This window comes from Triticum urartu, chromosome 3A, assembly GCF_056163025.1.
Source record: "Triticum urartu cultivar PI428250 chromosome 3A, HENAU_Tu73, whole genome shotgun sequence".
NCBI classification, from domain to species: domain Eukaryota; kingdom Viridiplantae; phylum Streptophyta; class Magnoliopsida; order Poales; family Poaceae; genus Triticum; species Triticum urartu.
In genome coordinates this window covers 453,107,693-453,179,781 of record NC_141875.1, presented here as the reverse complement: position 1 = coordinate 453,179,781, position 72,089 = coordinate 453,107,693, and the positions used below count along the sequence as shown (strand labels likewise).

General features: G+C 47.2%; 1 long non-coding RNA gene across 1 annotated transcript; it reads left to right on the top strand.

The window, feature by feature from the left end:
* Window positions 1-36,737: 36,737 nt before the first annotated feature.
* Window positions 36,738-40,316, top strand: LOC147980043 (uncharacterized). Its single transcript, XR_015619082.1, has 2 exons — window positions 36,738-37,052; window positions 40,017-40,316. It is a non-coding gene; the product is annotated as an uncharacterized LOC147980043 (long non-coding RNA).
* The last annotated feature ends 31,773 nt before the right edge of the window (window positions 40,317-72,089 follow it).

The following is a 72,089-nucleotide window of genomic DNA, read 5'->3' as shown; positions in this document are numbered from 1 at the left end:
GGAAGCCGGATTCATTAAAGAAATAAAACATCTGGATTGGCTAGCAAACTTGGTGATGGTACCAAAGAAGGACAAATCCTGGCGCCTATGTGTCGACTTCAAAGACCTTAACAAGGCTTGCCCAAAGTATCCCTTCCCACTCCCTCGCATCGATCAAATCATTGACGCTACCGCGGGACACGAATCATTGTGCTTCCTCGATGCATACTCCGGTTACCACCAGATTAAGATGGCGGAGTCTGATCAAGCCGCAACAGCATTTATAACACCATACGACCCCTTCTGCTTTAACACAATGCCCTTTGGGCTCAAAAACGTCGGCGCAACATATCAGCGCATGATCCAGACATGTCTAGAAAATCATATCGGCAAGACTGTGGAGGCATACGTAGACGATGTGGTCATTAAAACCAGACACGTCGACTCTTTAATAGATGACTTGAGGCTCACATTCACCAATCTCCGAACATACGACATTAAGCTCAATCCGGAAAAATGCGTCTTCGGCGTTCCTGCCGGAAAGCTCCTGGGCTTCATCGTCTCCAGTAGAGGAATTGAAGCAAACCCGGCTAAAATCCGAGCTTTGTCACAGTTGGCTATCCCAACTGACCTCAAGCAAATCCAGAAATTGACTGGATGCGTGGCGGCTTTAAGCCGCTTTATCTCCCGATTAGGAGAAAAGGCACTTCCCCTTTATCGCCTTCTTAGGCGCACCGAACACTTCGAGTGGACGGACGCAACCACGGCCGTATTGGAAGAAGTCAAAGCCATCCTGGCCGCCAACCCAATCCTGGCCGCGCCAACTGTCGGCGAACCAATGCTATTAAATATAGCGGCAACTCACCAAGTTGTAAGCGCAGTGCTCGTCGTCGAACGAGAGACGGACGAACATAAATTCCCGCTTCAAAAGCCGGTATATTATGTATCCACCGTCCTCACTCCATGCAAATCACGGTACCCACATTACCAAAAGATAGCATACGAGGTATTTATGGCATCCCGGAAATTACGACACTACTTTCAAGAGTGTTCGATCACGGTGGCATCCGAAGTACCACTCAATGACATAATAAACAACCGTGATGCCACGGGCCGGATTGCCAAATGGGCCATTGAGCTCCTCCCATTCGACATAAAATATAAGCCACAATGAGCCATTAAGTCGCAAGTACTGACCGATTTCGTAGCCGAATGGACAGAAGCCGAACTCCCTAAAGAGTACGACGCATACTCCAATTGGATCATGCACTTCGACAGCTCTAAAATGCTGGCTGGTCTAGGGGCCGGCGTCGTCCTGATGTCCCCCACCGGAGACACAGCGCAATACGTGCTCCAAATACTATATACGGACTCCAATAACGCAGCCGGATACAAGGCCCTACTACACGGCCTCCGTATGGCAGTCTCCATGGGCATCCAACGCCTAGAGGTGCGTGGGGATTTGATCCTCATAATATCCCAAATAAATGGAGACTTCGATGCCAAGGATCCAAAAATGGCGGCATATCACAACGCCGTCCTCAAAATGTCAGCCCGGTTCGAGGGGCTGGAATTCCACCACGTGGCTCGGGAAAACAACCAGGTAGCGTACATCCTAGCTCGTATCGGCGCTACAAGTGACCCTGTCCCACCAAATATCTTCCTGGAAAGACTGTTTAAACCATCCGTGGTATGGGAAGGGGACACCGGCAAAATTAGTCCGGACCCGGCCATAACCCTAGATACTGAATACTCTGACACAATCGGATGCTCTACCGCCGAAATAACACCTTCAGCCCACGTGATAATGGTCGTCATCACCCCGTGGACAGAACCATTCCTGGCCTACCTAACTAGACAGGAATTACCCGAGGACCAAAATGAGGCTCGCTGCATAGTGCGGCGATCTAAAGCCTACAAGGTCCATGAGGGAGAGCTTTATAAGAAAAGCACAACCGGAGTCCTTCAAAGGTGCATCTCTGAAAAGGAAGGGCGGAAGCTGTTGGCAGAAATCCATGCCGGACTCGGCGACCACCACGCAGCAGCCCGGGCACTTGTAAGTAAGGCCTTCCATACAGGTTTTTATTTGCCGACGGCCCGGGCAGATGCACAGCATCTGGTTCAACATTGCGTTGGTTGCCAGCTTTTCGCAAACCAAAGCCACATGCCACCTACCGCCCTCCAAACCATCCCCATTACTTGGCCCTTTGCGGTCTGGGAGCTCGATATGGTCGGACCCCTCAAGGGGGAACCCATAAGAGAAAATACTTACTGGTCATGGTGGACAAATTCACCAAATGGATAGAAGCCAAACCTATCAAAACAGCTGAATCCGGACCGGTGATAGACTTCATATCCGGGGTTGTACACCGTTATGGCGTTCCCCATAGCATCATCACCGACAAGGGCATGAACTTTACAGCCGACGAGGTGAAACTTTGGTGCAATAACATGGGCATCAAGCTCGATTATGCTTCTGTCTATCATCCGCAAACTAACGGTCAAGTCGAATGAGCGAATGGTCTTATCATGAGTGGTATTAAACCCAGATTAGTCCGGTCCTTAAAGGAATCAGACACCCATTGGGTAGAGGAGCTCGACACCGTACTATGGGGGCTGCGGACCACGCTGAATCGTACTAGTGGATACACACCGTTTTTTATGGTGTACGGTGCTGAGGCGGTGCTGCGTTGCAACATAATTCATGACTCACCTCGAGTGCGCATGTACGAAGAAAGAGAGGCCGAGCTCGATCGGCAGGACAGTTTGAATGCCCTGGAGGAGGAGCGCGACGTGGCAAAAGCCCGCTCCGCATTCTATCAACAACAGGCTCGAAGGTATCAAAGCAGAGAAGTGCGGGCCAAAACCTATAACGTTGGTGAACTAGTTTTGCGCCTCCCGGAGAAGAAAAAGAACAAGCTCAAGCCCAAATGGAAGGTCCTTTCATTATCGACCAGGTTCTGACCGGTGGAGCGTACCGTCTGTGGGATGCATCGAATAATCGACTCGAGCCAAACCCATGGAACGCAGCCAGACTCTGAAGATTCTACGCCTAGCGCCGGACTCTATGTTCGTCTCCTTACCTCCATGAATTTTATGCACATCTGTTTTTGCCCTCTTTCTTACTCTCTTTTCTCTTGAAAGCCCTAAAGGGCTAAACCTATGTCTTGGTTACACAATCTCGACGCGCTAACCGCGCTCAATATACCTGGGGGCTTCCTATACAGAAGCTTAATCTAATTATTTTTCCGGGCTTCATGCCCTGCACATGTGTCATTCTTCCACATGTACCCTTTTTTCGCCATTATATGCATCGATATGACTTAAGTTTTGGCCAAGCTGGGTTGCCTGGCTCTTGTGTTTATGCCCTACGTTCCCGTTAATTTGGCTAGGGCATAAGGGGAGCACCTCTGCGATTGTTACTATCGGGTTAGCTGGATGTGTACCTCAGACTGGGTGAAGCCGAAAGCTAGCGTTCTTAAGGGAATATTCGGTCGGTGAATAAAAGATGACTTTCATTTAAATTACTACACGCCCCCAGATGTTTTTAACCCGTGTCTCGCAGTTCGGACATGCACATTAGGGCATGCATACCTAGGGAAAGGAACCCTTAAAGGAACTATTCTCCCTAGAAGATGTTTCTTACTACCCATGTAATATAACATAGCTAGTTGGGTACTTGTGTGTTCAAGCACTTATGACCCCTACGCCTGGTTTCCATGCATACCCCGGTTTTTATATAACCGAGTGGGTATTCGGATACACTTCGGACTATCGGGTCCAGAGGTCGAAGCGAAAACGTCCGCCATGACAAATGATTTACAATCCGGCTAGGGACATTACATATGTCACTTGAAGTACACAGTCACTAAGACTGATCAAATTCTTCTTCTATGCCATCCAACAGGCTGTCTAGCCTACAATCCTATTGGGAATACTTGGCGGCTAAATCTACTTGATCATACACTAAACTAACAGGGATCTCTTTCCCAACGGGCCCCACAGGTCCGACCTCGGCCATGTGGTTTGGGTCAGCCTTGGTGTATTGTGTATTCACCATAGCCCAGGCTTCCCATGCACCTTGTCGGCAGGCTGGTATCTTCCATAACCGGAAGCGCCGTCGTGCTCCCTTCAGCTTCTCTATAAGCTCCCCCATGCCTCCTGGCGGGGACGCGGACGGCCACAAGGCTTGGGCAATACTCTGCATCACCTGCTGAACTTGTTCGTGTAGTTGTGAGAGCTCTGGCAAAAGATCACCCGAGGACCCGGGCATCTCCTCCGCGGGACGACCCGTCAGCATACCTGCAGATATAACGCTGTTAGCGGGCTTCTTCGCCGAACTCCTTTAAAAAGTTCGTTCAAGAACTTACTAAAAATGCCGCGCTGAAGACGTTTATTCTCCTTCACGGAGTCCGCAAGCTGGGCTCGGACGTCCTTTAGTTCCACGCCCAGCCGGATATTGGCATCTTGGAGATCATTTTTCTCCTGCCTGACTTGCGTTAGCACGCGCTCGCCAGCGTTTCGCTGTCGATCATCACGTGCCGTATCCGCCTCCACGGCCTCCGGATTCACTCCGGGGCCACCTGCAACATATATTGTTACGTGTGCATATACGCCGCATACTACCTGGTACCGATATTCTTTGCAATAGACAAAGGAGTTACCACGGGGACCATTTTGGACTCCTTCAATGCGGCAACAGCGGCTTCAAGCTGGGCCTTGCACTTGTCCAGCTCTTGAGACAGTTGGGAATTCTTCTCCATAAGAACCTGCACAAATATTGATCCTTAAATCAGTTGCGTCAACTGTTTCAAGTCTCAGGGGCTACTGATACATATAATCGTCAGATTTACTTACCCGTACATCCCATACATAGTGGTCTGTGGCTCTGGCTAGACCACTTTGAGCAGCACGGAGGTACGCGTCTCTAGAATTGAAGGCATCAAATGCCTCTAGTGAGAAGCAAGCGTCACGGAGTACGGCCCGGTGACGCCTATGATTCATGGCGCTCTCCACTTCTGAATTTGTAGCGGACAGTTTATCTGCATCCTCTGTAGGAGGAGTATCCAGCGTCCGCCCCATGTCGGCTTCCGCCTCTATGTCCGGCCCTAGAGCCCGACTGGTGGAAGCGTGATCGGCAGCCTCTCCAGACATATTCCGGCGAGCGTTTTTCCTATTAAAGAAACATGGACGTCATTACATTTTGAGAAAGACGACAACCACGGAGCGGGGTTTTTTCTTTCATACCTCTGCGCTGGCGTCTCCGTCCTGACCGCCTTCCTTTTTGGCCTAACCGGCCTCGGTGCCTCTTGTTCGCGAGTTGCTGCGGGTTCCGCACGACGTCCCGAATGCCTTCCCTATAAAACACCATATGCATGTGGTAGGTGAAGTGTCTAAAAGGGGATCCTGGTTTTTGGAGTTGGGATTTTGGTTTTTCTTACATGCGACGTAGGGAGCAGTCCGGGATAGTCGGCCGTAATGGCCACCATGGCGTCATCACAACTCAGTTGATAGAACTGCCTGTCTATCAGCTCCATGAATATGTCCGGATCTTCTTTGAGTCTGGGACCGAGGGCCCGGTCAGGGTCCTCTGGTTGTGGAGATGGGTTGTTGACCTCCCTTACAGCGTTTCGCAGTTCCTGCCGTAAAATGGCAGGGTAAGTACCCACGACAAAAAATGCGGGAAGAATGGGAGTAAGGAGATATGACTCACCCAGCTTTGAGGGTTGTACGTGGAGAATCCATCCCGTGGCTTGATGCGGATGAACTCCTCTTCCTCTCCCTTGAACAACTCGGATAGATTTTTTGCTAAAGCAGCAGCAGAGTCCGGTCCCTTACACCCACAACGGGTTGCATCATCTTCCCCGTTAAAACACCACAGGGGGTGCCCTCGATATTGAAGTGGTTGCACTCCCCGCATTATGCATATTGACATAACCTCGATTACTGTCAATCCTGATTGAGCCAGCGCTTTAATCCGGTTCATCAGGTAAAGGACTTCTCTGTTGTCTTCCTCCTAGGGGCTCCGTGGGCGCCAGCTTCGGCGTTTCTTCAGAGGAGCAATGTTGAACTCAGGAAGACCCCGCCGAACAGGGTCCGGAAGGGGAACGTCCTCCATATAAAACCATTCCGAAGGCCAGTCTTCGGATGTCCTCTTCGGAGTACCGGACAGATATCCGGTTTCGGTGATGCGCCATATTTCGGCTCCGCCAACTTGATAAAGTGACCCCTTCTATGTGCGAGGGACGAGGCAAAATAACCTCTTCCATAGCTCGAAATGAGCCTCGCAACCCAGGAATAACTCGCAAAGGGCGATGTAGCCGGTGATGTGTAATATGGAAGCAGGGGTGAAATTATGTAGTTGGAGACCATAAAACTCTAGGAGCCCGCGGAGGAACGGATGAATTGGAAATCCGAGTCCCCTTAATAAGTAAGGAACAAGGCACACCCGCTCCCCTGTAGAGGGGCTGGGGAAGCTCTCCGCTTGCTCCCCGCCATTGTAAGTGGCGAGCCCGGCTCGGACGGGAACCATATACGCTCGAGGGAGAAATCCCTGAGTTTGCAGTTCGACTAATCGACTGTGTAGGACGGAGCATCTCTCCCAATCACCGGGCTTAGGGCTACGGGGGCGAGAGGAGGAGCTACGGTGGTCGGCCATGTTGGAATGGATTTTTCCGAAGCACGTTCCGATGGATTCTCGCTATGGGAAGATGGTATGGATTGGATCTAGGAATCCCCATCCCTTTAATAGACAATTTATTTATCTAGCTAGGGGGTGGATGTAAAACCCCCCTGGCTCCTCGTATTCATTCGACGCGTGGAAGATAGCCCTTATCGGGCGCAGAAGTCCAACATTTATGGGTCTGAACACTACTTAACAAACATTCAAGATTTGAGGAGAACCCGCCTTGCAATGCCGAAGACAATACTACGTGTCGAACTTGACGTCATTGAAGCCTGGTTTGGGGGCTACTGAGGGAGTCCTGGATTAGGGGGTCTCCGGACAACCGGACTATATCCTTTTGTCGGATTGTTGGACCATGAAGATACAGGATTGAAGACTTCATCTCGTGTCCGGATGGGACTTTACTTGGCGTGGAAGGCAAGCTAGGCAATACGGATATGTATATCTCCTCCTTTGTAACCGACCTTGTGTAACCCTAGCCCCCTCCGGTGTCTATATAAACCGGAGGGTTTTAGTCCGTAGGACAACATACAATCATACCATAGGCTAGCTTCTAAGGTTTAGCCTCTCTGATCTCGTGGTAGATCTACTCTTGTAATACTCATATCATCAAGAACAATCAAGCAGGACGTAGGGTTTTACCTCTATCAAGAGGGCCCGAACCTGGGTAAAACATCATGTCCCCTGCCTCCTATTACCATCCGCCTTAGACGCACAGTTCGGGACCCCCTACCCGAGATCCGCCGGTTTTGACACCGACACCTAGCTAGGGGCGCTAAACAATAGCACTTGTTGGGAGGCAACCCAATTTTATTTTTGTTTTTGCTTTTCCTTTTTAGGTTTTGTTTTGCAATAAATATTTAATCTAGACTCTGGTTAGATGTGGTTTTGTGTATTAATTAGTTTTTGTGCCAAGTAAGACCTTTGGGATAGCATACGGTGATGGTTGATTTGATCCTATTGAAAAACAGAAACTTTTGCGCACAGGAGGTTAGTTTTCATTTTTATCAGAAGCGCGATAAAATACTTATTCTTTTTGAAGAGGATTAATAAACAAATTGTCTAGGACTTCCTAATTTCTCGGGATTGTTGGAGTTACGGTAGTATTCAAAATATCCAGATTGCTACAGACTGTTCTGTTTTTGACAGATTCTGTTTTTTCGCGTGTTCTTTGCTTATTTTGATGAATCTATGGCTAGTATCGGGGGGTATGAACCATGAAAAAGTTGGAATACAGTAGATATTACACCAATATAAATAAAGAATGAGTTCACAACAGTACCAAAAGTGTTGATTTAGTTTCTTATACTAACGGAGCTTACGAGATTTTCTGTTGAGTTTTGTGTTGTGAAGTTTTCAAGTTTCAGGTAAGGATTTGATGGACTATGGAATAAGGAGTGGTAAGAGCCTAAGCTTGGGGATTCCCAAGGCACCCCAAGGTAATATTCAAGGAGGGAAATGGTCCTAAGCTTGGGGATGCCCCGGGAAGGCATCCCCTCTTTCGTCTTCGCCTATTGGTAACTTTACTTGAGGCTATATTTTTATTCACCACATGATATGTGTTTTGCTTGGAGCGTGTATGATTTGAGTCTTTACTTTTTAGTTTGCCACAATCATCCTTGCTGTACACACCTTTTGGGAGAGACACGCATGAGTCGTGATTTATTATAATGCTCTATGTGCTTCACTTATATCTTTTGAGCTAGGCAATTTTGCTCTAGTGCTTCACTTATATCCTTTTAGAGCATGGCGGTGGTTTTATTTTATAGAAATTGATGAACTCTCATACTTCACTTATACTATTTTGAGAGTCTTTAGAACAGCATGGTAATTTTCTTTGGTTATAAAATTAGTCCTAATATGATAGGCATCCAAGAGGGATATAATAAAAACTTTCATATAAAGTGCATTGAATACTATGAGAAGTTTGATTCCTTATGATTGGTTTGAGATATGAAGATGTTGATATTAGAGTCATGCTAGTAAGTAGTTGTGAATTTGAGAAATACTTGTGTTAAAGTTTCCGAGTCTCGTAGCATGCACATATGTTGAACCGTTATGTAACAAAGTTGGAGCATGAGATGTTTTTTTATTGTCTTCCTTATGAGTGGCGGTCGCGGACGAGCAGTGGTCTTTTCCTAACAATCTATTCCCCTAGGAGCATGCGCGTAGTACTTTGTTTCGATGACTAATATATTTTTGCAATAAGTATGTGAGTTCTTTATGACTAATGTTGAGTCCATGGATTATATGCACTCTCACCTTTCCGCCATTGCTAGCCTCTATAGTACCGCGCAACTTTCGCTGGTACGATAAACCCACCACATATCCTTCCTAAAAACAGCCACCATACCTACCTATTATGGCATTTCCATTGCCATTCCGAGATATATTGCCATGCAACTTTCCACCGTTCCACTTATTATGACACGTTCCATCATTATCATATTGATTTGCATGATCATGTAGTTGACATCGTATTTGTGGCAAAGCCATCGTTCATCATTTTTTATACATGTCGCTCTTGATTCATTGCAGATCCCGGTACACCGCCGGAGGCATTCACATAGAGTCATATTTTTGTTCTAGTGTCGAGTTGTAATTTTTGAGTTGTAAGTAAATAGAAGTGTGATGATCTTCATTATTAGAACATTGTCCCGTGCGAGGAAATAAAAAAAGGGAGAGAAGGCCCAAAAAAAGAAAAATAATGAGAGAAAAAGAGAGAAGGGACAATGTTGCTACCCTTTTGCCACACTTGTGCTTCAAAGTAGCACCATGATCTTCATGATAGAGAGTCTCCTATGATATCACTTTCATATACTAGTGGGAATTTTTCATTATAGAACTTGGCTTGTATATTCCAACGATGGGCTTCCTCAAACGCCCTAGGTCTTCATGAGCAAGCAAGTTGGATGCACACCCACTTAGTTTTCTTTTTTGAGCTTTCATAAACTTATAGCTCTAGTGCATCCGCTGCATGGCAATCCCTACTCACTCACATTGATATCTATTAATGGGCATCTCCATAGCCCGTTGATACGCCTAGTTGATGTGAGACTATCTCTTTCTTTTTTGTATTCTCCACAACCACCATCTATTCCACCTATAGTGTTATGTCCATGGCTGACGCTAATGTATTGCGTGAAAGTTGAAAAGGTTTGAGAACATCAAAAGTATGAAACAATTGCTTGGCTTGTCATTGGGGTTGTGCATGATTTGAATATTTTGTGGGATGAAGATGGAGCATAGCCAGACTATATGATTTTGTAGGGATAAGCTTTCTTTGGCCATGTTATTTTGAGAAGACATAATTATTTGTTAATATGCTTGAAGTATTATTGTTTTTATGACAGTATTAAACTTTTGTTTTGAATCTTACGGATCTGAACATTCATGCCACAATAAATAGAATTACATGGATAAATATGTTAGGTAGCATTCCACATCAAAAATTCTGTTTTTATGATTTACCTACTCGAGGTCGAGCAGGAATTAAGCTTGGGGCTGCTTGATACGTCTCCAACGTATCTATAATTTTTTATTGTTCCATGCTATTATATTATCTGTTTTGGAGGTTTTATATGCATTAATATGCTATTTTATATGATTTTTGGGACTAACCTATTAACCTAGAGCCTAGTGCTAGTTTCTGTTTTTTCCTTCTTTTAGAGTTTCGCAGAAAAGGAATACCAAACAGAGTCCAAACGGAATAAAAATTTCGTGGTGATTTTTCTTGGACCAAAAGACACCCAGGAGACTTGGAGTGCAAGTCAGAAGAGCCATGAGGTGGCCACCGCGCGCCCAGGGAGTAGGGTGCGCCCCCCGACCTTATGGGCCCCTCGGTGACCTCCTGACCTAGATCTTCCTCCTATATATTCTCAAATACCCCAAAAACTTCCAGGGGAGCCACGAAACCACTTTTCCACCTCTGCAACCTTCTGTACCCGTGAGATCCCATCTAGGGGCCTTTTCCGGCATCTTGTCGGAGGGAGATTCGGTCACGGAGGGCTTCTACATCAACATCATTGCCTCTCCGATGAAGCGTGAGTAGTTTACCACAGACCTACATGTCCATATCTAGTAGCTAGATGGCTTCTTCTCTCTCTTTCATTCTCAATACCATGTTCTCCTCGATGTTATTGGAGATCTATTCGATGTAACACTCTTTTACGGTGTGTTGGCCGAGATCCGATGAATTGTGGATTTATGATCAAATTATCTATGAATATTATTTGATTCTCCTCTGAATTCTTATATGCATGATTTTATATCTTTGCAAGTCTCTTCGAGCTATCGATTTGGTTTGGCCAACTAGATTGGTTTTTCTTGCAATGGAAGAAGTGCTTAGCTTTGGGTTCAATCTTGCGGTGTCCTTTCCCAGTGACAGTCGGGGCAGCAAGGCATGTATTGTATTGTTGCCATCGAGAATAAAAAGATGGGGTTTTCATCATATTGTTTGATTTAATTCCCATACATCATGTCATCTTGCTTAAGGAATTACTCCGTTATTTATGAACTTAATACTCTAGATGCATGCTGAATAGCGGTCGATGTGTGGAGTAATAGTAGTAGATGCAGAATTGTTTTGGTCCACTTGACACGGACGTGATGCCTATATTCATGATCATTGCCTTAGATATCGTCATAACTTTGCGCTTTTCTATCAATTGCTCGGCAGTAATTTGTTCACCGACCGTAAAATAATTTCTATCTTGAGAGAAGCCTCTAGTGAAATCTATGGCCCCCGGGTCTATTTTCCATCATGTAAGTTTCCGATATATAATTTTAGTTTCCGATTTACTCTCTTTGCAATCTTTTACTTTCCGTTCCATAAACCAAAAAATACCAAAAATAGTACTTTGTTGTTTATCCATATCTATCAGATCTCACTTTGTGAATAACCGTGAAGGGATTGACAACCCCATTATCGCGTTGGGTGCAAGTTGGTGTTTGTTTGTGCAGGTATTCGGTGGCTTGCGCGTTGTCTCTGTAAGTGCATCTAGTGCCACCCCTAGTAGCTTTTGGAGTATTGACGACAAACCTGGTTGAGGGACTAATGTGTTTGTGAGAATGCAGGATAACATAGGTAGTAGTCCCTCATTGATTCGGTTTACCTAACGGAGATGACCCCTAAAAATGTGTGAAGACATTGAAGACAATGGTGGTATGTGAAGATATTCACATTGAAGACTATGATATGAGAAGACATCGTATGAAGACTATGGATTGCAAAGACATAGTTGTTTCGTAGTTTCCTTTTCTTCTTTCTTGAGTCATAGGAACCACCGTACTGTTAAGTGGGGTCCAAGTGAACAAAGTCAGAGTGACTGAAGTGATGCTCAGCCAAATCATATGTCTTCGAGCAAAGATAATGAGAGCAAATCTTATCCAGAGCTGGATGAGTTATCTTTACTTGCAGCCCAAGTCAAGTTGCCGCGTGTGTTTGAAATCTAACCATTAGACACGTGTCAGTTTCTTAGTGACCCAGGGTCATTTTGGACAAATCGGGTCGGGTTGCCTAGTGGCTATAAATAGCCCACCCCCTACACCATAAATTGGTGGCTGCTCAGAGTTAGTGCACGGCTTTTGTCATTTGAGAGCAACCCACCTTGAAGCCTTTGAGAGAGAAATCCTTGCGAGGACAAAGCCCTAAACACCCAGAGCCAAAGAGTGTTAGGCATCACTGAAGTCTTTCTGTCTGCGTGATCTGAAGACTTGTTACACTTGAGGACTGTGAATCCTCCAGCCGGTTAGGCGTCGCGTTCTGATCATCCAAGAGTCATTGTGGATCACCGGTGAACGAAGTCTGTGAAGGTTTGAAAGTCTACCTTGAAGACTTACCAGAGTGGTTGGGCGAGGACTGTGTGTCCTTAGCTCAAGGGGAATAAGGTGAAGATGCGGTCTTCTGAGTTGAATCTCAGCCTCCCTAACCAGACGTACAGTTGTCACAGCAACTGGAACTGGTCCAACAAATACATGTCCTCACCAAGCAACTGGTTCTATCCTTACCTCTCTGTTTACTTACATTTTGTCTTCGTGAAGTCATTGCCTGCTTGCATGATATGATTGAGTTCACTATGTGAAGACTGTTGTTGATAGGTTTCATACTTTCTTCCATCTTGATCCATACTACTTAGCTGCTGATAGTCTTCATGCTTTCACTTCATTGCTTACTTGACTATGGCCTGTCTAGTGTAGTCTACCTTCCGCTGCATATCAATAGGTTCATTTCTACTGTTTGTCTTCAAAGCCCCCGTGTTTTGAAGACTTTCATAAAAATCGCCTATTCACCCCCCCCCCCCTCTAGTCGATAACTAGCACTTTCAATTGGTATCAGAGCAAGGTGCTCCCTTGTTCTGTGTGATTCCGTTTAACCACCTGGAGTTTTAGCTATGTTGACTGCAAGGATAATCAAAGTCTCCGTTGCGTGCCCTGTCTTCAATGGCACTGATTACCCTTACTGGAAGAATAAGATGTGCATGCATCTTGAAGCCATTGATGTCGACCTCTTGTATGTCATCAAGAATGGCGTTCCCAAGGCCGGTGAAGGCGTCACCGCAGTTGATGTCAAGAAGTTCATTCAACTGGATTCTACTGCCAAGAACATCATCTGTGGTCATCTGACCAAAGGACAGTATGGCCGAGTGAGTGCTCTGGAAACTGAAAAGCTAGTCTGGGACTGGCTCTCCAAGGTCAATGAAGGCATCTCAACCCAGAGAGACTCAAGGATCAGTGTTCTTCGCAATCTCTTCAACCGCTTGAAGAGAAATGACAATGACAATGTTCAGCTGACTTTTGATCGCCTCACTGATATCACAAATGAGCTTCATGCACTCGGGGCCACTGAAATCACCAAGCATGAAATCGTCAAGACACTCTTGAGATCACTCGACAGCTCATTTGACACCTCGGCCCTGATGATTCAAGAACGCCCTGACTTCAAGACTCCCGAACCGGCTGACACACTTGAGAGGCTCAACACACATGAATTCTAGCTATCTGAGAAACGAGACATCTATGGTCCCAACTATGGCCGAGTTCGCGCCTTGGAGGCAAAGGCTATCTCCTCATCTGAAGAAGAATCTGACTGCAGTTCTGAGGATCCTGAAGACATTGGAAAGGAGCTTGCCATGCTCGTGAAGAATTTCCAAAGGTTCACTAGGAAGAAAGGCTCCAGACAGTCTTCAAGATCCAGCTCAAGAAATGATGAAGCTTCCCTCCCGTGACTACAAGAAGAGAACGTGTCACAAGTGCAAGAAACCTGGTCACTACATCTCTGAATGTCCTCAATGGGATAATGAGAACAAGAAGAAGAAGAAGAAGAAGAAGAGCAAGGAATATGATTCTGATGACAAGAAAAAGAAGAAATCCTCAAAATATTCTTCTAAGTCTTCGTCAAAGTCTTCATCACACAAGAAGAGCTCATCTAGCAAGGGTCGTGCATTTGTTGGCAAGGAAATGGATTCAGAGGAGGAGTCTACATCTGAGGAGGTGGAGATGGAGTCTGGAGAGGAATCTGATTCAGGCGTGGCAAGCCTGGCTTTAGCTTCAGCGTACGTCGCCAAGTCCATCTTCAACACTGAAGACGATGGCCTCTTCACCAACGTTGATGCTAACGAAGATGACTCTGCACCCACCTACTGCTTCATGGCACGTGGTGGCAAGGTAAACTCACGCGATGCTCACTATCAAACAACTAGTGAAGATGACTCTGAATGTAAATCTAAACCTAGCTACAAAACACTTGCTAAAATTGCAACACAGCAACAGACTGCTATGGAACATATTCAAAAATTGTTAGACAAAAGCGATGACCTGTTGGACGCGGAAATGACTCGAACTCAGTCTTTAATTGAAGACATTAAAAATCTTCATGTTAAGTACGAAGAGCTTGAAAGTCGTCATGAAACACTCTCAACTACTCATGAAAAGCTCTCCTACGATTATCTTCAAAGTAAGCAAGAACTTGAGAACTTGAGAGTGGCTCATGAAGATCTTCAAAAAGAGAATGAGTCACTTCGCGCTCAACAGATCAGTCCCGCTCAGGAAGGATTTGAACCACCATGTCTAAAATGCCTTGAGCGTGATAACGCTACTTCTGTTGCTGGATGTTCTACTGCTACTGCTATTGCAATATCTTCAACTGCTGATGTGGTAACTAACCCCTCTGCTGAGGATACCACTACTATTGCTGATGAGAATGCCAGGTTGAAGACGTTGCTTGAAACAGGAATGTACAAGAGTGTCGAAGGGCATCAGACACTATGTGATGTCCTCAAGAAACAGATTCTGAACTGAAACCCTAGGAAAGAGGGTGTTGGGTTCGAGAGGAAAATGAATGTTGATGGTTCTTACTGGAAGCCTAAGCAGTACCCCAAAACCACATGGGTTGCTGCAAAGGGACCTTCAGTGGATCCATCTACTTTGTCTGGCTTCACTTGTGCTAACCCTATTATCATTGATGAATCCTTTGATGCAAACTATAAATTGTTTAAGAATCAGAATGGTGAAGTATTTGCCAGGTATATTGGTGCTAACTACAGGAATGGGCCACCTTTGAAGAGGATCTGGGTGCCCAAGAGTTGTCTTGAAAATCTTCAGGTGAATGTCATCATGACACCACCTGGGAAGAAGACAAACCCCAGACCAAAGGCTTCACATGGTCCAAAGGCTTCATACAGATAGAGGACTCACCAGAGTCATCCTAACACAAATGTTTTGCAGGGAAACCATACTCAGGCCTATGAATATGAGTGTGTTTCATCAAACAGCCATGTTCATAAGACCAAGAAATACTCTGCTTATTCTTATGAGTATTATTCACCTCCTGCAAGACTATTTGCTAGGGCCCCAAAGCCAAAGTTCTCAGGTGTTGCACTTAGACTCATTGCTTCGAAGCCACCCCTGAAGATGTGGGTGGTTAAGAAAACTCAACTCTCTTTTGTAGGGAAAGGTATCCAGCCGGAAATCAAATGCGTCAGATGCTACTGTTGGGGACCTAAAACATCTTGTGGGGCGCAAGATAAAATGCCCAAATGGTCTTATTATGTATTTCCTTCCTGAGTCGCTTGCCATGCATCCTATCAGTCCTGATCTGGATCTGAGATTTCATAATCCACTTGCTCGTCAAATGTTTATGCTTCACAATACTCTTCGTGAAGCCTATCCCCTTAACTGCACTGTAGGGTATGACACCAGCTGCTTCAGAATGGATTATTGATATTGGATGCACTAACCACATGACTGGCGATCGAAGTCTTCTCATGGACTCAGCCTTATGTCCATCTGACATGAGTCATATCACATTTGCTGACACTGGTAAAAGCAAGGTATTGGGTCTAGGTAGAGTTGCAATCTCAAAGGATCAGCACATGGATAAAGTGATGCTTGTTGAATCCCTTGGTTTCAACTTAATGTTTGTCTCAATGCTTTGTGACTTGAACATGATTGTGATATTTGGAAAATATCGTTGCCTTGTGCTAATGGAATTTGACAAGTCTCTAGTCTTTGAAGGGTACCTAAAAGGTCATCTGTACATGGTAGATTTCTCAGTAGGACCACAGTTGGCAGTATGTCTTCTAGCAAAAGCTTCAGAGTGCTGGCTCTGGCATCGGAGGCTAGGGCATGCTGGCATGAGGAACTTGTACACTCTCGTGAAGAAGAAGCATGTTGTAGGCATCGAAGGCGTCAAGATCAAAAAGGATCATCATGTGGTGCCTGCGAAGCCGGGAAGATGACTAGGGCCAAGCATCCTTTAAAGACAATCATGACTACATCACATCCCTTCGAGCTGCTTCACATGGACCTATTCGGCCCTACTCATTACTCCACTCTTACTACTACTGCTTGTCTCTATGGCTTCGTTATTGTTGATGATTACTCTAGATATACCTGGGTGCATATAATTCTCTACAAGACTGAAGTGCAGGATGTCTTCAGATGATTCGCCAATCGTGCCATGACAAACTATGGCATCAAGATCGAGCACATAAGAAGTGACAACGGCACAGAGTTCAAGAACACCGGCCTCGACACTTATCTTGATACATTGGGAATCACTCATGAATTCTCAGCTCCATACACACCTCAGCAGAATGGCATCATGGAGCGCAAGAACAGAACACTCATTGAGATGGCTCGGACGATGCTTGATGAGTACAAGACTCCAAGGAAGTTCTGGCCTGAATCTATTGATACTGCATGCCATGTCATCAACCGTGTTTATCTTCACAAGCTTCTAAAGAAGACATCATATGAACTACTGACTGGTAAGAAGCCAAACCTAAGCTACTTCAGAGTATTTGGTGCAAGGTGCTGGATCAAGGATCCACATCACACTTCAAAATTTGCACCGAAAGCACATGAAGGTTTTATGCTTGGTTACGGGAAGGATTTGCACTCCTACAGAGTCTTCAACCTCTTTCACTATAAAGTGGTTGAAACTATGGATGTGTGGTTCGATGAGACTAACGGCTCGCAAAGAGAGCACCTGCCAAATGTGCTAGATGAAGTTCCACCTAGTGAATCCATCAAGCTTATGGGTACTGGAGAAATCATACCTTCAAAGGCACGGGCTGAAGAGGAACTTATCATTTCTGCACCAAATCAACATGAAGACTCTGCTCAGCCTGAAGCCAATAATGAAGAAGAAGACAATGATCAGCAAGAGCAAAGTCTTCGTCCAGTTCATCCTCGTGTTGCGAATGAAGTGCAGATTGAGGAGATAATTGATAGCATCAATGCACCTGGTCCCCTTACTCGTTCAAGAGCAACGCAACTGGCAAATTTTGTGGGCACTTTGCATTTGTCTCTATATCTGAACCCAAGAAAGTTGTTGAAGCCTTCATGGAACCTGAGTGGATTCAAGCTATGCAAGAAGAGCTTCAACAGTTTGAACTGAACAATGTGTGGGAATTGGTCAAGCATCCTGATCCTCGCAAGCACAATATCATAGGCACAAAATGGATCTATCGCACCAAACAAGATGAGCATGGTCAAGTTGTCAGAAACAAGGATCGTCTCATTGCTCAAGGATATACTCAAGTTGAAGGAATTGACTTCGATGAAACATTCGCTTCGGTGGCTAGGCTTGAAGCCATTGGCATTCTGCTAGCCTATGCCAACCATCACAACATCCTCCTGTATCAAATGGATGTGAAGAGTGCTTTTCTCAATGGCAAGATTGAAGAAGAAGTGTATGTTGCACAACCACCTGGCTTTGAAGATCCAAAACATCTTGACATGGTTTACAAGCTCAACAAGGCACTGTATGGCCTCAAACAAGCCCCTCGTGCTTGGTATGACACACTCAACGACTTCCTGAAGAGCAAAGGCTTCAAAGATGGTTCACTGGATCCCACTCTCTTCACGAAGACATACGACAGTGAACTGTTTGTGTGCCAGATCTATGTGGATGACGTTATCTTCGGCTGCACTGACAAAAGATACAGTGATGAGTTTGGACACATGATGCAAGTACAATATCAGATGTCCATGATGGGTGAGCTAAAGTTCTTCCTTGGTCTTCAAATTCGTCAGCAAAGCAACGACATCGTCATATCTCAAGAGAAATACCTCAAAGACTGCCTGAAGAAGTTTGGAATGCAAGACTGCAAGGGATACACGACGCCAATGCCAACCAAAAGTCATCTGGGCCCTGACGACAATGGTAAAGAGTTCGATCAAAAGGTATACCGCTCCATGATTGGTTTTTTACTCTATTTATGTGCATCTAGGCCAGATATCATGCTTAGCGTTTGCATGTGTGCCCGATTCCAAGCGGCACCAAAGGAGTCGCATCACTTAGCTGTGAAGCAAATTCTTCGATATTTGGCTTACACCCCAACACTAGGATTATGGTATAGAAAGGGCTCAGAGTTTGATCTAGTTGGATTCTCAAATGCTGATTATGCTGGTGACAAGGTTGATCGCAAGTCTACATCAGGCACATGTCACTTGCTTGCACGATCTCTTGTCTGTTGGTCTTCAAAGAAGCAGAACTGTGTATCTCTCTCCACTTCTGAATCTGAATACATTGCTGCTGGATCTTGCTGCGCTCAACTTCTATGGATGAAGGAAACTCTCAAGGACTATGGAATCCATCTGAAGCATGTGCCACTCTACTGCGACAATGAAAGCGCCATCAAGATTGCCAACAACCCAGTTCAGCATTCGAAGACAAAACACATTCAGATCCGTCATCACTTTCTCAGAGATCATGTCATGAAGGAAGATATTGATATCATTCATGTCAACACTGAAGAGCAATTGGCAGATATCTTCACAAAGCCCTTGGATGAGAAAAGGTTTTGCAAGTTGCGGTGTGAGCTAAATATCTTAGAATCCTCAAATGTCCTGTAATTGGACACACATCCTAATGCTTATGCATGTGATGCCTTAAATGTGCAACACACGAAGTAACATATATCTTCAAACAATGAAGACATACACTCTATGTCGGGGATATACCCCATGGTATGACCTGGCCGGAGTTAAGTAACCCGGCAGGAGTTAAGTCAGATGATAACCCGGCAGGAGTTAAGTCAGATGATAACCCGGCATGAGTTAAGTAACCCGGAAGGAGTTAAGTCAGATGATAACCCGGCAGGAGTTAAGTCAGATGATAACTCAGCAGACCATCATAAACCGGCAAACATCATAAACCGGCAGACCATCGTAAACCGGCACACAGTTATAACTGGCAGACAGTGATAACTGGTTGACATTCATAACCCGGCAGATAGAGTCGCTTGGGGTTATGAAGCCCGAGACATTATGAAGCCCAAGACGTTATGAAGCCCATGAAGAGAAGTCAGAATAGTTTAAGTCTTAGTCTGAGGTGGACTCTACATGTAACCCGCCCCTTCAACATATATAAGGAGGGGTGAGGGAGTCCTGGATTAGGGGGGTATCCAGGCAGCCGGATTATATCCTTTGGCCGAACTGTTGGACTATGAAGATACAAGATTGAAGACTTCGTCCCATGTCCGGATGGGACTCTCCTTGGCGTGGAAGGCAAGCTCGGCAGTACGGATATGTAGATCTCCTTCATTGTAACCGACTTTGTGTAACCCTAGCCCCCTCCGGTGTCTATATAAACCGGAGGGTTTAGTCCGTAGGAACAACAACAATCATACCATAGGCTAGCTTCTAGGGTTTAGCCTCTTCGATCTCGTGGTAGATCAACTCTTGTACTACTCATATTATCAAGAACAATCAAGCAGGACGTAGGGTATTACCTCCATCAAGAGGGCCCGAACCTGGGTAAACATCGTGTCCCCTGCCTCCTGCTACCATCCGCCTAGACGCACAGTTCGGGACCCCCTACCCGAGATTCGCCGGTCTTGACACCGGCATTGGTGCTTTCATTGAGAGTTCCTCGGTGTCATTATCGTTAGGCTTGATGGCTCCTTCGATCATGGAGAGCGATGCAGTCCAGGGTGAGACTTTTCTCCCCGGACAAATCTTTGTATTCGGCGGCTTCACACTGCGGGCCAACTCGCTTAGCCATCTGGAGCAGATCGAGAGTTACGCCCCTGGCCACCAGGTCAGGTTTGGAAGCTTAAACTACATGGCCGACATCCGCGGAGACTTGATCTTCGACGGATTCGAGCCCCTGCCAAGTGCGCCACACGGTCATGATGAGCATGATTTAGCTCTACCATCGGACAGTATTCAGGAGACCGCACCGGCAACTGCTCCGACCCTCAATTCGGAGCCAATTGCGCCATCCATGGACGGGTGGATAGACCCCGCCGTGGAGGCCGCATTCTCAGCGGCGATCGAGCCGAGTATCGACCTTACCCTTCACGGGAGCCGTGACGCCGAACTATCGGATTCTTCCCCAGCCACGGACTCCGAACCGCCTGCGCCCGTGCCTATCGAATCCGACTGGGCGCCGATCATGGAGTTTACCTCCGCGGATATCTTTCAGCACTCGCCCTTCGGCGACATACTGAACTCATTAAGGTCTCTCTCCTTGTCAGGAGAGTCCTAGCCGAACTTTGTCCGGCAGGATTGGGATGCGGATGACGAAGAAACTCGCCGCCCACCCACCACCCACTTAGTAGCCACTGTCGATGATTTGACCGACATGCCCGCCTTCAACTCCGAAGATATCGACGGTATGGACAACGATGCAGGAGACGAACAGGAGCCACTGCCCACAAGGCACTGGACGCCCACTTCATTATATGATGTATACATGGTGGACACACCCAAAGAAAATGACGACGAGGAACGGAAGGACGCAATGAAGGATCGTTCCCTCGAGAAGCAGTCAAAGCGGCAGCGTAAGCGCCGCTCCAAATTCTGCCTCGACAAAAACAGCGATCATACAGACCCAGCGATAGAGCAGGGTGAGCCAGCGGACGACAAACACGGCATTAAACTACCGTCCGACCACGACAACACGGAGAATCAAACCGAACAACCTGACTCCGGCGAAGATAACAGTCCGGATGACATCACACCGGACAGGCACCCGGAGCAACAGAACACGCATCAAAGGCTTGTTGCCACTACGAGGAGTCTGAAAAAGCAGAAGCAAAGGCTTAGGGCTGCACAAGACACTCAGAATTAGATGGAGTGAAGTACTCAACACTGCAGCAAAGTACGGCGGTAGTCGCCACACAAAGAGCTACCCGAAGCGAAAGCTGCTACCTGAATTCGATGAGGAGGCCTTAGATCCCCCGCAATCAAAAAACAAAACAGCCATCCGATCGGATAGACGACCTCGTGGCCAGCATAGAGCGGCAAACGACGCCGCACACAAGCCAGTACGCGATCCACGTGAGGGCTCGCATCAAAAGGACGGTGCAACCAGATCCATCTACGGGCCAAGCAAGCGCGCTCCAGCACGCAATGCAACGCAACAAAAATCCGAACACCACGGTACACCCAAATACAGGGGTGCCGCACACCCCCTATGTTTCACCGATGAGGTGCTCGACCATGAATTTCCAAAGGGATTCAAACCCGTAAACATAGAGGCATACGACGGAATGACAGACCCTGAGGTCTGGATTGAGGACTATATCTTCCATATCCACATGGCTCGAGGAGGCGATCTCCATGCCATCAAGTACTTACCCCTCAAGCTCAAAGGGCCAGCTCGGCACTGGCTTAAAAGCCTCCCCAAACTCCATTGGAAGCTAGGTAGAACTCGAAGACGCTTTTCGGGTAAATTTTCAAGGGACCTATGTCCGACCACCGGATGCAGACGATTTAAGTCATATAACTCAACAGCCCGGAGAGTCAGCCCGAAAGCTTTAGAACAGGTTCTCACTAAGAAGAACCAAATAGTCGACTGTCCGGACGCCGAAGCCTTAGTAGCTTTCAAGCACAGCGTTCGAGACGAATGGCTTGCCCGACACCTCGGCCAAGAAAAGCCGAGAACAATGGCAGCATTAACAAGCCTCATGACCCGCTTTTGCGCGGGCGAGGACAGCTAGTTAGCCCGATGCAGCACCAGCGACCCAAGTACATCCAAAGTCAGGGACGGAAACGGGAAGCCACGACGCAGCAAAAACAAGCGCCGGAATAAACAAGACAGCCTAAAGAACACGGCGGTAAACGCCGGATTCAGAAGCTCGCGGCCAGGTCAGCAAAAGTTGCCCTCCAAAGGCAATAGGGACGAACTGTCCAGCCTAAACAAGATTCTGGACAAAATATGTCAGATCCACAGCACCCCCGATAAACCTGCAAATCATACCCATAGAGAATGTTGGGTCTTCAAGCAGTCCGTCAAGTTCAAGGCCGAACACAAGGGGCAGGATACACCAAGCGAAGACGAGGACGAGCCTTGCAAGCAAAACACTGGGGAACAGAAGAAATTCCCACCAGAAGTCAAAACAGTAAACGTGTTACACGTGATAAAGGGGAGAAACAAAGCGGCACTCCTAGAGACATATGCCCCAGGGCCTATCACCGTGGAGTTCTGCCACTGGTCGTCCCAACCGATCACCATTGACCATCGGGATTACTCGTCAAGTATCCGGCATGCAGGATGGCCTGCCTTGGTGTTAGACCCGATAATTGACGGATACCACTTCACACGAGTCCTGATGGATGGCGGCAGTAGTTTAAACCTGATATATCAGGACATAGTCCGCAAAATGGGGATAGACCCAACAAAAATCAGCCATAGCAATACTACCTTTAAAGGAGTAACGCCAGGCCCATAAGCCCATTGCACGGGCTCCCTGCTACTAGAGGTTATATTCGGCTTTCTCGATAACTTCCGCAGCAAAAATTTAACCTTCCACATCGCTCCATTCCAAAGTGGCTATCAAGCACTACTCGGACGCGAAGCTTTCGGTCGCTTTAACGCAATACCGCATTACGCTTCTCTCATGCTTAAGATGCCCGGTCCATGTGGCATCATTACAGTAAATGGAAATATTTAGCGCTCCTTGCGCGCGGAAGACCGTGCAGCCGCCTTGGCAGCCGCACACTAGACGGCCTCACCAACTAGAGCATCTGACAGGTCGTTAAGACCACGGACACGGTTAGACGAGTCTGGTGCAGCTATATATAATTGATACAGGTTTGATGGCTATACCCCTACAACAATACAAGGGGCTCAACGCGTGTAAACAAGTGACAATTAGGCTCAACTTTACTCATCTTAAACTGTACATGGTTTATTTAGTATAACCTACCTTTTTGCACGACAACTTTTCAACTAAGTTCCTCTCTTTTACAGATGACCATCGTGCTACACCCGTCCAAGATACGGCAGAACGGAAACACAGGCGCAGACGTGTAGCAGGGACCCGTTCCAAGGATTCTTTTTAGATTAAGACCCTGCATAAACCTTTTTTACTGTCTCTTGTTGATACACATCCCCCGGATTCTTAGTACAATTGAGAAGGATGCCGACGTATTGGCATGTGGCCACGTCAGAATACTGCATGTACCTGGACACCAGGGGCTTATTACAAAGGGCACTGTTTAAGCCTGGTCTACATCATAAAGACCGAATACCTTAGGGAGTGTTCGGCGTCGCGAGTTTGGCCTTATATGCATCAGCTCCGAATCATGTCTTTGGTCAAATGTTGGGTTTGCCCGGCTCCTGTGTTTTGCTGCCTTACGTTCCGCTCTATCGGCTAAGGCAGCACCGGGAGAACTACTGCGATTGTGCCCTGGTTATCCGGACGAGCACCTCAGTAGAGAAAGCCGAAAACTGACTGTCATGATATAGCGTGAGACTGGTCAACCACTTGATGACCTAGCGGAATCTTCGGGATTCCTCCGCCTTAACGAAGGGCCGTTTCCCGGCCAGGCATGTACGCGCCCCGAATTCGGATGAGCGCGGAACCACCAGGGGCTATATAGTAGCCCCACTGTCAAACTCCTCTGGCTAAGTGAAAGTGTTAAAGCATTATAGTCTGATTGCCTAGTTCGCTGCGCTATCACCTCCTTAATGGACCAAGACGTTGGATCAAGTGCGAACATGCATCTTCTGTGAACACCCCCGCATTATATGCGTGGGGGCTGAAGCCGACGACTGCCATCTTTCAGGTTATATACATATATACATAAACGGCCGCACAGGAGGCATCATAGTACTTTCGGGCAAAAGTATAAATACAGCTTTGATAAACTCAATAAAACATTGTTTTTACAATGGGAATACATGTCACTCAAACATAATATTCTTCGACACTGAGCCTCTATCGAACAAGCGCCTTCAATAACTTCTTCAAAGTAGTGCTCGGCAGCCACTCGGCCTATGGCCGAACCCTGTGCCGCAATAGTGATGGCATCCATCTCCGCCCAATATGTTTTGACACGGGCAAGGGGCATCCGCGAGCCTTCTATGCACGCCGACCTCTTTACAACATCGATGTGTGGCACAGCACCAAGGAATTGTTGCACTAAGCTAAAGTAGCTATTCAGCCTTGGCCCTCTCGGCCACAGATGATCCACAACGGACCTCATGGCAAGTCCGGACAATCTATGGAGCTCGGCCCACTCGGCCATTTGCTCATTCAATAGCTGCGGACGGGCTGGAGCGTGAAACTATGACCAAAATAGTTTCTCCACTTCGTGATCTTTCCGATTCTTGAAGCACTCGGCCGCATCAGCAGCACTTGCAGCCAAATCCACATAGGCGTCCGCAGAACTCCATAGCCGGTCCAGAGGTGCATACTTCGGATCCCCAAACTTAGTCCGCAACAAGAAGGGATTCCCAGATACAATATCCGCAGCTTGATGCAGCTCCTCCTTCGTCGCTCTAATTTTGGAGCGGGCTTCCTTGGCAGCCACCCGGGCCTTTTCCAGGTCCGTCGCCTTCGCCCGGTGTTCTTCTTCAAGAAGCTGGTAACAGTCAGCAGCATCTTTTAACTCTATAGCCATCTTGGCTATTTTTTCTTTGCTCTCGCAATGCGTGGCCTGTTCGGCCCTTAACTCTTCGGCCGCTTTTAAAGCGGCCGCATTGCTACTCCTTGCTTGCTCCTTGGCTCGGGCAAGCTCCGCCCGAAGGGTCTCCACGGTGGCAGCTCCATCTGCAGTCACAACATATTAAAGATACTGGCATCATGCTGCTCTTATTATGTGACAATCACAAGAAAAATCACCTACCTTGTGCCTTGTCAAGCCGCTTGTTAACAAGCACGATGTCGGCATCTGCCGCATCCAGTTGCCGCCTTAGTTCAGCAACCCATCAGTCCGGCTAGCTACCGGAGCTTCAACCACCTGCACATAAAGGTAGTCTGGTTATTACCTGGGACTATGATCCTCTGTTTGCCGCCGTTTTCGGTGACAACCAGAGTCTCAGGGGCTACTATCTACACAGAGCACATCTAAAAATGTGCGGTACTATTAACAATGTACATCACTTCGTGTACCTCAAAACCCGTCAGTAGACTCATAAAGGCTTCATGCAACCCGCTTTCGGCCGACGAAATCCTTTCCATCACCGTACCCATCAACGTGCGGTGCTCTTCTGAGATAGCCGCTTGCTCTAGCAGATCCCTCAGTACGTCCGACCGCACACCAGACGGTGCCGGACTCTTTTGATTGCTCTCTTCAAGAGCCGGATACTGAGGACTTCGGGTGGCCATAGGATTACCTTCTGGCCTTGCCGGATCAGGAGAAACCCTCCGCGACGACACCTCGGGATCGCCTGCCTCATGAGGCGGTGTGGCAGGAGGAGGCGTTTCGCTCTCCATCATCTCTGGAAGAAGATCCCCTGAAGACGAGCTCTGCTGAGAAGGGCTAAGATCCGAACTGCAAGATAAATGCTTCGGTTATTTTCCTCGGAAGTAAAGCGAGGTATTTTCATTATTAAGTACCCTTTTACTTACAGCTCAATAGAGGGCTGATCCCCTTGAGGGCATAGTACGGCCGGGGTAGCCCCAGGGCGGGACCCTCCGGCGAAGATTTCTTCCCCCGTTTGGAGACCATTGTCTCCGGATCCTCGGAGGTAGTCCTCTTCCTTCCCTGGGGAGAGGAAGTTTCAGTCCCTCCTCTCCGGCTAACCTCCTTCACGGAGGTGCTAGCCTCCTTGTTCCCCCCTTTATCTTCTCCTGAGGGCGCTTGATAAGGCGCGATCTCCAGCATCCTGGTTAGCACGGGATTTGGTGAGGTCTCAGGGAGGGGGGCCGGACACCTGATCAACTTTGCCTTCACTATCCAATCCTAGTCAAAGAGCGGCTCTTTTAGGGCAACGTTGCGATAAATAAATGGATAGTGTGTTCGGATGCAGGGCTACTTACTTGGGTATCCGGGCGATTGCAGCTCAAACCTGCATCCTCAGTGATGTCTGGACACATTATTTGTGGTCCGAAGAACAACTTGTACATATCTTCGTGCGTCATGCCGAGGAAATGTTGAATAGCTCGCGGTCCTTCCGGGTTGAATTCCCACATGCGAAGGGGTCGGCGTTTGCAAGGCTGGACTTGACGAACTAGCATAACTTGCACTACCATAACCAAATTGAAATCTCTCTCAAAGAGATCTCGGATACGGCTTTGCAGTATTGGCACGTCCTTGCCTGGACCCCAGCTCAGCCCCTTGCCGATCCACGGCATCAGTTGTGGTGGGGGCCTGAGCGAAAGGTGGGGGCAGCTACCCACTTGGCACTTCGGGGAGCTGTGATGTAGAACCACTCCCGCTGCCACAATCCGGACACCTCTGGGAAGCAACCCTCAGGCCATGAAGCGTCAGCGATTCTACTTATTAAAGCGCCTCCGCACGCTGCGTGCTGCCCCTCGATCATCTTCGGCTTCACATCGAAGGTCTTGAGCCACAGGCCGAAGTGAGGGGTAATGTGGAGGAATGCCTCACATACGACAATAAATGTTGAGATGTGAAGAAGGGAATCCGGGGCCAGATCGTGAAAATCTAGCCCATAATAGAACATAAGACCCCTAACAAAGGGATCCAGAGCGAGGCCTAGTCCTCGGAGGAAGTGGGAGACAAACACAAAGCTCTCATTGGGTTTGGGAGTAGGGACGACTTGCCCTCGGGCAGGCAGCCGATGCGAAATTTCGGCGGTCAGATATCTGGCCTCTCTCAACTTCTTGATGTCCTCCTCCGTGACGGAGGAAGGCATCCACCGACCTTGAAGGTTGGATCCAGACAAAGTTGAAGGTCTGAAGTGCCTAAACCTGAGCTTTGGGTGTTGGAACTTGAGGCGGGAGGTGGATTCGATTAAGATCGAGAGGAAAAAGCCTTGTCCCCTTTATAAAGAGGGTGAATATCAAGCATCTTCCTCGTGGCCGTTTGGGACTTGCCTAAGATCTAGGAGTCCTACCATAGGCACGGTTGGGTTACCCACGTCTGTATTGATGAGAATCCCGTGATAAAGGGGACACGATCTCTGCTTCGACAAGACGTGCCAAGGAAACCGCCTCGCGAAACACGCTGAGATGGGTTATGAAAAATGATTCGAATGGTGACCTGGCTGTGGTGTGATGTCACACTGTGGAATGCGTCGGCAGATTAGAATTGTGGAAATATTATTCTCTCTACGGTGGTACGTGGAACTTGTTTTGCAGAGTCGGACATGATCCTCGTGTTCAAAATCTTCTATGGAGTGTTCGGAGGAGGAACCCGCCTTGCAATGCCGAAGACAATTTGCGCGCCGGACTCATCGTCATTGAAGCCTGGTTCAGGGGCTACTGAGGGAGTCCTGGATTAGGGGGTATCCGGACAGCCGGATTATATCCTTTGGCCGGACTGTTGGACTATGAAGATACAAGATTGAAGACTTCGTCCCGTGTCCGGATGGGACTCTCCTTGGCGTGGAAGGCAAGCTCGGCAGTACGGATATGTAGATCTCCTTCCTTGTAACCGATTCTGTGTAACCCTAGCCCCCTCCGGTGTCTATATAAACCGGAGGGTTTAGTCCGTAGGAACAACAACAACCATACCATAGGCTAGCTTCTAGGGTTTAGCCTCTTCGATCTCGTGGTAGATCAACTCTTGTACTACTCATATTATCAAGAAGAATCAAGCAGGACGTAGAGTATTACCTCCATCAAGATGGCCCGAGCCTGGGTAAACCTCGTGTCCCCTGCCTCCTATTACCATCCGCCTAGACGCACAGTTCGGGACCCCCTACCCGAGATCCGCCGGTTTTGAAACCGACAAGGGGCATGGCACCCCGTAAAAGGGAGAAATAATCTTAAGGGTTAGGGATAACTGGGAGAGCCGGTTTACGGCGACTCTCTCGTGATGAGAATAAGACCTAGCCACAAACAACACGTCGGGTTGTTGCCGGATGATGTTTCCTAGGGCCCGAATATAACACCCCGATAATTTAGCTACAGTAACCTCACCCTATTGTGCCATGTCAACATAATTTATTAAGCCAATTTGCTAGTTGATAAAAAAATCGGAGTCAAATTCAAAATTGAAATAACAAGTCAAGTTATTATTTCTTCAAACTATAAAATTAAAATGTTCAAATTTTAGTACAATTCCCTCTGATCATTTGTCATGTTGAATCCAATATCATTTGGCTCTCCGATTAATTTCTAGTAAAATATAAAGTGGTCCAACTACAACAAACGTAACCATTTCGAAATAAGCAAATAATTATAAGTTTCCAAATGACTCAAAACTTTATGTGCCACTCCAAAATATTGTGCTTGAATTTTGTGCCAAATTTCAGGATTAACTAGATCCATTTGCTAGCAGCTAAATAGAAAATTGTGGTCGAAATGTAAAGAAAAGAGAAAAGAGAGACGGGAAGAAGAGGACCTAATCTACTGGCTCTATGGCCCATCTAGAGAAAGGGTAGGCCCAGCCCACCTCCACCTCACCCCTTCCTCTGTACAGGAGACATGGGGGTCGTGGCACACATCCATGGCCATGGCCACGGCCATGGCGTGCGTGGCGACCATCGACGCCCCCTGGCCGCCTATAAGAGCGTCGCCCGAAAACCCTAGATCGAGCTCCTTCTTTCCCCCTTCGTTCCCCCTTCCTCTTCTTCTTGGAATTGAGCTTGAACCAGTCGTGGTCACCGCTGCCTCGCCGTCGTTGTCGCGGTCGTCGACGTCTCCGGCGTGCGGGGGCACGCCCAGGAGGTCCGCCGCGGTTGGCTCCATCACCACGCTTAAGGGCTCGAGCTAGGAGGCCCTGAGCGCTTGCCATCGATCATCTTCTTTGATTCCGGCCATCGCTTCCCGGCTCCGGATCTCCTTTCTCAACGCTTCCTCGACCTCCCGAGCACGTCGTCGAGAACCGCTGTGTGGCCCTTCCCCGATTCCCCTTGTTTCCCCTTCGATTCCGTTGCCGTAGTCACCTGTACGAGTCGGCGGCCGCCATGGCCGAACCTCAGTGTCCGCGTACGCGCGCCTGCTGCTCCTTGTGCTGCTTTGTTTGCTGTCTCCGCTCTACTAGTACGCTGTTGATGCCTATCGCCGCCCAACTCGCCGCTCGCTGTTGTCCGCACCCCTACTCCGGCTACCGCTGCTGCGTGCTGCGGCGCGGCCTACTACAGCCACTTCGCCTGCGCACACCCGCCCTTCACCCACATCGCGCGCTGGCCGCCCCCGGGCGTGCGAGCACGCCCGCCTCCTAGGTGATGTGCTGCTGCATGCTACAGCCGCCGGCGTCCCTGCGTTATGCGTGCGTGCGTGCCCGCGTCCCAACCTACTGCTTGCGCCGCCTGCTACTCCCACGTGCTGCTGCTCGTTGCTTCGGCGCGTAGCCGGCCGACGCTGCTTCTATGTACTGCTGCCACTTAGTTGTTGTCGCTGCCCATACCTCTACTTACTGTTGCTTCCTACTGCTGTTGCTCATGCCGCTGATGTTCTTTGCTGCTGCTGCTCGCTACCATCGTTGACTGCTCCTGCAACTGGCCTCGGTTGTGGCCTTGGCCATGGCCGAGCGCCCATGTGCTGTGCATGTGTGTGCACAAGCCGTGAGGCTGGCTGTGCCTCTGGCCGGCCATGTGCAAAGTAGTTTAGGTTAATTACTAATTAGGGTAGCTACTAGCCTATGACAGGTGGACCCCATTTAGTTAAGTTAGAATTTATTTATATTCTTAAGGTTTACTCTATGCCATGAGGGCCATGCCTTCCCTTTTGACCAGTCAAATTGACTTGGTCGATTTGGATTAAATAAATGCAGAAATTTCAAAATGTTTAAAACTTTAAAAAATCATAGAAAATAATCTGTAACTTGGATGAAAAAGTTTTATACATGAAAGTTACTCAGAACGACGAGACGAACCCGGATACACCCTCCGTTCGTCTGCCACACACCACTAGCTTAGCGAACATGCAACTTTCCCCCTCCAGTTTATCTGTCCGAAAACGCGAAATACCGGGGATACTTTCCCGGATGTTTCCCCCATTCGCCGGTATCACCTCCTACCGCGTTAGGTCACACCCGGAACATCTTATTGCCATGTTATGCTTTGTGGTGCTATGTTTGCTTTATATTTACGGTTTCCTCCCCCTCTTCTCTCCGGTAGACCCCGAGACCGATGCTGCCCTTGTGATCGACTATGTCGACGACGACCCCCTCCTTGCCAGAGCAACCAGGCAAGCAAACCCCCCTTGAGCATTCCGATATCGCCCATTTCTTTCCCCCTCATGCTTGCATTAGAACTGCTACTGCTTTATGTATGATCCTACTCTCATGCATAGCCTGTTGTTGTTACCTGCTTTCATACCTTACCTGCTTATCCTAAACTACTTAGTATAGGTTGGTTAGAGATCCATCAGTGACCCCCCCACCTTGTCCTAGTTGCCTCACTTTATGTTCGATGACTCGATCAACGCGATCGACGTCTAGGCCCCGACACCGCACATCACCCCCCTAGTTGTACGACTCTGCAGAGTTACCATTGAGTGCCGAGGGTGGAACCTCTTACATCGCTCCTGATGAGATCTCTGTAGTGTAGGTACACGGTCGAGGTCATCGAGGGTGATTTCCTCCTTAACCACTTTCGTTACGGCTCTGTCGTGCAACCCCTCAAGTGTGAACCTCGAGGGTGGATCCTCTTACGTTCACCTTGATGATCACATCGAGTGGAATTCACCGGGGGTGATTCCTCGGGTTTCCCCTTTGGTGTTATACACACAATTACTATGGTTACTATGACTTTACACTGAAACATGTTACTAAAGACGGGTTAGCCCTGAGGGGTATCCGCGCGAGCTTAATAGCGAGTGATGTGGAGTCGGGTTGACCTGGAAGGTACCCGCGAGATACTTACGAGGCGTGGCCAGGCATTCTTAGCCCTTGCCGCAAGTACTCGAGACGGGGCGACGGGGTAACATCTTTCGTGAGTCTCTGCTCGTTACCGCGTGCTCCTAATCCACTACGATTTGGATATTTGATCCGAGGGGCCTCTGGCCTGATAGCACTAACCATCACGTGGGCATTGTATGGGCATTCTGCGTCGTATGCATCAGTCGAAGCTTAATAGACGTCAGCGACTGAGCGGCGCGCGCCGGGTTGGACTGGTAAGCTCCTGCCTTGTTGAAGGAGGTAGCTAGGTCTGCTCACCTGCCGCCCACGCAACGTGCAGGAGTTCCCGGGGAGATGGCCCATGACCCTTGGGGGCATAGGTTTAGTCCGGCGTGCTGACCTCTCTATTAAGCCTAGGTCGGGTTGCGGCGTATTGTTTGGCCGAGGCCGGGCATGACCCAGAAAAGTGTGTCCGGCCGGAGTTAATCGAGCATGGTGGGTAAGTTGGTGCACCCCTGCAGGGAAGGAAACATCTATTGATAGCCTGTCCTACGGTAACGGACACTTGGAGTTGTATCCCGATCGATACAACTAAAACTGGATACTTGTGGTGAGAAATGGATGGATATGAGAAATGGATATGATGAATGGATAGTATGGCTCTAGGATTGCTTTCTCGCTGGGAGTCGAGAAAGGATCTCTGGCCGAGGTTGATAACACTACTGCTACTTTACTTTATGCTATTCTAGTCCCTCCTGTTGCTGCAAGATGGTGGTTTCCAGAAGATGCTAGTCATTGATAGGATTAAGCCCTTCCTCTATTCTGGCATTCTGCAGTTTAGTCCATAGATACAGCCCATTTCCTTTGATACAGATGCATACTTAGTTTATATCTGATGTAAGTCTTGCGAGTACTTTGGATGAGTACTCACGGTTGCTTTGCTACCTCTTTCCCCCTTTACACGGTTGTTGCGACCAGATGACGGAGTCCTGGAGCCAGACGACACCACTGAAGACTACTAATACCCCGAGGGTGCCTACTACTACGTGACGGCCGCTAACGACTTGGAGTAGTTAGGAGGCTCCCAGGCAGGAGGCCTTGCCTTTTCGATCGATGTTGCTTTTGTGCTAGCCTTCTTAAGAAAAACTTGTCTAACTTATGTCTGTACTCAGATATTGTTGCTTCCGCTGACTCTGGTGTATTCGAGCTTATGTATTCAAGCCCTCGAGGCCCCTGGCTTGTAATATAAAGCTTGTATTATTTTAATTTGTGTCTAGAGTTCTGTTGTGATATCTTCCCGTGAGTCCTTGATCTTCATCGTACACATTTGCGTGTATGATTAGTGTATGATTGAATCGAGGGCGTCACAAGTTTGTATCAGAGTCGACTACCTGTAGGTAGCCCCCTTTCCAACTCCTTGGCCGAAGGTGAGTCTAGTCTTTAAAAAAACTTTTACTAACATTGTTGTGTGGCTTACGGGCCCACATCACAATTGGGTGGTATTAGGATCATTTATTCCTCGTCTATACTATGGGATTCTGATCTATCCTCTATTTGGGTTAAATGATTTTGCTAAAATCTAACTTTAGGTTCTCGAAAATACTTTCTCCCGGAGAGCCCCTTCAGTCCAGATGATCGCTTGCTGCACCAGAAGATTTCAAAGATACTCTCCGATGTTTCCTCAAAACCCTTGTGCCCTTCGCCGTTGCAATTCCATATCATCGATAAATCCCTATGGATAGCTGCATACACTTGTCGTCCATACCTTCTTTTCCAATTGTTCTTGTTATTACAAGATACCCTGAAATACTGTGGATATTACGAGAATCCTTTGTGCCTGCTGCCTTGCAGCTCCTTTTCCGCATGAATACATGTATGAATGATTCCTCACACTTACATCCACAGTTGTTCATGCATTTCACAAATGTCTTCGAAACGCTATTCAATCTTTCGAGAATCCTCTACAAACTATTTCTCAGCAAATACTTGGCTGCTTGCATTATGGATGCTTCCCATATGTCTAGCAATATTCATTAGTATCCTTCGACACCGTCATTTTGATCCTATTGATTCAACATGTGAGCGAATGCACACAATCACCAGTTGATCCTTTTAAATTATCTTCCCGGCTCAGTCATCATTTTGGACATGAGCTGGTTCTCGACCAATCAAATTGTTGTCGAATGTACCCTTAAGTCTATTCAACTTATCCATCCTTAATCAGAGAGTTTGCTTCAGACTCCTTGATTCGGAAATCATAATTCCTTTGCTTTTGAGCTTTGAATTAGTTGGTTGTTTCTATAATCTGATCTCCTTGCACTCTGTCTTCTTATGGATGACTACCAGTGCTCACATGAGATCCCTTGTGAACCACCAGATCCTTTGATGGATTTTATCCAACAGCGTCCTTCATAATTTATAACCTTATGAGCCTTTCCTCGGATACGTACTGCCTTTGGTAAATTGTATCCTCTCCTTTTTGTCAACCATGTTGTACCTTCGAGCTTGTGTTGTTTACTCTTTAAGTTTGTGGTATATGTTCCTAAGATGCTCTTATGGGTTGAACCTATGCATTCCCTAATCCGTGTGAACCTGAGAGTTTTCGCGAGTCATACTCTTCTAGTGTTTTCCCAGATAAAATTTCAACACTACAACTTCATCGAAAGCGAGAAGTGAATGGAAGGTTATGCATTGAAGAAGTGGGAGTCGACCTTGAACTTTGTGTTCATGCCCATGGACCCGATGTGGAGCTTATCATGGAAGCTTTTTGCAATAATAAAAATCGCCTTGCTATATGTCCGTCTAGTATCTGTGATTTTGACCTTTGCAATCGTGGTTCCGACAAAGTTGATCTACTTGATCTCATTTATCGGACAAGTTAAAGTACTGGTCTTCTACAGATGAATACACATGTCCAAACTCTATTATGCCCTATCTTCGAGTATTACCCTCTAGTATCTCGAGGATATCATGCATTGCACTACATCTTGCGAACTTTTGATGAAGTACTACCTTTCCCTGTCTTAGTTACTTCATGGGTTCTGGGTTGTTTGTCAACCGAGAACACAGATAGGTGAATCGATTCCACACTCCAATTCAATAACTCATAAGTAATTTTTGTTGCTTACGAGTTTAATAATCCTTCAAGTCATTCCTAGCCTAATCGGCAATATCATTATCGTGCCAAATTTTAACTGTGCTACCTGGTCCTTCTTCCTGGAGCACAATTTTCGACGATGAGCTAAGCTTATGTCGATCTTCCTCGTCATATCATCTCACCTTGAACAACAAGCTTGATTTCAAGTTTGTGCAGTATCCATGGCTTCAATAATCTTTCGCTTCATCCTCCCTTTAACTAGTTGTCATCATCGATCGATTTCATCTTCTTTAAATCCCTCGATAAATGTGTCATGATCACCGACCATTTTTTTGTTTCCCTTGGAGATCTCCATTGAATTCATGACTAGAAATACCATCCCTGCCCCTCGATGATTTGTGATATCTTCGATGACATCCTTGACTTTCTGCCAACACATACCTAGTTGTGTTTGGTAAATCCTTACGTTCCAAGATAATCTTGGAAGTGTTCCTTTGTATCTCCTGTGATCTTTTGATCCAACCCTTACTTGAAACACCATGTTATCGCTAGCATGACTATGGTATTCTGAATATCATTGAGAATAGTGGAAGCGCAATGCTACATGATTCTTGGTCAATTATACAAACACCGTTGTATGGGTATTATCATGATTCTCCCCTCGTCGCTTTATCTAAATGCTTTTGAACTTGCTGTCCTATCATGTATACCATGCTCCACTTTTCCTTGGGAAGGATATACTTCCAATTCTTAAGGGTAAACACATTTTACTTTCCATTGGTTTGTTTAATCTGAAGATTTCGTTTCCCTCTCCATTGGTAGGTTTAACCTTTCTTGTGATTTATGAGACTAAGCAGTAATAGTTTCATGCTTAAGTAAACACCTCAGTGTGCAATTTGTCAGTAAGACCCTGTTATTATTGCTGTTGACATTCCGGTAGCCACCGATGGACGAGAACTTTGCCTATTGGTCCGCCTCGTTTCAACGGGCAGGATAATAGTTCTCTTTGTCCCTCGCCCTTGGTACCAACGTTGTTGCCAACATAACTGACAGGCTATCCTCTGACATGCCTTGCTACCATGACCGTGCAATATGTCAGCATCCTTCTACTTTTTGAACCACATGGTGGGCCCATTACACATAGTTCCACATGATCGAAACCTGACTCTCATGTACATACTTGATTCTGAAGTATCCTTTCCACTTGCCTTCGTATGTAATTCATGAGCCACCATCCTAGAGATGATCTATTCTGGTATCAAACACAATACTTTTTCCGCTGCTATGAACCCCCTTCACACTCTACTTCAGGTATCGAACGATTGCTTACCCGTTTGAAACTTTCGTACCCCCTAAAATTCCCTCGAGGTGTTTCATGCAAACAAATCGAGAGACACTTTATGCTTCTTCCCCTGAGTTAATCGTCCGATGCTCAATCTTGTTAAAACCCGTCCTTACAGAGTTTCCCCACTCATCCTTTCGTAAGTATGGTGAAGATCCTGAAAAGAGGACGATGACGTCATCATGATGCCCTGATGCAACGAAATGAAGGCATCAACGAAAGGGATCAACTTCTTTGAGAAGGGCAACCAAGACTGTGAAGACTCATTAGAATTTCTTAATCAACTCTTTTCCCCTTACTCCACCCCTCAAATCTCGGGACGAGATTTCTTGTAGTGGAGGAGATTTGTAACACCCCGATAATTTAGCTACAATAACCTCACCCTATTGTGCCATGTCAACATATTTTATTAAGCCAATTTGCCAGTTGATAAAAAAATCAGAGTCAAATTCAAAATTCAAATAACAAGTCAAGTTATTATTTCTTCAAACTATAAAATTAAAATGTTCAAATTTTAGTACAATTCCCCCTGATCATTTGTCATGTTGAATCCAATATCATTTGGCTCTCTGATTAATCTCTAGTAAAATATAAAGTGGTCCAACTACAACAAACGTAACCATTTCGAAATAAACAAATAATTATAAGTTTCCAAATGACTCAAAACTTTATGTACCACTCCAAAATATTGTGCTTGAATTTTTGCCAAATTTCAGGATCAACTAGATCCATTTGCTAGCAGCTAAATAGAAAATTGTGGTCGAAATGTAAAGAAGAGAGAAAAGAGAGACGGGAAGAAGGGGACCTAATCTACTGGCTCTATGGCCCATCTAGCAAAGGGTAGGCCCAGCCCACCTCCACCTCACCCCTTCCTTTGTACAGGAGACATGGGGGTCGTGGCACACATCGATGGCCATGGCCACGGCGTGCGTGGCGACCATCGACGCCCCCTGGCCGCCTATAAGAGCGTCGCCCGAAAACCCTAGATCGAGCTCCTTCTTTCCCCCTTCATTCCCCCTTCGCCCCCTTCCTCTTCTTCTCAGAATTGAGTTTGAACCAGTCGCGGTCACCGCTGCCTCGCCGTCGTTGTCGCGGTCGTCGGCATCTCCGGCGTGCGGGGGCACGCCCAGGAGGTCCGCCGCGGTCGGCTCCATCACCACGCTGAAGGGCTCGAGCTAGGAGGCCCTGATCGCTTGCCATCGATCGTCTTCTCCGAGTCCGGTCATCGCTTCCCGGCTCCGGATCTCCTTTCTCAATGCTTCCTCGACCTCCCGAGCACGTCGTCGACAACCGCTGTGAGGCCCTTCCCAGATTCCCCTTGTTTCCCCTTCGATTCCGTTGTCGTAGTCACCTGTACGAGCCGGCGGCCGCCATGGCCGAACCTCAGTGTCCGCGTACGCGCGCCTGCTGCTCCTTGTGCTGCTTTGTTTGCTGTCTCCGCTCTACTAGTACGCTGCTGCTGCCTATCGCTGCCCCGCTCGTCGCTCGCTGTTGCCCGCGCCCCTGCTCCGGCTACTTCTGTTGCGTGCTGCGGCGCGGCCTACTACAGCCGCTTCGCCTGCGCCCGCCCACCCTTCACCCACATCGTGCGCTGGCCGCGCCCCGGGCGTGCGAGCACGCCCGCCTCCCAGGTGATGTGCTGCTGCATGCTACAGCCGCCGGCGTCCCTGCGTTATGCGTGCGTGCGTGCCCGCGTCCCAACCTACTGCTTGCGCCGCCTGCTACTCCCACGTGCTGCTGCTCGTTGCTTCGGCGCGCAGCCGGCCGATGCTGCTTCTACGTACTGCTCACACTTAGTTGTTGCCGCTGCCCATACATCTACTTACTGTTGCTTCCTACTGCTGTTGCTTCCTACTGCTGTTGCTCATGCCGCTGATGTTCTTTGCTGCTGCTGCTCGCTACCATCGCTGACTGCTCCTGCAACTGGCCTCGGTTGTTGCCTTGGCCATGGCCGAGCGCCCATGTGTTGTGCATGTGTGTGCACAAGCCGTGATGTTGGTTGTGCCTCTGGCCGGCCATGTGCAAAGTAGTTTAGGTTAATTACTAATTAGGGTAGCTACTAGCCTACGGCAGGTGGACTCCATTTAGTTAAGTTAGAATTTATTTATTTTGTTAAGGTTTACTCTATGCCATAAGGGCCATGCCTTCCCTTTTGACCAGTCAAATTAACATGGTCAATTCGGATTAAATAAATGCAGAAATTTCAAAATGTTTAAAACTTTGAAAAATCATAGAAAATAATCTGTAACTCGGATGAAAAAGTTTTATACATGAAAGTTACTCAGAACGATGAGACGAATCCGGATACACTCTCCGTTCGTCTGCCACACCCCCCTAGCTTAGCGAACATGCAACTTTCCTCCTCCGGTTAATCTGTCCAAAACGCGAAACACTGGGGATACTTTCTCGGATGTTTCCCCCCTTCGCCGGTATCACCTCCTACCGTGTTAGGTCACACCCGGCACATCTTATTGCCATGTTATGCTTTGTGGTGCTATGTTTGCTTTATATTTACGGTTTCTTCCCCCTCTTCTCTCCGGTAGACCCCGAGACCGATGCTGCCCTTGTGATCGACTACGTCGACGACGACCCCCTCCTTGCCAGAGCAACCAGGCAAGCAAACCCCCCTTGAGCATTCCGATATCGCCCATTTCTTTCCCCCTCATGCTTGCATTAGAACTGCTACTACTTTATGTATGATCCTACTCTGATGCATAGCCTATTGTTGTTACCTGTTTTCATACCTTACCTGCTTATCCTAAACTACTTAGTATAGGTTGGTTAGAGATCCATCAGTGACCCCCCCACCTTGTCCTAGTTGCCTCACTTTATGTTCGATGACTCGATCAACGTGATCAACGTCCAGGCCCCGACACCGCACATCACCCCCCCTAGTTGTACGACTCTGCAGAGTTACCATCGAGTGCCGAGGGTGGAACCTCTTACATCACTCCTGATGAGATCTCTATAGTGTAGCTACACAGTCGAGGTCATCGAGGGTGATTTCCTCCTTAACCACTTTCGTTACGGCCCTGTCGTGCAACCCCTCAAGTGTGAACCTTGAGGGTGGATCCTCTTACGTTCACCTTGATGATAACATCGAGTGGAATTCACCAGGGGTGATTCCTCGGGTTTCCCCTTTGGTGTTAGACACACAATTACTATGGTTACTATGACTTTACACTGAACCATGTTACTAAAGACGGGTCGGCCCTGCGGGGTATCCGCGCGAGCTTAATAGCGAGTGGTGTGGAGTCGGGTTGACTTGGAAGTTGCCCGCGAGATACTTACGAGGCGTGGCCGGGCATTCTTAGCCCTTGCCGCAAGTAGTCGAGACGGGGCGACGGTGTCACATCTTTCGTGAGTCTCTGCTCGTTACCGCGTGCTCCTAATCCACTACGATTTGGATATTTAATCTGAGGGGCCTCTGGCCTGATAGCACTAACCATCACGTGGGCATTGTATGGGCGTTCTGTGTCGTATGCATCAGCTGAAGCTTAATAGACGTCAGCGACTGAGCGGCGCGCGCCGGGTTGGACTGGTAAGCTCCTGCCTTGTTGAATGAGGTAGCTAGGTTTGCTCACCGGCTGCCCACGAAACATGCAGGAGTTCCCGGGGAGATGGCCCATGACCCCTGGGGGCATAGGTTTAGTCCGGCGTGCTGACCTCTCTATTAAGCCTAGGTCGGGTTGCGGCGTATTGTTTGGCCGAGGCCGGGCATGACCCAGAAAAGTGTGTCCGGCCGGAGTTAATCGAGCGTGGTGGGTAAGTTGGTGCACCCCTGCAGGGAAGGAAACATCTATTGATAGCCTGTCCTACTGTAACGGACACTTGGAGTTGTATCCTGATCGATGCAATTAGAACTGGATACTTGTGGTGAGAAAATGGATGGATATGAGAAATGGATATGATGAATGGATAGTATGGCTCTGGGATTGCTCTCTCGCTGGGAGTCGAGAAAGGATCTCTGTCCGAGGTTGATAACACTACTGCTACTTTACTTTATGCTATTCTACTCCCTCATGTTGCTGCAAGATGGTGGTTTCCAGAAGATGCTAGTCATCGATAGGACTAAGCCCTTCCTTTATTCTGGCATTTTGCAGTTTAGTCCACAGATACAGCCCATTTTCTTTGATACAGATGCATACTTAGTTTAGATCTGATGTAAGTCTTGTGAGTACATTGGATGAGTACTCACGGTTGCTTTACTACCTCTTTCCCCCTTTACCCGATTGTTGCGACCAGATGATGGAGTCCAGGAGCCAGACGACACCACTGAAGACTACTACTACCCCGAGGGTGCCTACTACTACGTGACGGCCGCTGACGACTTGGAGTAGTTAGGAGGCTCCCAGGCAGGAGGCTTTGCCTTTTCGATCAATATTGCTTTTGTGCTAGCTTTTTTAAGGCAAACTTGTCTAACTTATGTCTGTACTCAGATATTGTTGCTTTCGCTGACTCTGGTGTATTCGAGCTTATGTATTCGAGTCCTCGAGGCCCCTGGCTTGTAATATAAAGTTTGTATTATTTTAATTTGTGTCTAGAGTTGTGTTGTGATATCTTTCCGTGAGTCCTTGGTCTTCATCGTACACATTTGCGTGTATGATTAGTGTACGATTGAATCGAGGGCGTCACATCGAAGTTGTCTAAATCTTAGTCTTGCGTTGCGTCTCTCGATTCCGCTCAACCCCTCTCAAGTTACCACATAGATGCGTTGGCCTCACGACTAAGTCCTCACACTAGGACATCTGCTGTGACAATTCCACGACAGTTGGCGCTCACCTTGGGGCGCGGGCACGGTTATGTTGAGTTCTTGATGGGATCTCTCCTACGGATCGTGAAGCTCGCGGTTGGATAGATGAAGGTTTGAGTTTAAGAAAATTAACATTGCGCCGGGTGCCCCGCCGCTGCTGCAAACTGAAGATGTGTTTGAGATCGATCAATGCACGGATCACGTCGCAGGAACCGGCACGATTGTAAGAGAAATATTGATAGCATGTTGTGTGATTAAGGAGCAGTCAGATCACAAGTCGCCGAGACCGCGGTTTCCTGTCGCAACCCGTCTCATCTGTGCGCCAAATCTCGATGGTGTTTGTTGCTACTACTCGTACTGTTTCCGAGTTGTAGAGCACCACGTCATCACACAAAAGATCAACAGGGTATGTACTTTTCATGAGTTACGTACTGCAGGGGAGGAGGGCGTGGGGTTACCAAGTCAACTACAATCCGGACATGGAGGCAGGCGCCGATTCAGCACTTGCTTTGCGACGCCATAACCTCTGCCTGAGAACCGGCGCAGTGGCCATCGGAGCCGCGGTGGTTTTCGCCTCTGCTCAAGCCTTACTCTGCGTCAGCCCGCCTCTGCTGATATGGCCGCAGGTGCGCCGCAAGTTATAAACCGCCGGCCGCCTCGCCACTGCTGCGTTTCCAAAGATCCAACCCACCGGCCGCAGCCGAGCCGCCGTTCCGGCAGCACTGTTTCTGCTGCGCCAAGTCGCCAGATCACTCCCATCTCCGCTAAACCGCCGAGCGCCTCGAGCCTCTTCTGCTGTCTTCGCCACCACCGCTGTTGTTGAACTGGCCGTCGAGCCTTGTGAGCCACGGCTGTTACTGAGCCGCCCCGTCGTCGCGGATCCGCTCCTGATTCTTATGCCTCGTCGGCTCACCGTGATCCTCTGCTATCTTCCCCTGCTCCGAACCGCTGTGGTCCTTGCATAAACCGCTGTAACCGCGAAAACCGCCAGCGATTCAAGAAATTCGCTGCTCCATCTCACCGATGTGCCATGCCAGGGTCTCCCACGCCTTGAGTCGCCTCCGCCTCCCTGGAGCTGCAGTCCCAGTGTTGAACCGCCGCCGGATTAAGATGACACGGCCTCACCCCCGCCCCTGCGACCGTCCAAGTTGTCGTGCCTCACCGAGTTGCTGCCCCGGCCTTAAACTGCCGCACCAGACCCGCCAACGCCGGAACACGCTAAACTACAGCCAGTGCGCCTCTGAGTCGCCTCTTCCGCCAATCTTCAGCAAGTCGCCGCTGTTTCCTGCCGGTTTACCACAGCTTCAATGGTTCCACCTCACCCGGCGCCCTGACCCGTGCCGCCCGGCCTTTCCTGTGATGAGTCTCGACAGCCTCACATCACGGTCTTGGGTCGGGGCTCCACCGCGATTGAACTGCCACCACCGTGGCCCCATGGGCCGCAGTGGCCTTGCCTGCGCCCCTATGCAGTTACACTCCGCCTCGTCGGGGGCTTCTTCAGCCGCGGATGCACCGGGCCGTCGCGGCCTCACTCGTCGCCCGTGCCTTGAGTGGCCAGACGACTTCACCACTGTGAGCCGCTCCAGCCATCGAATATTCGCGCCTCTGTGCCTGTACCCTGACGCCTCGCCCCTGACCCGAGCAAGCCGCTGACGAGCCGCCTCCTCTATGGTGAGTCAGCGCCGATGCATTCCTGGTCTCACTCCAAACCGCCGCCGGGCCCCGCAGCTGCGACCGCGACTCCGCCTCCGCTGGTGAACTGGCCTTCCCTCTGCTATGATCCGCCATCCGGTTCTCGAGGTATTCCGGAGAGTTGCCGCCGCCATGGTCACCGGTGCGCGTCCCCGAGCCATCGCTGCCGCGATCCAACCCGGCCACGCTTCAAAGCCGCTGCCGCCGGTTCACCATTCGACCCACCTCCAAGCCACCCGAGCTGGTCAAACCGCCCGGATTTTTGCATCTCGCCTCCTCCGTGGCCACGCTGAACCATCGCGGTCAGGTCACCTCCGCCCGAGCTAGTCTTAATTCGCGAGCTGCCACCGTTGTCGTGGTCAACATCTGCTGCCTCCACGAACGTCGGCGCCCACACTTCGAGTCGCCGTATTTGTCGCCACGGCGCATCAGACCGACCACGTTGCCGGCTTGTTTTACCCCCTCCGCAACCTTGACACCATGCTCGGATGTGCCGCCTGCACGGTCCTGTCTCCTAAGCCGCCCGTGCCTCTTCCGCCGGGTTGGCTTCCGGTTCACCACGTCAGCGCTGCCCCTGCTATTGGCTTCTATTTCAAAATCGCTACTGCTCATCGCCATCAAAGCTGCCACTGCACCTCTCCCTGCTGGGCGGCGCCTCCGCTCTGGGCTGCCATGGCCTCGTGGTCGTCGCCGCTGGAAACCCCCTCTGTTACAAATCGCCGGTGATTTTCTATTATAGCCGCACTCTACTTTCACCACTGTAATCCGCGGTTCAACGTCAAAATCGCCATTGCTGTGTTTGCCGAGTCACCGGCCATGCGGTGGCTCGCCTGGCCCCGTGTGGACAATTGTTAGTACTGTTGCATGGCATAACTCCCAGGGTCTGATGGAAAATTGCTTTCGTTGGAAGTCAAGTGGTTGCCAAAGGTGCAAGCAGAGTACATGCATATTCTTGGAGTAGTACAACGCTACGACCGGTTTATCATCATGCCAAGACCAAGAGAAGCGAAGCAAATATTTTAGTACATGTTTGCGTGAAAAGGGGCCAGGTCTGTTCAAATTGATATCGAGGACATGATGATGAGTCAGGAAACAAATAGTCGAGACAAATTTTTCTTACGTGAAACTACTAGGTGGCTTGCACTGTTTTGAAAAGTTAGCTACTGGCAACATATCCGGATCATCCGTCGACCGGACAAATCAGTGTCACACCCGCTCATGCAAACTGCCCAGTGGACATGCGCAAGCTGTTGCTCCTATAGCCCGGTTTTCTTCCAACAAATCACCAGGTGCTATCCTTTCTATGTATTTTATCAGCGCAATATCAAAATTGTTTGAAAACAATTACTCTGGCCTATATCTTTTTATACAGGACAAGTTCTTGCTATGAAAGTGATGCCCTACAGCGGACGGCGCGCGCTAGCTGTTCTACACCGGCATCTGCGCATATCACACTGATGAACTGGAACACAAACGACAGCCCCTGCAGTCCGGATTGCATCAACAATGCCACGGCCGACTCTCTTGTCCGCGCTAGCTTATAACACTGCAGCCGACTCGGCCATGATTAATTTCAGCTTCACCATGGTGATCATCAATCCCGTGGTGGATATTAACTGGCCTGACATATCAGGTAAAATCCATCCAGTATACCTCTTATATACTTCTTATTGCTTTCTTTAAAAAGAGCAATTACTCTGGATTGCAAAGTTATCTAATGCAGGACCCTAAACCGCCATATTGGTGCAAATTTAAAGGCCGTCAAAAAATTTCCAGCTTAAAAAGAAGGATTCCGGTTTAAAATCCGGCTCAAGGGAAAGCTATCTCCCACAAAGCTTTGAAGCTCTCAGTATCCGGTTTAACAATTTCCGGTTCAAAAAGAGTAATCTCTCGCAAGTTCGAGTTCTCAGCAAAAATTAAAGGGACCAAAGAGAGTTTGTTGCACAGCACAACTCAAACATGTGTGCCCCTTGAGCACAGCTCACAGTATCATTTGGGGGGCCGGTCGTATTCGAACCATAGCTACACCTCTTGATCCGGCTATCAAGACAATATTATCATAAGAGCACAGCTCTGGTTACTTCGGTAATCCGGCTATCAAGCCAATATTATCATAAGGGGCCAAAGAGAGTCTATTGCACAGCACAACTCAAATATGGGTATCTCTTGAGCACAGCTCACAACATCACTTGGGGGTTATGTTCGAACCATAGTCACACCTCTTGATAGGCTTAAGGCCACCAGGGAAATCATTTGGGGGCTCTGGTCGTATCTAAACCATAGTCACACCTCTTGATAGGCATAAGGGCACCAGGGAAATCACTTGGGGGCTTGGTTGTGTCCGAACCATAGCTACACCTCTTGATAGGCATAAGGCCACCAGGGAAATCACTTGGGGGCTATGGGTTCGAACCATAGTTACACCTCTTGATAAGCATAAGGGCACCAGGGAAATCACTTGGGGGCTTGGTCGTATTCGAACCATAGCTACACCTCTTGATCGGTGCAATGCCACAATTATGACTACTTGGGGACTCTGGTCGTATCCTAACCATAGCTTAAAACCCTCTTGATCATACACATACATCATCATATATTGCGTCATACATTGCATCATCATTACATCATCATAGCATGTATCATATGGGCATGAATATACCGGTTTATATGGTAGGAACCGGTTTTCAAACCAGGTTATATTATTCAAATCTTTAATAGCCAACACGGCTGGATTTTTATTATGGTTATCAATAACCAATATTATGATTGAGGTTTTCAAAGTCGCTTCAGCGCAATGAATGTAATTTATTCTACAATGTAAGGAATAGTCCCGAGTCGCTGCAGGCTTACGACCTGGCACTTGGGGGCTACATTATTCAAGTTAAGATTACATCAAATACACAAGTCTCATGTCGCTGCAAGCATGCACCATGACACTTGGGGGCTAATGCAAAGTCATTGTTTGCTCACCTTATTAAAGACCTGACTCATCACATCGTAATGAGCCGGCCCTTGGGGGTTACCAATTACTCCTGTCAACAATTCAAGGTACACAAATTTTCATCTATTATTGAAGGATCCACTGCGCAGTTGGTGAAGCACAAAGGTCTCAACCTTGTGGACGTGGGTTCAAGCCCCATGATGGGGGTTACATCATATAATGTTATTCTCAATGAAGTATACATGAAGTCCTAGCTCAATATTGTCTTATTGAGCCGGCCCTTGGGGACTACACGTTGCTGTTCAAAGTTTACATAATTATATTTACAAAGTCCCTGCTCATTATTGCATAATGACCCGGCCCTTGGGGGCTACACTGGTTGAAGTTTTTATGAGCATCGGGCAATTACAAGTCCCAGGTTGCTGCAAGCATGACAACCCGGCACTTGGGGGCTACATATATGGAATACTCAATTTATGACTAATGACTGGGATGAACAAATCGGATTTATTCAAGATTATGATATTTATATTGAAGTAAGTCTTAAGCTGTTGCTATGCTACCTTCTTAAGACTTGGGGGGTTACAAGTGATAGGCATATAAGAGGTTTATTTTCAAGCTTGATGTTAACTACAATTATGACCCGGTGCCATCAATATTTGTAAACCGACAAAGATAAACCGGCAAGGTTCTACATTCTTAAACCGACTGAATATCAGATGGGTATTTCAAAGACCAATATTTCTGTTAAAGCATTGGGAGCTGAGTTAAATGAATTATTCTTCATAATAATTTTTCTGTGACAAACCAATGTCAGCAAATTGATTATGAAGCTGGCCTATTAACCCGGATTTTCTAGAAGGAAATGACAAGGATTTAAGGATGCTCAGGATCAGTTTAACATGGATAAATCCAAATTAAACTGGGGGCTAATGTCGGGGATATACCCCACGATATGACCCAGACGGAGTTAAGTAACCCGGCAGGAGTTAAGTCAGATGATAAACCGGCAGGAGTTAAGTCAGATGATAACCCAGCAGGAGTTAAGTAACCTGGCAGGAGTTAAGTCAAATGATAACCCGGCGGGAGTTAATTCAGATGATAACTCAGCAGACCATCATAAACCGGCAGACCATCATAAACCGGAAGACCATCATAAACCGGTAGACCATCATAAACCGGTAGACAGTTATAACTGGCAGACAGTGATAACTGGTTGACAGTCATAACCCGGCAGATAGAGTCGCTTGGGGTTATGAAGCCCGAGACGTTATGAAGCCCAAGACATTATGAAGCCCATGAAGAGAAGTCAGAATAGTTTAAGTCTTAGTCCGAGGTGGACTCTACATGTAACCCGCCCCTTCAACATACATAAGGAGGGGCAGGGCACCCCGTTAAGGGGAGAAATAATCTTAAGGGTTAGGGATAACTGGGAGAGCCGGTTTACAACGACTCTCTCGTGATGAGAATAAGACCTAGCCACAAACAGCACGTAGGGTTGTTACCAGATGATGTTTCCCGGGGCCTGAAGCTGTCTAAATCCTTGTCTTGCGTTGCGTCTCTCGATTCCGCTCAACTCCTCTCAAGCTACCACATAGATGCGTTGGCCTCATGACTAAGTCCTCACACTAGGACATCTGTCGTGACAATTCCATGACACTCTAAGTGTGAATACATTAATGCAGAAATTGACTTCGGAGCGCCACGATAATTGTGCGTCGTGTCTGGGTCTAATACTTCCTATATGGTGGGTAACGCCACCACCAAACTCCCATTTGAAGTGTTTTTCATTTGACATCTCATTTGCACAGTCTTCGCATTTAGTTTGTCTTCAACATTGATTCGACTTCGTGTTTATCTTCACAATGTTGATTTGGTATCATATTGGTGTATACTTATATTAGTGTTCTGTCCTCTACAACATTCACTTATAACTATGTCTTCATGTTCGAATTTTTTGACCTAAGTGAATGTGATCGGACCCTAACCCCCTCTATGCTTCTACCTCAGATTCTATCTATCCAAATCATATGCATTCTATTGAATCTATCGATTGTCTTCTCTGACTCCTTGTCAGCAGAATACACAGAGACAAAATTGAATATGTTTTAATGTTATATCCTTTGTGTCACAACCCTAGTTCTGGTAAATTCCTAGTGCTAGCATCTGGTGTTGCATAATGTTTAAATTTTATCTAAATTTGAATAGGGGTGATCAATCCCTAGCACCAAAAGAATTCAACTAGGTTCAACTTAAAAACATTTTCAATGAACCCAAAGTGCCTCAAGAAAAGTTCATGATTTTTGGTTAAGGTAGAAACCTCTGCCAAAAATGATGAATATATTTCTAGGACATTGTTGGATTTTTGAATTAACTCATATTGTATTTGACTTGGGGTTATAAATTCCTATAAATACTTTTATAACTCCAATCATTCTGAAAAATATTGTGGGGCTTTGGGCTAGTCCATATTGCATCCACAAATAATTTCAGAAGCAACAAAATTGGTTTAGTTTTATTACTAAATCAAAATAGAGCAAAATAAATAGAAAACAGAAAGAAAAATAGGAAGAGAGAGAAGGACTTACCTGGCAGAAGCTTACCTGGCGCCCACAACAGGCCCAGTACTGTAGCTGGCGGCCCAGCCCACCACCGCTGCCCCCTGTCATCTTCCTCCTTGGACAGAAGGACAGGGGCGCGTGCTCGCCGCCTCCTGGCCACGCGCAGGCCACCTCCACCCTGCCTGCTTCACTCCCCTGACGCCCCGAACACGCCACGCAACCCCTGGTCACTTCCCCCCTCTCTCCCGTGTCTCTCCCTTGTCTGCCCCTCTCTCCCGAGCACCACCGAGCGGAGCTCGTCGCCACCGCTCACCGTTGCCGCACCCAGAGCCTCCCCCTCGACCCCTCGACGTGCCCAGTAGCTCGGCTACCTTGTCCTCGACCTCCTTGCCAAGCCAAGCGATGCCGGACGCCGCCGGACGCCCTCACCGCCGTCTTCTTCAACCTCGGGCCACCAAGATCGCCGGCGACCGTGCGCCTGCTCCGACGCTTCCCCGAGCTCGCTAAGGCCACCGAACGAACCGCTGTGAGCTCCTGCGTGGATCCCCTCCTTCCTCCCCTTTGATTTCGAGCCGTACACGTCGCCCCCTTGACGACCGTAGCCGCCGCCGCTTGAGCTTGTCGTCGGTGCAGCTCCGGTGACCAAATGGTCACCCCGGCGAGTCCAACTTGCTCCCCGCAACGCGTAGTGCCCCGCTAGACCTTCGCCTCGCTCGTTAGCACACCGTAGCGCTAACCCGCATCAGCCACGAACTCCGGCAGCCGCCGCGGGTTCCACTCCGGCGAACTCCGGCCACCCCTGCACCTCTCGTTGGTCTCCCTAGATGCGCACGGGCACGGGCTATCCTCTGGTGCCCCTGGCGCGTCGATCCATCGCCTATGGTGAGTTTCGAGCAAAATCCGCCGCGGTTCGAGGTCACCGCCGGCGAGACTCCGGTGACTGTCGACGTGGCCACTTAATTAGCACGAATCACTCACTAATTGACCTCCTGACCCACTTACATGTGGGCCCAGTGCCTAAACTAATTAGTTTAACTCTCTGTTAGATTAGCACTAATTTCAGTGGGCCTCGCTTGTCAACTTTGACTTGGCCACATCAACTTTGACCGGGTCCCACATGTCAGCCTCTGTAGCTGACTATGTGTCACTGACTAGTGGGCCCTACTGGTCAGGTTTGACCTGGAGGCGCCCAGTTGACCAGCTGACGTCACAGTGACGGAATGTTGACGCAGTTAACATTTTCTGGATTTAAAATAATTCAGAAAATTCCAGAAAATGCCCAAAACTTTGAAAAATCATAGAAATTAAACCGTAACTCCAAATGAAAAGTTTTATATATGAAAATTTATCAGAAAAATTCAAGGAATCTGTTTATGGCATTTTCATGCATGTTTGAGCAAGTTAACCTCACTGTTTAGGATGAAACATGATTAGCGCAAATTTGAAAATAGGTTTGGAGTTGGAATTTGATGTAGTTTTGAATTCCACTTCAATTAAAATGACTTTCTGTTGCATTAGCCCAAATCACAGCATATTGCCATGTCATGATCATGCATCATATTGCTGCATTGCATTGATTGTGTTCTTTCTGTGTTTGCCGGTGTTGTTCCCCCTCAGTAGACGTTGTTCCGACCTTGTGATCGTTGACACTGATGAAGACTCAATGCTATCTTCAGAAGTGCCAGGCAAGCAAAAACCCCTTGTTCATTCTGATACAATCCCACTCTCTCGCTCCTGCTCTCTTTTACTGCATTAGGACAACAACGTTTCAACTGTTACATGCTGCGGTAGCTGAACCCCTTTCCTCTGCATGACCTGTCATTGCCACAGTAAATAGATGAAACCCACTAGCATGAGTAGGAGTTGTTTGAGCCCTGATGTGGCTACTCATTCATGTTTGTTTGTCATGCCTGCTACTGTTTAGAGTTGAGTCAGGTCTGATTCATCGGGGATGAATTGGAACGTGGTGAACATGTCCTACCGTTGAGAGCTAAATGTGTGAACACGATTTGGTAAAGGTAGCAGTGAGAGGCCATGTAGGAGTACATGGTGGGTTGTCTCATTGCAGCCGTTCTCAGGAACTGAGTTCTGTGTTTGTGATCCATGAACAGTTACTACCACACATTGGGTTCTGGTAACTCGGCCCCTCTCGGCTTATTAATCAACTCGATCTCTGTCCAGGAGTTGCAACTAGTTTTTGGTGTTTGTAGGTAGTGTTAGTAATCTACCAAGTGGCACCCGGTACAAGTGGGCTTGGGACAGACTAGGCACGGTGTACCAAGTGGCACCCGGATGGTGGGCTTGGGAACCCTGCACACATCGTTTGGGGCCGTGAGCGACACCGCGGCCGGATCTCCTTGCGGATGGAACCCGAATAGGCGATAAACCTGGACGAGAGACTTGTGTGGTTAGTCAGGTCGTGGCCGACTCCCTCGCCAGGCTTCCGCTTGAAGGTTGCCGAGATACATGACGTGTACATGGTGGTAAGTGGCGAGAGCGTGTGTGAAGAAGTACACCCCTGCAGGGTTATCATTATCTATTCGAATAGCCGGATTCCTCGGATATGGAAACTTGGACCCCTTGCATAGTTCATAGACAAGTGAAAGTGGATACTCTAAAATGCGCAAGATAAGTGTGAGTGCTATGGATGGCGTTCTCGTAGGGAGACGGGAGCGGATCCATAGTGGTGTATTGGTATGGTGAATTGGTGGACTCGTGTGCGCCACCTCAAAAGAGTTACTCGCGGTCATAGTTCAGGTTAGCCACTGAGTCAAAGTTGGCTTGTTGCAGTTAAACTCCACCATCCCTTCGTTGATAATGATGCATATGTAGTTAGTTCTGATGTAAGTCTTGCTGAGTACATTTGTACTCACGTTTGCTTAATTTATGTTTTTGCAGAGAGACTTCAGTCTCGCTAGTATTTCCGCGTGGACTTCGACGTTTAGCTCGTTACCTCATCTACGATCTTGTGCCCTTGGCAGGATCTGGTAGATAGTCAGGCTTCTCAGCCTTCTTCATTTGTAGTTGTCTGTACTCAGACAAGTTAAGCTTCCGCATGTGCTTGTTGCTTGTATGCTCTATATGTTGGGTCATGAGACCCATGTTTGTAATATCTCCCTCCTCGGAGCCTAATGAATAAATAGTTGAGTTGTAGAGTTATGTTGTGATGCCATGTTGTATTTACACATGTCAAGCATATTGTGTGTATGATTGAAATGATTGGTATGTGTGGGATCCGATAACCTAGTTGTTTATCCTTGGTAGCCTCTCTTATGGGGAAATGTAGTCTTGTGCTTCCATGAGCCATAGTAGTCTGCTACAGCCCGGTTCACCGGAGTCCTGCTAGCCCAACACTACTGCTCAGGACACTTGACTGGCCGGCATGTGTTTCACTTTGTTCCTGTGTCTGTCCCTTCGAGAAATGTCACGCGGTGACATCCGGAGTCCTACCTAGCCTGCTATAGCCTGGGTTCCCAGAGTCCTGTTAGCCCAGTGCTACAGCCCGGATTCACACGCTGCTGACTGACATGCTCGATGTGATTCATGTATGCTTGTCCCCATAGGTTGGTGCTGCTTTGGGTTCACGACTAGCCATGTCGGCCCGGGTTCTCTGTCATATGGATGCTAGCGACACTATCATCTACGTGAGCCAAAAGGCGCAAACAGTCCCGGGCCATGGTAAGGCGACACTTGTGGGAATACCGTGCGTGAGGCCGTAAAGTGATATGAGGTGTTACCGGCTAGATCGATGTGACTTGGAATCGGGGTCCTGACAGCTTTGGTATCAGAGCCTAACTACCTGTAGGATTACCAAGACAAACTGGTCGAAGTCGTGTCTAGAAATGCTTTAGTTATATAACGGAATTGATTGTGGATGGGAACGTAAGGCTCTTTTTACTCCTTATCCTCACGACCTTCTGATCTGAGTCATCCTCTTCCTTTCTACGGGGATTAAGAACTAGGCTTCTCTTCTATCTCTCAGGATGACGTGTTACTAAACCGTAGTTGCCTAGGATTGTTGAGTTTAAGCCTCAGTTCAGTTCCTACTACTTCCATATGTTCATAGCTAGCCTCAGAACCTTGATATTGTGATGTTGAGTGGTTATGCCACCATTTTTGCAGGTTGTCTCAAATCTTTTGAGCAATTACAGCCGTTATGCTGTCCGAGTCATCCCAGGTTTCAAAACAGTTTGATGCATTTGCAAATCTCTTCATCCCGTTTCCGATGTCCTTTGGGCCAGATTAAGCACACTAATCGGTCTGTTGAGGTACTCCATTGCCTTGACATATATGTTGGAGCTAGTATTATGACCCTAGGCATTCTAGTGAACCACCCACTAATCTAGCAATTCTTTATACCCTGTGTGATAATTCTGGCCACTTTTCTTGAAAGCATCCCGTGATGTTATTTAGTATGTAGGTATTCTATTCCTGGGTTTTGAACCCGAGATTCACCCTACTTACTTCATCTTGATAGTGTTTCTAGTTCCTTTAGGATATTAGTAACCTTTGCGATAGTCCTCGAGGTCCATGGTATATCATTCTTCCAAATACCATGAACCATTCATGGCAGAAGTTCCTCGTTGAACCGAAAGATCACAACCAGAGTGCTCTTGATGAGTTCTCAATTCTATGTTGTGACTCTGCTAGTTCTACCTTTCTGCATGGGTTATCCGGAAGAAATATGTTGAGCTTTGTTCAACATACTAATCTGTGCATCCACAACTCAGAAAGATATATGTTACTTGATTTGACCCTCCTCAGCTGTATTCTGACCCTAGTCTATCACTTGATAGTCAGGAATAGTTGTGCATTCGTGTTCATCGATGCCTATTATTCTTGTGGTCCATCAAGCCATTCTATTCTGGAATGACTAGGAGAAACAAACTCCAGCACCTCATCCATTTCTTGGATTGGTCAAAGTAATGGTATTCCGCAGATCAAAATGCCAATCCAGCTTTTGTTCTGCTCTACCTCGGAGTATTACCCCCTTTATGTCAGGATTGCCACGAGAATTGCACCACCTCTTATGAATTCTTGACGAAGTGATACTTCTCGCCATCATTATTCATTCCTCGGTCCCGTGTTGTTGTAACCGCAATGCCGACAAGTGAACTGTGATGTGTGAAATCAATACTCCTAGCAACCCTGTTGCTTGGTAGTTAATGGACAATACTCTCACTCTTAGCGTGCTGGTTATTGAATCATCATCCTAAGATTGATTGCGCTACCTAGTCCTTATTTCTGGTGCACTCTTTGATCAATGAGTTAGGATTTTGTCAAAGCCTTGCTATGTTGATCATATCGTCTTGCCCTGAAAAGCAAGATTGTTCTCGAGCTTAATAACATAACGGTGGGTTGTGATTTTCCAAATATCTTCTTGGAAGTATCACCAGGTTGTCACCTGATCGCTATGTTGAGTTCGTGATCAAGTTGGTTTCTTGTAGCCACCCTTTTCTCCAAGAACCTGTGTTGGATACCCCTGAGCTAGTTGGTTAAGCTTAACAACAACTTGGAGAGTTGGAAGATAAAAGATTGTCCTACCACGCTCATCCCTAAGGGATATCTGGTATCCGTGTTGAAGAAAGATAATATCTTCATCGATTGATCCACGTGATCAATTGTCGGCGCTATTGTCTTATCAATCCTTTGATTTGAGTGTGGTCTATCGTCAAATCAAATTAGAACCAACGATGTTCGTAATGTTGTCTTACTCGTGGTTGATCCCTCGAGCATACACCATTACATCTTTTGGTCTGACCAATGCTATCACCGTGTTCACATGATGGTGGAAGTCCAGTGATATGGAAATTCTGATGATTTGTTGTTGAGCCCATCAGCAACATTTTGTCTCCCCCATGATTCATGTTGAACATTACACTAGTGTTGGAAACTTTATAAGCATTGCCCTCATGTCCCGTTCATGAAGCATATGTCCGCTTGAAAGATGTGACTTCCTCTAATTCATGTGCATCTGACGCAAGTTGCCGCCGTGGATTCGAGAAAGCTTGTTTTTGCTTCCTTTGGAGTCATCCCAAGTTAGTCATGCATGTGCGAAGTATTCTATGGTTTGATAGGCTCGCTACCTCCAGTCCATATGTGTCCCTAGCACACCAAGCCATTGATTGATTTGTTCAAGGAGAAGAAGTTTCTTCTTAAGAGCTAGACTTACGTAAGGACTTCAATATCCTCGTTGATGGTTCCCCCTGAACTCGGTAGTGTTTCATTGTAAGACTACCAGGTGACCATGCTTGTCTAGGACAGCGTGTTCACATGCTTGTAGCAGAACCGGCTCATGTTTTGGAGCTTACTATCATAGTTCATTCCCCCGAGAGTCTCGCAACGTCATCTCGTCGATTTGTGTTGCAAACTTTCATTTTTCTTTCCAGACCAGATGAGTCTGGATTATCCTGACACCAACCAGATCTGAATCTCAGGCAGATATGATGGTTGGAACGTTTCTCAAGAACTATAATATTGGTCTCTCTGTAACCCGGTAAAGTGGATGTTGTGGCCAACACACCCAACTGGAAGACTTGTTGTTGTAGTATCTTGATTGAGAAAGTTGGCCACCTTCCCATAAGGATCTCGTTGAATTTATTCCAATAGTTGTTCCTTATGGATTTTTGTGTTCCCGAAGTCCGACCTTTTACTTGATGTTCTATATATCAAACCATATCTATGAATGGATTATGCTAGCACATCAAGGAAACATTAGAAGCAGAGTGCTAGATGTCTCTCGGTCGATCATCCAGGTTTTGTCTCCTTGGCATTGCTAAGGTAAAATCTGAGAAGGTGTTGTATTCCTTTGCATCTGCATCGTCCATCACTATTCATCATGGTAGTAAGATGTGTTGCCAGGATCCTCGACTCGGATGTTGGTAGAACCTTGATGAATATGGAAATGCTCAAGTTCTTGAGAGCACGCGCAAGCAAAATCATCCCTTGCATTGTCTTCAACAAGGTAGTTCACATCATCCATTCTAGCCCGAGTGCGTCGCTCTCCCGAACTCCGTCAAATGATCGATTGTGATTGCCTTAGGCTGGTATAAAGAGCTTCAATGATCTTTGTATCAAAAGTAATTCTTTTTGCCACCTAAGGGAATAGCTCCACGAGTCACCTTTCCTAAGGTGCCCCGCTATGGAAGCATGGCAGCTAACCCCCCCGCTACGTCGTGACCGGGCGCGGGATTGTTGCCTACCAAATTGAACCCTTGTCATCAGTTTGTTTCCATTGCTTATGATGGGTGTTTTGCGTCTCAACTCGAGAGATATTGTTATATCTCATTCCATTAGTTGATCGTCAGTTGTTCGATCTTCGATAAGATCGATTCCTATAGAGTCTCTTTCTGTCATCGTCGTGCTGGAAGAAGATCTCGAAAGCGAAGACGTCAAGATCAATATGAAGTATGGGTCATGAAGATTGTATCAACTTTGTGTTCCCTCTGTCTCCTTACCTCACGTCTTGAATCTCGGGGCGAGATCCTTGTTTAGTGGGGGTGAGTTGTCACAACCCTAGTTCTGGTAATGCCTAGTGCTAGCATCTGGTGTTGCATCATGTTTAAATTTTATCTAAATTTGAAATAGGGGTGATCAATCCCTAGCACCAAAAGAACTCAACTAGGTTCAACTTAAAAACATTTTCAATGAACCCAAAGTGCCTCAAGAAAAGTTCATGATTTTTGGTTAAGGTAGAAACCTCTACCAAAAATGATGAATATATTTCTAGGACATTTTTGGATTTTTGAATTAACTCATATTGTATTTGACTTGGGGTTATAAATTCCTATAAATACTTTTATAACTCCAATCATTCTGAAAAATATTGTGGGGCTTTGGGCTAGTCCATATTGCATCCACAAATAATTTCAGAAGCAACAAAATTGGTTTAGTTTTATTACTAAATCAAAACAGAGCAAAATAGATAGAAAACAGAAAGAAAAATAGGAAGAGAGAGAAGGACTTACCTGGCAGAAGCTTACCTGGCGCCCACCAACAGGCCCAGTACTATAGCTGGCGGCCCAGCCCACCACCGCTGCCCCCTGTCGTCTTCCTCCTTGGACAGAAGGACAGGGGCGCGTGCTCGCCGCCTCCTGGCCACGCACAGGCCACCTCCACCCTGCCTGCTTCACTCCCTCGACGCCCTGAACACGCCACGCAACCCCTGGTCACTTCCCCCATCTCCCGTGTCTCTCCCTCGTCTGCCCCTCTCTCCCGAGCACCACCGAGCGGAGCTCGTCGCCACCGCTCACCGTTGCCGCACCCAAAGCCTCCCCCTCGACCCCTCGATGTGCCCAGTAGCTTGGCTAGCTCGTCCTCGACCTCCTCGCCAAGCAAAGCGACGCCGGACGCCGCCGAACGCCCTCACCGTCGTCTTCTTTAACCTCGGGCCACCGAGATCGCCGGGGACCGTGCGCCCGCTCCGACGCTTCCCCGAGCTCGCTGAGGCCACCGAACAAACCGCTGTGAGCTCCTGCGTGGATCCCCTCCTTCTTCCCCTTCGATTTCGAGCCGTAGACGTCGCCCCCTTGACGATCATAGCCGCTGCCGCTTGAGCCCGTCATCAGCGCAGCTCCGGTGACCAAATGGTTACCACGATGAGTCCAACTTGCTCCCTGCAACGCGTAGTGCCCCGCTAGACCTTCGCCTCGCTCGTTAGCACACCGCAGCGCTAACCCACACCAGTCCCGAACTCCGGCAGCCGCCGCGGGTTCCACTCCAGCGAACTCCGGCCACCCCCGCACCTCCCGTTGGTCTCCCTAGATGCGCACGGGCACGGGCTATCCTCTGGTGCCCCTGGCGCGTCGATCTATCGCCTCTGGTGAGTTCCGAGCAAACTCCGCCGCGGTTCGAGGTCACCGCCGGTGAGACTCCAGCGACTGTCGACGTGGCCACTTAGTTAGCACTAATCACTCACTAATTGACCTCCTGACCCACTTACATGTGGGCCCAGTGCCTAAACTAATTAGTTTAACTCTCTATTAGATTAGCACTAATTTCAGTGGGCCCCGCTTGTCAACTTTGACTTGGCCACGTCAGCTTTGACCGGGTCCCACATGTCAGCCTCTGTAGCTGACTATGTGTCACTGACTAGTGGGCCCTACTGGTCAGGTTTGACCTGGAGGCGCCCAGTTGACCAGCTGATGTCACAGTGACGCAATGCTGACGCAGTTAACATTCTCTGTATTTAAAATAATTTAGAAAATTGCAGAAAATGCCCAAAACTTTGAAAAATCATAGAAATTAAACCGTAACTCCAAATGAAAAGTTTTATATATGAAAAATAATCAGAAAAATTCAAGGAATCTGTTCATGGCATTTTCATGCGTGTTTGAGCAAGTTAACCTCACTATTTAGGATGAAACATGATTAGGGAAAATTTGAAAATAGGTTTGGAGTTGGAATTTGATGTAGTTTTGAATTCCACTTCAATTAAAATGACTTTCTGTTGCATTAGCCCAAATCACAGCATATTGCCATGTCATGATCATGCATCATATTGTTGCATTGCATTGATTGTGTTCTTTCTGTGTTTGCCGGTGTTGTTCCCCCTCGGTAGACGTTGTTTCGACGTTGTGATCGTTGACACTGATGAAGACTCAATGCTATCTTCAGAAGTGCCAGGCAAGCAAAACCCCCTTGTTCATTCCGATACAATCCCACTCTCTCGCTCCTGCTCTCTTTTACTGCATTAGGACAACAACGTTTTAACTGTTACATGCTGCGGTAGCTGAACCCCTTTCCTCTGCATGACCTGTCATTGCCACAGTAAATAGATGAAACCCACTAGCATGAGTAGGAGTTGTTTGAGCCCTGATGTGGCTACTCATTCATGTTTGTTTGTCATGCCTACTACTGCTTAGAGTTGAGTCAGGTCTGATTCATCGGGGATGAATTGGAACGTGGTGAACATGTCCTACCGTTGAGAGCTAAGTGTGTGAACACGATTTGGTAAAGGTAGCGGTGAGAGGCCATGTAGGAGTACATGGTGGGTTGTCTCATTGCAGCCGTTCTCAGAAACTGAGTTCCGTGTTTGTGATCCATGAACAGTTACTACCACACATTGGGTTCCGGTAACTCGGCCCCTCTCGGCTTATTAATCAACTCGATCTCTGTCCAGGAGTTGCAACTAGTTTCTGGTGTTTGTAGGTAGTGTTAGTAGTCTACCAAGTGGCACCTGGTACAAGTGGGCTTGGGACAGACTAGGCACGGTGGCACGGTGTACCAAGTGGCACCCGGATGGTGGGCTTGGGAACCCTGCACACATCGTTTGGGGCCGTGAGCGACACCGCGGCCGGATCTCCTTGCGGATGGAACCCGAATAGGCGATAAACCTGGACGAGAGACTTGTGTGGTTAGTCAGGTCGTGGCCGACTCCCTCGCCAGGCTTCCGCTTGAAGGTTGCCGAGATACATGACGTGTACATGGTGGTAAGTGGCGAGAGCGTGTGTGAAGAAGTACACCCCTGCAGGGTTATCATTATCTATTCGAATAGCCGGATTCCTCGGATATGGAAACTTGGACCCCTTGCATAGTTCATAGACAAGTGAAAGTGGATACTCTAAAATGCGCAAGATAAGTGTGAGTGCTATGGATGGCGTTCTCGTAGGGAGACGGGAGCGGATCCATAGTGGTGTATTGGTATGGTGAATTGGTGGACTCGTGTGCGCCACCTCAAAAGAGTTACTCGCGGTCATAGTTCAGGTTAGCCACTGAGTCAAAGTTGGCTTGTTGCAGTTAAACTCCACCATCCCTTCGTTGATAATGATGCATATGTAGTTAGTTCTGATGTAAGTCTTGCTGAGTACATTTGTACTCACGTTTGCTTAATTTATGTTTTTGCAGAGAGACTTCAGTCTCGCTAGTATTTCCGCGTGGACTTCGACGTTTAGCTCGTTACCTCATCTACGATCTTGTGCCCTCGGCAGGATCTGGTAGATAGTCAGGCTTCTCAGCCTTCTTCATTTGTAGTTGTCTGTACTCAGACAAGTTAAGCTTCCGCATGTGCTTGTTGCTTGTATGCTCTATATGTTGGGTCATGAGACCCATGTTTGTAATATCTCACTCCTCGGAGCCTAATGAATAAATAGTTGAGTTGTAGAGTTATGTTGTGATGCCATGTTGTATTTACACATGTCAAGCATATTGTGTGTATGATTGAAATGATTGGTATGTGTGGGATCCGATAACCTAGTTGTTTATCCTTGGTAGCCTCTCTTATGGGGAAATGTAGTCTTGTGCTTCCATGAGCCATAGTAGTCTGCTACAGCCCGGTTCACCGGAGTCCTGCTAGCCCAACACTACTGCTCAGGACACTTGACTGGCCGGCATGTGTTTCACTTCGTTCCTGTGTCTGTCCCTTCGGGAAATGTCACGCGGTGACATCCGGAGTCCTGCCTAGCCTGCTACAGCCCGGGTTCTCGGAGTCCTGTTAGCCCACTGCTACAGCCCGGATTCACAGGTTGCTGACCGACATGCTTGATGTGATTCATGTATGCCTGTCCCCATAGGTTGGTGCCGCTTTGGGTTCACGACTAGCCATGTCAGCCCGGGTTCTTTGTCATATGGATGCTAGCGACACTATCATATACGTGAGCCAAAAGGCGCAAACGGTCCCGGGCCATGGTAAGGCGACACCCATGGGAATACCGTGCGTGAGGCCTCAAAGTGATATGAGGTGTTACCGGCTAGATCGATGTGACTTGGAATCGGGGTCCTGACACTTTGCCTGAAAACCGGAGAAGCGGGAATGACCACCCGACAATCCAGGCGTGCGTGGGAACATGGAACAACTTCCAATGTGTTGCATGTTCGCCATGTGTCCCTCATATGTGAACCGCCAGGGGCACATATGTAATAACGTTGTGCCGTACATGTCCCTATAAATATACACCACACCGCGGTCATTATCTTTTCTTCCACCTCTCCACAAACCCTAGCGCCACCGCTAGCTCTCGATGATGCTGGCGACGAAGTGCTTAGCTGCCGCAACCTCACCGACGTCGTCCTCACGCCGGCCGCGGACCTCGTCTCCTCCGCCGTCGCCGTAGGTATCTTCCGTCGCCAAGTTAGGGCACGGAAGATCGAACTGCTCGGCTTCCTCTCTACTCTGTCTAGCAGTTCTTAGTGTGGTAAATGAAACCTCCTTTTTTACTGTCCTTTTGATCCGATAGATTCATCCTTTTCAACCACAAGTGGTTTTTGTATCTACAAAATTGGATCTATCCTGTTCTGCATCTCATATCATGCCTAGTATATTCACTTATGCTTCACAAAGTAGTTAGATTCCTCACTTGTACTTATTCTTGGATTCGTACAAATCTGGAACCAACTCTCATCATATAAGTGAATGTCTTCGCGCTATAAGGTCAACGTCTTCAAACTGATTTATCTTCAAAATCTTCTGAGAATGCATATGACCTCTTCCCCTTCCCTCGCATCTCTAATGCTGTCACGGGTACATGTCCATGGGAGAATCCCTTGGTTCTCATAGTCTGCATTCATTTGCAGAGTTCTTACAACATCACATCAATTCTCCCGAAGCCAGTTCCTGTCTGACCAGCAGACGAAAGCCTTTGCAAGTTCTGAAGCCATTCAGTCTGAACTTCATGGCGACAGAAAAGTCAGCAAGAAACGGCGGCAGACAGCACCGTGGGAACACAGCCAAGGACCTGCCACCAGATCTCTATGAACTATACAAGTCAAATCCTGAAGAGACCTATGGGGAATGCAAGAACCGAATCCAATGGATTCGAAGATATTGGGCAGAGGAATGGTTCAAGTACAAATTTGTCACTGCCGAATATGCTGAAAAGAATGCCATCAAGGGCCCCTGGGGAGATATTGTATACAAAGGTTTTCAGCCCAAGTCCAAGTCTGAAGCCATAGCTCAAGGTTTCTATCCTTGCATGGTTCGAGGACCACAGCCTAAAAATGCCAACCCATCCAGTCTGCTATGGTGTCATGAAGACAATCTCTTCAAGCGCAACTTCCAGTTTGCCAAAGAGTCTGCCAAGAAGAACAAGAAGGACCTTGGACTCGACTTCAACCCTGGTCCATCTGCTCCTCGGGCTAATGGCACTCGTGATGCTGAACCCAATATCATCGGGCCTTACTACAACCTCGACGGTCTCCTCACTCACATTGTCGTTCAGGGAGCATTCGTGGAGCACTCTGTAGACGACGTTGATTCTGACGAAGCGCCTGCACCACCTAAGCCACAAAAGCAAAAGAAGTCGAAGGCTTCAAAGCCTTCTGTTGCACCTAAAGCTTCGCATGCAAAGCCACTGGCCACTCCTCCACCTGAAGCAAGTGTGCAACCTGAAGATCTTTCTCGCATCTCCAAGAAGACCGAGAAGTCTTCAAAGCAGATGAAACCAATCCAGCACTCTGGGAAAGAACTCACCCCTGCTGATATTTTGCGGAATGAAGAAGCCACCATTGATCTGTCCCGTGAAGACGATCTTGGTGATGATGCTCTTGATATGATCATAAAGAGCAAGGAAGAGGCGGAGATCTCCAATGATCTGCCCCTTTTCGATGTGGACATCTTGAACAACTTCATTGATGAGTGGTTTGAAAACCCCAACATCAACATCCATGACCTTGAGCTTCCAATTGGCATCAGTGTCTCCTTCCACGGTGCCATTGCTACTGAGCTGGCTCTGGCTCAGAAGATCGTTGAACTGAAGAACAAGATTGATCATGAGAAAGCTCAGTTCAAGAAGAATATGGCCAATCTCAGTGTGGCTGACGTTCAAAGCTTCAAGCAGATGTTGCATGAGCTCAAGGAGCAGTTTCACCAGAAACGCCAGGAAGCCAAAGGTTCAAGAGAGAGAATGAAGTATTTTGCTGAGAAAAGTGTTCAGGCTCACAATGAAGCAGAAAAGCGCAAGGCTCTGGGCGCCCTGGCATCGACCCCAGAATGGCTGCCAAGAAGAAGAAGAAGTCTGATGTGGCCCAAGCTGAAGCATCAAGGCAGGAAGCTCCAAGCATTGTCTTCCCTACCAGTATGACAGGCTCGAAGCCTAAGGTCCCCACAACTACTGCAGAACTCAAGAAAACAAGGGCAACTGAAGACGAAGCCCGAAAGCGCAAGAACAAGAACACCACTAACGATGCTCCACTGACCAAGAAGAGGAAGACAAAGAAGAAAGATCTGGCTGCTCCCACAGAGCCCCTTGTCATCGAGCCAATCTCAGTTGCTCGTCCTGCGTCCGAACACCAAGAGCGTCAGTTAATAGTTCATGAGCCTACTTCCTCAAAGGCTCCTGAAGCTGAAGACATTGGTCATCACGACAATATAGAAGATGATGAAGTCCTTCCTCAGATTGAGCACCAAATGGTATCATCGCCTATTCTCACGAACAGCAAACTCATTAGCATTGGTCGTCCTCTGACGCCAATTGCTCCGGATGATTCATGGGCTGATCTCCCTCAAGACTCCCCCCGTCAAGAATCCCCAAGTACTCCCCCACCTCAAGCCACCACTCCGGTGCTTGAAGATGATGACTTTGTGGTCTAGCCGACTCCCTCTCCAAAGGCGTCGCCTGCACTCCGCAGGCCTCGCAAAGGACCAAGGCCACAAGTCACTCTATCGAGTGTTCCAGAAGGAGAAGAGCAACATAACTCAGTGGCACGACAAGTGTTCCTTGACGCCACTCCAACTGTGAATGTCTCTGAGTCCGAAGTAAAAGCTGCTGAAGACATTCCGGCTACATCAGCCGATGATCAACAAGAACCACCAGAACCCTGTCAAGAAGAAGAGCGAGTTGCCACACCCCCTACCAACCAAGAAACTATTCTCGAGGAGAACGAGTCTATGCCAGATCCTCCAACTACTCAAGTGGAGGTTGAAAATAATGAGGCGGCCACAAACAACAACACTGAAGCCAATGACGTTGTCATGGCTGAAGCTCATGTGGCGCCTGAAGTGAATATGGTGCCTGAAGCCAATACAACCCCTGAAGTCAATGTTGCACCTGAAACCATTGTGCAACTTCAAGCCCATGTCAATGCCGATGCTCCTGTACCACCTCCAAGGCCTCATACAATTGAGCTGGCATTTGATCGCGGCCAACTTGTCATGGTTCGTTGGCCTATTCTAGTTCCTCCTCCCGCTCCCGGACCTCAATTTGACTATCATGTGGAGCACATGCCTCAGTTCCAGAAGCCAAAGCCAAGGCTGCCAAGGTTTCCAAGTACTGCAACTTCACCAGGATCGTTTAATGTGAATGGCTTCATAGCACACAACACCTTCTTTGATAGCGCCAAGAACCCATATTCCAAGCCAAGAATATCATCTGATAGGTTCTGGAGTTATCAGTAGTGCAATTACTATTCCTGCATACTATACAATCAAGGGCGCATTTTCCCCATATGCGTCTAGACTGTGAAGCCATTGCTGGCCTGCCCTGCCTAGAAGAAGCCATTGACTGCTTCAGAGATGCTAGCCTTCTACAGTTTGTGACCGATGAAGAGCATTGGAATGAAGAGCTTCTGCTGCAATTCTATGCGACTCTCCACATTAGCGGCTACTATAGGGATCCGAAGACTTGGGTCCTTGAGTGGATGACAGGCGATGTACACCATGAAGCCAAAGCCCAAGATATAATTGACCTTACTGCCCTACCCACTCCTGGTGAACACTATGAGCCAGATTGTCAGCTTCACCGTAATGCTTTGGAGATCATCTTCCAGAAGCCTGAGCCAAACATGAGCCAAATGCTGAGCATGATGAAGCCACTGCCACAAGATGCCGAATATCCAAAGGAATTATTTGTTGAAGACCTAGAGTATCTGCCCCGCACTATTTATCATATCATCAGGCGAACTCTATGGCCTGTGAAAGGACATTCTCATGTAGCCAAGCTAGAAGGCGCAATGAACACATTGGTTTTCTATATCTTCAATGGCATCAGCTTCAATGCTCAGGACTTCTTCATCAGGCAATTGGCTGCATCTGGCTCCGATATATTTGGTCTAAAGTTCTATGCTCCATGGGTAATGCGCCTCATCAAGCTTCACTCTGCTATGAACTATCAGCCTTCTGCGTGCAATCATCTCATATTCTTGCCAGAGGTTGATCTGTCTGTCGAAGCCATATACCCAGAGCCTGCCAAGGAGCCAATTCATCTTCACAACGCCGATCACCAGAGCTTCACTCAACCTATTGAAGGAGTTCTTGCTGCCTCTCGTGTTTATCCTTTGGCTGGAAATACACGTGCACCTCGTGCCCATACTGAAGCCACTAAAAGCACAATTGCCCAAAGGCCTCGGAAGCGATCTCGTGTTCTCAATGACCGAGAGCTTCTTGTCGCCCTGCATCAAAAATAGGATAAGCATCATGACTGGCTCAAGCATCAGATGCAGAGCCTCCTGGTGGATGTTAATCACATTCGCAACCTTGCCACCAAGAATACATTTGTCACTCATGAAACCTGTCGGCGGTCGTGGAAGAGTCTGACTTTGCTGAGCTCCGAAGATGATCTTCAATAGGATGGCTTCACGGAGAGATTCAAGTTTGATTCCACTCCTCCCCGGAACACTCACTTGCGTCGGACTCCCTCACTCGAAGACTCTGACTACTCATCCTCAGCGGCAACTGTCAATGCCAGAGTCATTGATGATGAAGATGATGCTACTTCACCAACTATAACGTCGCCGCGTATCGACACTGCCCCAAGTTCTTCTGCACCACCAAACCCCAACGACGACCCTGCAGCTTCACCTACTCCTCAAGGGAACGAGTAGAAGCTCTATGTCTTCAAACCTTTTTGGTCCTCACTGACAAAAGGGGGAGAAGCATATGAGTTGATAGTCTTCAAGTGGGTCTTTATGGGTGGTTGCTATATTTTTTGTCAAGTGTTTACAACTCTCGCTTTTGATGCTTTTGGTTCTTTGAGTTGTATCACTTAAACTTGATGGTCGTCTGCTACCTTCTGTCAACTATGTGATGCGATGATAAATTCTGCACGTGCGACGATAAATTCCGCACGAAGTCATTTTGCAGACGTCCATTTATCATTATGCATGTCATACGTTCAAGAGGATCTCCACAAGTGCAACCTGCCATGTGCATTTGCGTTCAAAAGCAAAATACTTATATGCACATCTTTAGGGGGGAGCCTTTTGCTACTTATGAATAAATAACTTAATCCTTTACAATTTCCCATACTTTTATCCCTGTTGAAAACTTCAACCGGTTTGTCATCAATCATCAAAAAGGGGGAGATTGTAAGTGCATCTAGTGCCACCCCTAGTTGGTTTTGGAGTATTGACGACAAACCTGGTTGAGGGACTAATGTGTTTGTGAGAATTGCAGGATAACACAGGTAGTAGTCCCTCATTGATTCGGTTTACCTACCGGAGATGGCCCCTAAAAATGTGTGAAGACATTGAAGACAATGGTGGTATGTGAAGATATTCACATTGAAGACTATGACATGAGAAGACATCGTATGAAGACTATGGATTGCGAAGACATAGTTGTTTCGTAGTTTCCTTTTCTTCTTTGTTGAGTCATAGGAACCACTGTACTGTTAAGTGGGGTCCAAGTGAACAAAGTCAGAGTGACTGAAGTGATGCGCAACCAAATCCTATGTCTTCGAGCAAAGACAATGAGAGCAAATCTTATCCAGAGCTGGATAAGTCAGCTTTACTTGCAACCCAAGTCAAGCTGTCGCATGTGTTTGAAATCTGACCGTTAGACACGTGTCAGTTCCTTAGTGACCCAGGGTCATTTTGGACAAATCAGGTCGGGTTGCCTAGTGGCTATAAATAGCCCACCCCCTACACCATAAATTGGTGGCTGCTCAGAGTTAGTGCACGGCTTTTGTCATTTGAGAGCAACCCACCTTGAAGCCTTTGAGAGAGAAATCCTTGCGAGGACAAAGCCCTAAACACCCAGAGCCAAAGAGTGTTAGGCATCACTGAAGTCTTTCTGTCTACGTGATCTGAAGACTTGTTACACTTGAGGACTGTGAATCCTCCAGCCGGTTAGGCGTCGCGTTCTGAGCATCCAAGAGTCATTGTGGATTGCCGGTGAATGAAGTCTGTGAAGGTTTGGAAGTCTACCTTGAAGACTTACCAGAGTGATTGGGTGAGGACCGTGTGTCCTTAGCTCAAGGGGAATAAGGTGAAGACACGCTCTTCTGAGTTGAATCTCAGCCTCCCTAACCAGACATACAGTCGTCATAGCAACTGGAACTGGTCCAACAAATACCTGTCCTCACCAGGCAACTGGTTCTATCCTTACCTCTCTCTTTACTTACAGTTTGTCTTCGTGAAGTCATTTCCTGCTTGCATGATATGATTGACTTCACTATGTGAAGAATGTTGTTGATTGGTTTCATACTTTCTTCCATCTTGATCCATACTACCTAGCTGCTGATAGTCTTCGTGCTTTCACTTCATTGCTTACTTGACTATGGCCTGCCTAGTGTAGTCTACCTTCTGCTGCATATCAATAGGTTCATTTCTACTGTTTGTCTTCAAAGCCCCCGTGTTTTGAAGACTTTCATAAAAATCGCCAATTCACCTCCCCCCTCTAGTCTATAACTAGCACTTTCAGTCTCCTACTGGATTGATACCTTGGTTCTCAAAACTGAGGGAAATACTTTCCTCTTCAAGGGAAAAGCGAACGCAAGCTCAAGAGGTAGCATATGTGAACGTAGAGCTTATCACACCCGATCATCACATGGTGTCTCGACACAACGAACTGTCGCAACGGTGCATACTCAGGGAGAACACTTATACCTTGAAATTTTAGTGAGGGTCATATTATAATGCTACCACCCTACTAAGCAAAATGAGATGCATAAAAGATAAACATCACATGCAATCTAAATATGTGACATGATATGGCCATCATCATCTTGTGCCTTTGATCTCCATCTCCAATGCACCGTCATGATCTCCATCGTCTCTGGCTTGACACATTGATCTCCATCGCAGCGTCGTGGTCGTCTCGCCAACTATTGCTTCTACAACTATCGCTAACGCATAGTGAAGTAAAGCAATTAAAGCGACAACCATAAGGCTCCTACCAGTTGCCGATAACCTTTACAAAACATGATCATCTCATACAACAACATATATCACATCATGTCTTGACCATATCACATCACAACATGCCATGCAAAAACAAGTTAGACATCCTCTACTTTGTTGTTGCAAGTTTTACGTGGCTGCTACGGGCTTCTAGCAAGAACCGTTCTTACCTACACATCAAAACCACAATGGAGATTTTGTCAAGTTTGCCTTTATAACCTTCAACAAGGACCAGCTGCAGTCAAATTCGATTCAACTAAAGTTGGAGAAACAGACACCCGCCAGCCACCTTTATGCGAAACTAGTTTCATGTCTGTCGGTGGAACCGGTCTCATGAACGTGGTCATGTAAAGTTGGTCCGGGCCGCTTCATCCAACAATACCGCCGAATCAAAATAATACATTGGTGGTAAGCAGTATGACGATCACCTCCCACAACTCTTTGTGTTCTACTCGTGCATATCATCTACGCATAGACCTGGCTTGGATTCCACTGTTGGGGAACATAGCATGCAATTTCGAAAATTTCCTACGCTCACGCAAGATCTATCTAGGAGATGCATAGCAATGATAAGGGGGGAGTGTGTCCACGTACCCTCGTAGACCAAAAGGGGAACCGTTTGTTTAACGTGGTTGATGTAGTCAAACTTCTTCTCGTTCCGACCGATCAAGCACCGAACGTACGGCACCTCCGAGTTCTGCACACGTTCAAGTCGATGAGATCCCTCAAACTCTTGATCCAGCAAAATATCGAGGGAGAGTTCCGTCAGCGCGACGGCATGGTGACGGTGATGGTGAAGTGATCCGCGCAGGGCTTCGCCTAAGCACTACGTGAATATGACCGGAGGCGTAAAATTTGAAGGGGGGCGCCGCACACGGCTTGGAACAATTGATGTGTGTTGTAGGTACCCTGCCCACGTATATAAAGGAGGGAGGGGGAGGAGGCCGTCCCTAGGCGCGCCCAAGTAGGAGGAATCCTACTTGGGCTCCTAGTTGGATTTGGCCCCCCTTTCCTTTTACCGGAGGGGGGAAATGGGACAAGAGAGAGAGGGGAGAAGGAAAGGGGGCACCGCCCCTCTCCTAGTCCCTGGGGGGCGCGCCACCCCTTTGTGGGCTGGTGTGCCTCCCTCCTATGGCCCATATGGCCCATATCTTCCCCCGGGGGGTTCTGGTAACCCCCTCGGTACTCCGATATGTACCCGATACATTCCGGAACACTTCTGGTGTCCGAATACTATCATTCAATATATCAATCTTTACCTATCGATCATTTCGAGACTCCTTGTCATGTCTGTGATCTTATCCGGGACTCCGTCGGTCACCAAATCACATCAACTCATATAATACAAATCATCATCGAACATTAAGCGTGCGGACCCTATGGGTTTGAGTACTATGTAGACATGACCAAGACTCCTCTCCAGTCAATAACCAATAGAGGAATTTGGATGCTCATATTGGTTCCCACATATTCTACGAAGATCTTTATCGGTCAAACCATAATGACAACATACGTTATTCCCTTTGTCATTGGTATGTTACTTGCCCGAGATTCGACCATCGGTATCTCCGAACCTAGTTCAATCTCGTTACCGGCAAGTCTCTTTACTCGTTCCGTAATGCATCACCCAGCAACTAACTCATTAGTCACATTGATTGCAAGGCTTATTATGATGTGCATTACCGAGAGGGCCTAGAGAAACCTCTCCGATACTCGGAGTGACAAATCCTAATCTCGATCTATGCCAACCCAACAAACACCTTCGTAGATACCTATAGAGCATCTTTATAATCACTCAGTTACGTTGTGACATTTTATAGCACACAAGGTATTCCTTCGGTATCCGGGAGTTGCATAATCTCATAGTCAAAGGAATATGTATAAGTCATGAAGAAAGCAATAACAATAAAACTTAGCGATCATTATGCTAAGCTAACGGATGGGTCTTGTCCATCACATCATTCTCCTAATGATTTGATCTCGTTCATCAAATGACAACACATGTATATGGTTAGGAAACTTAGCCATCTTTGATTAAAGAGCTAGTCTAGTAGAGGCTTACTAAGGACACTGTGTTTTGTCTATGTATCCACACATGTATCAAGTTTCCAGTTAATACAATTCTAGCATGAATAATAAACATTTATCATGATATAAGGAAATATAAATAACAACTTTATTATTGCCTCTAGGGCATATTTCCTTCACGCCCTCCACCCTTGTGGCCACCTCGTGGCTCTTCTGACTTGCACTCCAAGTTTCCTGGGTGTCTTTTGGTCCAAGAAAAATCATCGCGAAGGTTTTATTCCGTTTGGTATTCCTTTTCTGCGAAGCTCAAAAGCAAGGAAAACAGAAACTGGCACTGGGCTCTAGGTTAACAGATTAGTCCCAAAAATAATATAAAATAGCATATCAATGCATATAAAACATCCAAAACAGATAATATAATAGCATGTAACAATCAAAAATTATATATACGTTTGAGACATATTAGTGGTTATAACATCTTTTGACGAATGATGCTTCTTGGCTAATTTACCGGCCTCACGTGAACCACAGAGATGATCCTTATCGAATTCTACATCAGGAATGCGACGGAGATGATTTTTCTTCACGAGAGTCTGCAAATTGCTCATACCTGCATGGACCAAGTATTCGGTGCCACAACCATCCTTCGGTTGCTTTTGCAAGCAAACAAGTTTGGACTGAGGGACCCTTACAGAAATCCACAATATATAAATCACCTTTTCTATTTCCATCAAAGACGAAGGAATTGTCAGAGGCCATAAAGACGATGCATTTGGAAATAGAAAATAGAACTAGCATGCCTAGATCACAAAGCTTGCTAACTGACATGAGATTGAATCCAAGAGACTGAACAAGTAAAACGTCATCAATGTTCTTGTCTTTAGATATAGCAATTTTACCTAATCCAATTACCTTTCCTTTGTTGTTCTCGCCGAAAGTAATATACTTCAGAGATGAAGCAGTTAAGTTGGGGTTGACAAACAACAACTTGCCTCCGGTCATATGACTAGTGCATCCACTATCCATTATCCATTCGGTACACCCAAAGACATAGTCCTGTAGAAGAATTAGGCTTTCTTAACCACACACATCTTTGCAGGTGGCTTCAAAACAAAAGAGCGAGCAGGATATGATTTATTTCAATAACCATAATTGTTACTCGAAGAAGTGCGAGCACAATCAAAATAATAAGCATTGAAATTCTTTCCAGATGAATGAGTATAGTGGTTGAATGAGGTATGCATGTATTCATTCTGTCGAACTTTTTCAAGGAAGTAACAAGCATTTTCTGCCTACATGGTTAGTAAAGTAGTAATAGGCAATGCTTTAATAGTTTTCTTGGGCACCCAGATAGCTTTCTTTGGGGGGGGGCATTCCTGTTGTTTGGTCCAACATAGCGAGCAACAGCCTCACCACGTTGGTTTTTGAACATCTTATAGTTGTCCAAAGAATCATCATAAGAGTATTTAGGGATAGGAGAGTCATATCCCGAAACCAAAGTTGGATCGACCATTTTGCTCTTGGTAGGCACCCACACAGTGCGAGGATATTGATCAGGTTCCCAGTAGGAGCCATTTTCATTCAGTTTCCTTTCGAAACAAATCCCTTCTTTCCTAGGATTTTTGTGAAGAATGGATTTCTTCAGAAGATCACACATGGTTTGATGCCCTTTGAGATATTTGAACATTCCTGACTAAAGAAGATCCTTCAACCTAGCATTCTCATCAGACACAAAACTATTTTCTTTGACAGAGGGGTTAGCATTCACAGAAGATCCGCATTTGATTCAGCATTGTTGCGTTCAAGGCATTTTAAGCAAGGTGGTACAAACACTTCAGGTTTCTCTTTGAGTTGTTAGGTGGGAAGAGAATTTTCTCTGATCAAGTCATCATGAGCCTCTCTCAGTGACTCGAGTTCCTATTTCATTTTCAGGTAATCATAAGTCAATCTCTTGTGGTCGGCCGAGAGAAAATCATGACGATTTCACAGTTCTTCCATTCGTGACATGAGAGCGGAATGCTTTTCTATCAACGATTAATTTTTCTCCATCTCCTCAACCAACAACCCTTCAGATTTCTTGAGGGTTTTCTCAATTTTCTCAAGAGATTTTTTTGTATATTAGCATTTTTGATCAGTTTAGCATGGTCATCCTCATCCGAAGAATATTGATCACTGGAGTGAATCTTGTGATGTTTGAAGGATACCTTTTCTTTCAACGCTTTGGCCATTAAGTAGTAGACAGTAGGCAGGAATGATTCTCGGAGAAGGTTGATGCAGGGGTGGAGGCACATGCTATCACTGGTGCGTGTCGGTGATATACAAACGGTTTTTAACCCCTTTCCGCGACGGCATTTGGAACCGTCGCCTAGTGAGTGTGGGCGATAGGGGGGTCCTTCCCACACGACCCAGAAACCGTCGGGGATATGCCCTCCTGGCGCACACACTCGGCAAAAATAAGGTCGTGTGCGACCGGCGAACGCTCAAATACAGAAATACGTACAGTAGAGCTAAGAAAATACAATTATACAGGCGAAATTGTTTCCGGTCGCAAGTACATCCCACACAGTCAGTCCCCGCTAAACGTTTCCATTCGTATGTACATCCCATACAGTCGCTCCAAGGAAAACATTTCCGTTCACAGGTACATCACACACAATTTTTCTCGTTAAATCGTTTGCGTTATTGAATGTATCACACACGGTCCGTAGAAGAAACTATGTGGCAAAGGCTGTCCATCACACATAGTTTTTATGTGGTAAACGTTTGCGCATGGTAGCCTAACGCAAACAGTTTTCAAGAGAAAGTCATGTGTGATTGTTCATTGATCCAACAGGGTTTATTCCTAGAAACCGTGTGCGTTGCCTGAGGTTATTGCCCACGGTATTTTTTCAATAACCATTTGCAATAGCAAAACCCAATCAGCAGGCTAATTCACCATTAGCAGGCTAATTGCCCTATTATTAATAATCCATTTATTAATATAATTGACATTCATATTAAGCACATAATATATTTCATTTCCATATTAAGGAAGCAAAATTTCATAATTGAAATACATCATAGTACAACATGATATAGCTTTAGCACTCAGCTACCCTGTTACACAACTGCACCAGCACCAAGTTTCACATGCAACATGTAGAACCTTTCGAAATTAGCATCATAGTTGGTATATAGACAAATGCATCTCATCTGGAAAACTGCTGAAGCGGAAGGCGAATATTGAGCCTTCATTCATGTTGAAGGTCTTTGCAACTTTAGGCCAATGCATGTGGATGATTAACCGTCCGTCCTTCATCCTCTTCAG